General features: G+C 47.3%; 2 protein-coding genes across 2 annotated transcripts in view; both read right to left on the reverse strand.

The window, feature by feature from the left end:
• Positions 1-587: 587 nt before the first annotated feature.
• LOC125446620 (flotillin-1-like) lies at positions 588-37,718 on the reverse strand. The gene is made up of 13 exons (XM_048520326.2): positions 37,555-37,718; positions 26,425-26,497; positions 17,511-17,586; positions 17,114-17,204; positions 12,940-13,083; positions 12,594-12,713; positions 10,745-10,840; positions 10,442-10,594; positions 9,374-9,555; positions 8,113-8,158; positions 4,785-4,922; positions 1,783-1,947; positions 588-1,519 (listed from the first exon to the last, which is right to left on the reverse strand). The coding sequence occupies exons 2-13, from the start codon at positions 26,468-26,470 to the stop codon at positions 1,490-1,492; spliced, it is 1,287 nt and encodes a 428-aa protein (XP_048376283.1). The 5' UTR covers positions 26,471-26,497; positions 37,555-37,718; the 3' UTR covers positions 588-1,489.
• Positions 37,719-71,873: 34,155 nt separating this feature from the next.
• The window catches only part of LOC125446516 (uncharacterized), a 4,083-nt gene continuing 3,867 nt past the window's right edge, over positions 71,874-72,089 (reverse strand). The window contains exon 3 of the mRNA XM_048520151.2: positions 71,874-72,089. This exon is cut by the window's right edge and continues 2,463 nt beyond it. The gene's annotated coding sequence lies outside the window, so the exon portion shown is untranslated.

Consider the following 72,089-nt stretch of genomic DNA (forward strand, 5'->3'; position numbering starts at 1 on the left):
ATGATGCAGAGAGCACTTCAGGGGTGAAGTTAGGGATAAACAAGTGCTGGTAAAAGGCAGAGATAGTAGGAACTGCCGATACTGGGGAATCAGAGATAACACGGCGTAGAGCTAGATGAACACAGCAGGCCAAGCAGCAGAGCAGGAAAGGCAGTTGGGATTTTGGTGCTGGGCCAATTGCTATTTCTGAAATGGGAATTGACAGATTTCTGTTGAACAGAGCTATTAAGAGACGAGGGGGAGAAAAGGCTGGTCAATGGAGTTAGTCAAATCTTATTGAGCAGTAGACCAGGCACAAAGGGTTAATCACCCTCTTCCAGTTCCTATCGTCCTACAACGTCATGATCAAAACCCAGCTCCTGCCTCTCTCCAAAGTCCGCTGTGGAAAAAGAGGCTCCCTATATTCCTCCTCTCTTTCAAGATCCAGAGAGGGTCAGTCAAATTGTGCCTTATTCCAAATGGATATGAACACAGTTTCTGTGATGTGCATATTCCTTGTTTCTCAGCAATTACAGAGCGAGAGAGAGGGCGCGCGCGAGAAAATCACAACATCTTACCCACCGCTGCTAGGAAATAAGTGCCAGAAGCGAGGCAGACAAGATGTTTTATTTCACTTTGTCAGGGCAGCTGGACAATTATGTTAAACGCTGTCAGTAACACTGAGTGTTTCTAAATGTCTACACTGAAGGATCAGGCAACAGGGCAATTCTACATAATATGTACACAACATATTACAAAAGAAACATTATTTGGAGTTATCTTAACACAGTAATTGATTGTTTTGACCTTTTTTCTTTTCACCAAGTGATTGTTTCAAAGAGCTGAGGTGAACTTCACAGGATTGTGTTAACATGTCCTGACACATGATGATAATCCTCCAAATGAATGGGGTAAACTGGTTAAAATTTAGATCTTGTCAGAGACACGAACATTCTAAGTTAAGGCACTGCCACTCAAACCACAAAAAAATGAAAACATTTTTTGTTTTGTCTGTGCCCTCCCCATCAAATTCTTCACCAAAATATGACATTGCTAGCAGCTTGCAGTTTCTCCAGCCATGAAAACAGCTGCCTCCCTGACTTATGTCAGACTGATTCCAGTTATGAAATGCCGAAATGTTTTGGCATCACTGCAGCTCACCAAGATTGACACAGACGATAAAATGCACAATTTAGAACAGTAGGACCTTTTGGAAGAGGTACATGATTCAGGAAAATGACGCACAGTGACAAAGACCTACAGGATGACTGTCCCATTTGTGTCCTGATTCCTTCTATATGGAGATTTACCAACAGAACAACATTGAGCAGGAGAATGAAGGTAATTGACAAAGACATGCAGACTAACAATGACACGGAGGTGAATATACAATGCAACATTGGAACACCATTCATCCCCGTCCCAAGCCCGAACCCTAACCCTGTCGGACCTCACTTGTTTCGGGGAGTGTGCCAGATCACTTCCATCCATTCTCGCCTGCTCCTCCATATTAGGACATTCGGCTGGGTTTCATGGATCCCTGCACACAGGACGGGAAGTAGCAAGACGTGGAAGGAAAGAGAATTTAAGAAATTAAACCATCGCTACTTTCATCCCCAAAACTCTCAATTGCAAGCTGCTGTTGGACAGTCAAATTCACAGAACATAAGTTACTACCCCATAGGGATAGGGAAAATAGACAGTGTCTGAGTCACTGTCCCACCCAGTCCCCAACTCACTGTCCCACTCAGTCCCAGCGGGGAGAAAAGGACAGTGTCCGACCCACCCACCCTTGTTACTCACCTGGACAATGCTGACTCCGGTCAGTTTCTCAATGGTGTCCGGGAGCTTGGTCATGATGTCGAGCACCTCACCGCTGAGTTTGGCTGCTCCCAGCTCCCCGTTGCCACTGCTGACCATAGTGATCTTCTTCACTTTGGAGAAGGGCTGGCTGATCTCAGCTGCAACCTGGATCAAACAACGGCAAGTAATGAGTGCAATATCTTCAGCTGCCTGTCCTTGGCCCACACACAAAAAAAATTCCTCCATCCATGAGGATTTGGTACAGGGACTGTAAGAGCGGGGATGAAAATATCACACCAGGGTTTTGTGACCACCCAGTGAAGGCTTGCTTTCACTACAATTACTTTTGTAACCAACTGAAGCTTCTACTGTCGGATGTGGATTAATAATGCAGTGACATAACAACATCACATCCTCCCCCAGTCCATTCCTTTCGTGACATTCCTCATTCTTGGATGAGGGGTGACCTCACAGAGGTTGATAAAAGTGTGAGAGGTATGGGTAGTCAAGTTCTTTTCCCCAGGTTAGGGAAGTCCAAACCTGGACAGCATAGGTTTAAGGTGAGAGGGGTAAGAAATAAAAAGGACCTGACGGGCATCTTTTTCACGCAGAGGGTGGTGCGTGTGTGGAATGCGCTGCCAGAGAAAGTGGAGGAATCTGGCATAATTACAAAAACATTTAAAAGGCATCTGCATGGTTACATGAACAGGAAATGTTTAAGAGCAATATGGGCCAAATGCTGGCAAACGGGACTGGTTTAATTTAGGCTCTGGTCGGGATAGACAAATTGGGCCAAAGGGGTCTGTATCCCTGCTGAGCAACTCAATGACTCATTCCCAGGAAACATTTCAGTATCCATCCAACGACAGATAGATAATTACACTGTGGTGTTATTGCTAGACTAATATTCCAGGGTTTCAGCTTTGAAAAATGTACTGCAGCACATGGTGCATTTGAATTTTTCAATAAACGAAACTGATGATCAAACTAATAAATACTCATATGGACCAAATGGAACTATGGGGAGGTGACGGCCTTGTGGTATTACCACTGAACTGGTAATCCAGAGACGCAGGTAACATTCTGGGGACCCAGGTCTGAATCCTGCCACAACAGATGGTAGAATTTGAATTCAATAAAATTAAGAATTAAGTAATGACCACGAATCCATTGTCAATTGCTGTAAAAACCCACCTGGCTCACTAATGTCCTTTAGGGGAGCAAACAGCCATCCTTACCTGGTCTGGTCTAGTCTACATGTGACTCCAAACCCACAGCAACGTGGGTTGACACTAAACTGCCCTCTGGGCAATTAGGGATGGGCGATAAATGCTGCCTAGTCAGCGATGCCTTCATCTTGTGAATTAATAAAGAATTGATTTAGGATATCTGGTCGGCATGGACAAGTCAGATTGAAGGATCTATTTCCATGCTGTATAGCTCTGACTCTATGGTTCCTTAACATCTTTGTTCACAGGAGAAGACCTGGCCCATACACGATCCACAGTAATGTGATCGACTCTGAACTGCCTCTGAAAAGGTTTGGCAAGCCACTTGGTTGTATCAAACTTGTAAGAAGTCTGCACGCTGGGGGAAAAAAAAGAGGAACGGAACAATGCAGACTACCTTGCATCAACTGAGACACCAGAAATGACCAAGGCAAACTAAGGCGTGTCAACCATACAGGATGCTTCTTACTGATTCCCCCTACTAGTACCAAAATCATAGAATCCTGACAGCGTGGAAGCAGGCCATTCGTCCCTTCAAGTTCACAATGACCCTCCAAATAGCATCCCACCCAGACCCAACCCCCTACTTTATCCCTGTGACTCCGCATTTCCCATGACAAATCCACCTACCCTACACTTTTACGGGCTTGGGGGGAAAACACAATGTGCAAACTCCACACAGACAGCTGCCCGAGAGTACAATCAAACCCAAGTCCCTGGTGCTGTGAGGAAGCAGTGCTAACCGCTGAGCCACCGTGCTGCTCCAAAATGGGGATAGCTGTCTCACAGATTGGCCAAGTGTCAACACTTCTGTGCCAAAAAGCAAAAACAGCAACTGATAAACCGGGCGATAATCGTGACTGAATACCCCAATATCTCAATCCTGGGTATTACTGTTGACTAGAAACTGAACTGGACCTAGCCATATGAGTACTGTTGCTACAACTGCAGATCAGAGGCTAGGAATACTGCAACAAATAGTTTATCTCCTGCATCCCCAAAGCCTGTCCACCATCTACGAGGCACAGGTCAGGACGGTGATGGAATACTCCCCACTTGACTAGACGAGTGCAGCTCCGACAACACCCAAGAAGCTTGATGCCATCCAGAACAAAGCAGCTTATTTGCTAGTCAGCACATCCATAAACACCACTAACACTCAATCACAGCAGTGCGCCATCTACAAAATGCACAGCAGATATTCAACAAGGTTCCCAAAACAGCTGTTTTCAACCCACAACCCCTTCCATCGAGGAGAAGGGCACCAGTTACATGGCAACATTGCCATCTGCAGGTTCATCTCTGAATCATTCACCACCCTTCCTGGGAAATACATCTCCATTTCTTGGCTGTGACTGGGTCAAAATCCAGGCACTCCCTCACTAACAGCACCACATGTCAACCTGCAGTAAATGGATGGCAGCAGCTCAAGATGGCAGCTCACCACCACATTCTCAAGGGCAATTGGTGGATTTGCGACAAATTCTGTCCCTGCCAGCGAAGCCAATATCTCCACTAAATTAGTTTTAAAAAGTCCCCTATGATTCTAAGCAGTGGTAGTGTCGATGGTGACGAGGTGCGTGGGAGGGTTGCGAAGGAGGCAAGGGGGGGAGATGAATTTACAGAACATCAGACAAAAATACCTAACACCCACCCCTCCCCCTCCCCAACCCCACCCACAGTCCCCCTCCCAACCACCCCAGATTGGAGTTTCAGGCTCATCACAATTCCGCAGCTACAGGGTGGGGATATCGTGCCGTCCAGAGCACTCACTTCAGGGAGCTTTTCCAGCACCATATCGACCATGGCAGCATCCTTGTACTCGTTGAAGGCCTCTGCTTTCTTAATCATTTGCTCAGCCTCAGCTTTAGCCTTGGCATGAATGGCGAAGGCCTCAGCCTCTCCCTTCACCTACAGAGGAAGCAAAGCAATGGCATATATTCAGAAACAGCCAAAAACACCCCCAGCGTTGGTATTGCAGCTGCTCAGATGTTTTCCCCACCTCTGATAATAGCCTGTCTATACCATTTTACCACATGTAACCCATGTTCTCCATCTCCTTCCTTAAAGGAAAATAATCTCCTGACTTTAATTTGGAAAAGCTCCAGTGATCTGGGATTAAAAACATTTAATATACCAAACTTAAATAAAAATCTAAAGCAAAACAGATGCCAGTTCATATTTGACTGAATATAAATAATAGCAATAGATGATTAAAAATGTTTCAGTACTGAGGAAGGGTCACTGGGCCCGAAACGTTAACTCTGCTTTTTCCTTCACAGATGCTGCCAGACCTGCTGCGCTTTTCCAGCAACTTTGTTTTTGTCAAGATTAAAAATGTACTAGCAAAGAAAATTTAGGATACAAAAGAAAGCTAAGAAATATAAAAGCAGATAGTAAGACTTTCTCTCAGTATTTAAAGCATCATTAAGGCTGGATAAGCTGTGATGTTTTTCTCTGGAGTGTAGGAGACATTACAGAGGGCTATAAAATCATGAGGGGCATAGACAAGGTAGCCAACAGATTTTCCCCACGATAGTGGAGTCTAAAACTAGAAGGCATAGGTTTAAGTTGAGAGAGAAGAAACACAGAAGGGTCAGGGGTTGGGACACAATTTTTTCACAGAGGGTGGTGAGTGTCTGGAACGGGCTGCCCAAATAGTGGTGGAGGGGAGTACAATTTTGTCCTTTAAGAAGCATTTAGACAGGAATTTGGATGGGATGGGTATGGAGGTGTATGGAGCAAACACATGCAAATGGGACTAGTTTAAGTTGTGAAAACTGGGCGGCATGGACAAGTTGGGCGAAAGGGCCTGTTTCCATGCTGCAGACCTCTAATGACACAAGAGTTAACTACATTAGCACTGGTCCTCTGAGAAGTCAGCCTGAAACATTAATAATGGAAAGTAAAGAGACAACAGATGAACTGAAGCAGTATTTTGCATCAGTCCTCAGCAGAGAGGCGAAGAATAACGGCTGGAGGCCTCTAGCTACAAATCAGGAAACGAAAGGGAAGAACTCTGGAAAATTACAGTCACTACAGGAGTGGGACTGAATGGATTGCTGGAGCTGCCAGGTACCAGCTCCTGATGGATTCATCCCAATGTTTAAGGAGAGCGGCAAGTGACATAGTTGGTACACAGGTTTGTGGGAGATCCCGTTAGATTGGAAAATAGCAAATGTAAGTCCTTTGTTCAGACAGGGCAGCAGACATAAAGCAGGAAGCTACAGGCCTGTTAGCTTAACATCTGTCATTGGGAAAATCTTAAGGGCTATTACTAAAGAGTTACAGCTGGTCTCTTTGATAAATTTAAGGTGACCAGACAGAGGCAGTGTGGACTTGTGAAAGGAAAATCATATTTAAACAACAGACTCCGACTTTTACAGCCAGAAGCCCATTCAGCCCATGCCAGAGTTCTTTGAGAAAGTAAGATGTATTGAAGATCAAGGGGAAACCAGTCAATATGCTGTATTTACGTTTCCAGAAGGCATTTGAGAAGGCACCATATCAAAGGTTACTGTGGAAATAAAGGGTCATGTGTAGGGTGGCATACTGATATGTATAGCAGACTGAAGGACACAGAGGTAGATCTAAATGGGTCTTTCTCTAATTGGCAAGAAATAATAGTGAAATAGAGTTTACAAATAATGGTTTACTATTACTAACAAGGATGAAGGGACAGACGGCATTGTCAAATTTACTGATGACACAGAGATAAGTTGGGAAGCGGACACACGGGTTACAAAATGATACAGATGAATGAGTAGACAAACATCTGGTACACAAGTGTTATGTGGGAAAATGTCACACTGTCCATTTCAGCAGGAAAAATAAAAAGCAATTTAGCTAAATGGTGAGAGATTGAAAAGCTCCGAGATACAGAGGGATCTGGGTGTCTTTGTGCATGAACACGGGTGTGGCTCAGTGATTAGTACTACTGCCTCACCACACCGGCGACCCAGGTTCAATTCCAGCTTCAGGTGACTCTCGGTGCAGACTGTGCACATTCTCACCATATCTGCATGGGTTTTCTCCCACAGTCCAAAGATGGGCAGATTAGAGTGGATTGACCATGCTAAATTGCCCACAGTGTCCAGGGATGTGCAGGATACTAGGTTAGCCAGGGGAAAAATGCGGGGTTAGAGGAAGATGGGTCTGGGTGGGATGCCCTTCGCAGAGAGACAGTGTGGACTCGATAGGCTGAATGGGCTGCTTCCACATTGCAGGGTGTATTCTATGATGCAATTAGAAGTGACAGAACATTATCTTCTTACGCAAGGGAAGCTGTGGGAGGCTATGTTTTAGTTGTACAGGCATTCAGTACTGGTCACCTTAAGGATGGATGTAAATTCTCTGAAAGCAGTTCAAACAAGGTTTGCTAGACTAATATCTGAAATGAGCCAGTTCTCTTATGAGAAAAGGGAGAACAGTCTAGGCGTGCACGCACTGGATTTTAGGTAAGATGTGACTTGATGGAAACAAGCAAGGCTCTAAAGGGTGGACATGACAGTGAATTTCCTCTTATCGGAGGATCTAGAAGGGTTGAAAGGAAGGAGTCAACACACTGTAAATCTTTTCTCACAAGGAATCTTTGTGACTGTCTTTTACAAAAGGCAGCAGAAGCAGAGCCTTCGAACATTTTAAAGGCATGTCGGATAGATTCCAGATAAGCAAGGGCGTGAAAGGTTATCAGCGTTAAGTGAGAATGTGCATTCGAGATAAAAATCATATCAATCACAATCTTATACAGAGACAGTGCAGGCTTCGGAGCTGAATGGCCTAATCCTGCTGCTTTTTCCAATGACCCCATGCTCCTTGTGTGAAAAGAAAACCAGTTTAAGTATGATGGTTAAGCAGTACTGAAAGAGGTTAACTGGTTTATTGCACCTCTGCTGACTCTTCAGAAGAGCTGCTATATTAATACAAACTCAGCCCATGTAATCCAGCTACCAATAATTTTAGCCCTGAAGCTCTGGTACCATTCTGGTCAATTTTACACTTATGTCCCTCCAGGCTAATCTGTGGTACTGGGCCCAGTTCTGGACACAGACATCCACAGGTTTCTGAGCAAGGCTCTCTACAACAGGAAAAAATGACTTACTCGAATGGATTCCGCCTCTGCCTCAGCTTCCATGATGAGCTTCAACCTAGAGAGCAAGAGACACCGTTGGATCAGAGTGGAAAGACAGGACATGGCAGATAGAACAGAACTGAGAACTCTCAACTTCACACCCGGACAGGCTCAAAAATAAAGGCAACATTTCTTCATGTTAAACTCTGCACTTAAGTCCCCATTCCAGAGATGTGTACGTAAATACCAAGAAGTGCTGAAGGAGTACTGTTTGCAAAGGGGCTTGGGTCTGATCTGCCCTCTCAGCTGACTGAAGAGGATCCCATAACAATGCTGTTTGATGTAGAGCGGGTGAGCATGCCCTGGAGCATTAGGGGCATAAGTGAACTCCCCTGACTCACCCACTGATATCCACTACCTTCCCTGGGGGTCTCTACAACTTTGTACCATTTATGGATATGTAAATGTGCAAGAGGGAAGGAATTGGGGGGAAAAGAAGAAACTTCTACTGCAAACATTCCTCCCACACATGGCACTCTGTTGCAAACTGTCCAGCTCTTGACTTGGGATTCCACTAACCCCAGCAATACTGCGTACATTCAGTAGCTCCACTGTACCCCATACTACGCACTCCGTCTCATTCACACTGTACCTGGCTAACTGGAGCACCTCAGCTCCACTTCAGGCACTTGGTGTAATTCAACACAACAGTGACTTCGCCTCCAAAATTAACCTGACCAGCATAAAGCCACTAATCTCTCCAACTCCACCTCACCGGATGGGGTAAAGAGTCCATGTGGCTGATACCAGGCCCCTGTGCAAGTTGTTCACCCAGGAATCAGTTCCGGCAGCAAGGATTTGCAAGAAGCTAAAAGCACCAAAGACATCAAACATCCCCCTCCAACTCACGGTAGACTCCAGCTTGTCACCAACCAAATTCAGGGAAGACAACAAAGAGAATGTGCGGGACTAACATCAAGGTCTTGGACAGAGAGTGCACAAACCTCCTAACGCCAAATCTGCGCAACCCTTCCGGCAACCCCTGTCCCAGATGCAAGGGGCGCTGCGAGTTGTTCATTCAATTGACTGTCTATTTCAGGATCCGTCAGACTAGACTGGAAGCAAGTTCCAGACCTGGATCCAAAGGGACTGCCAAAGCAAGAGGAGTAACGCAATCCCATCTCTGTTACCCAGAGCGCTCAAGGTTTCTCGCAGTGCCTGTCTCCCGAGACCCTTCCCGAATCTCTGCCCTCCTCTGCTTTCCCTTCAATCTCTGACTGATTGCTCCTACCTCTCAGCTTCAGCCAGTTTCTCCAGTCGGTAACGTTCGGCCTCAGCTGGCTTCTTGACCTTGGCCTCCAGCTCCTTCTCTCTGCGGAGGATCTCCTGCTCCTGGACCTGGATCTGCTGGGCACGTTCCACCACCTGGACCTGCATCTTCTCCTCCTCGATCTGCTGCTTGGTCTTGGCAACCTGTGGCGCACGAGGCGGGCAGGGAACAGGATTAATGTCTACCTCGTCCATCGCAGCTGACACTGACAGCTCTATGCCCCCAGTTCCACCCAATGGCACAGCTCGCCAACTATTCAAACAACCTGATCCCTGGTCCTCATTACCTCTCAGAATCCCCAGAGTGTGAGAAGAAACCATGAGGCCAATCCAGTGTGCACCACCCTCCGATAAGCATCCCGATCCTATCCCCTGAACCTGGCATTTCCCGTGGCTAACCTACCTAAGCCTGCACATTGCTGCACTTTAAGGAGCAACTCAGCATGGCCAATCCCACCCAAGTTGCACATCTTTGGACTATGGTGTGTGTGGGGGGAGGGTGAGGGTGAGGGTGAGGGTGAGGGTGAGGGTGAGGGTGAGGGTGAGGGTGAGGGTGAGGGTGAGGGTGAGGGTGAGGGTGAGGGTGAGGGTGAGGGTGAGGGTGAGAAAACACAGGGAGAACATGCAAACCCCGCACAGGCAGACACACCCATTCCAACTCCTGACACTCAATCAGTCAATAGGCCAAGCCTGCCTGACCCCTGACCCCACAGATCTTCAATCAGGAAGCCTAGCCTGGCTGACCCCTAACACACTTGTTGGGGTGCAAACCTGCCTGACCCTTAATTCCTTCCCAACCTCAATGAGCTGCAGTCAGTTAGACAGGCCTTCCAGACTCCAGAAACCTGGAGTTGACAGGGAAGGCCGAAATGACCTGAAGCCCCTGCTGACCTGCAGTCGGTGGGCTGAGCCTGCCTGACCCGTGAACCGCAGGGAGTAGGCCAGGTCTGCCCAAACTCCCGAGCCCTCGGCCACAACCAGCTATTGTTGAGGCAGCTCTGTGTAGCCTCTGACTTCTAACCTCACTGACCTGCAGTTGGTAGGCCAGGTCGGAAGTGGCTTTCTTGGTGTTCACCTCCGTGTCGTAAACGGCTTTCTTCAGCTCGTAATCACGCTGAGCTTTGGCCACCTCGATCTCGTTCACGTACTGTGCTGAGACTTTCTGCTGCTGGGCCTTCGCTTCCTGTGTGGGGGAGGGAGGGAGAGAGGGAGGAAGGTTTCAAAGGATCACTCACATTGTCACTCACCTCCAGCTGCAGGAGAAGGCATTTCCCCCATACCCCTCCCTCATGCTCCTTCACCAACTCTCCCCAAAGGCACGACACCCAGATACCTTGATGCCAGAGTCTCGCTTCGCCTCAGCCTCTCCGATTCGGGCATCACGCTGCACTTGGGCAGTGCGGGATTTCCCCAGCGAATGCAGGTAACCCTGTAGAGACAGGGAGGACCATTACAACTACTGGCCAGATACCTTGAAAACAAAGAGTCAACGGCGGAATAAACACCCTCAGGTTCTTAAAAATGTTTAAAAAACACAAAAGGGTCCGGTTTAGGGAATCTGGGCGAGGGGGACAATTCCTCTCCTCCAAACAAGTTATTGCAATGCTGCCAAATGCTAATGGATTGTGCTGGAGAGTGCAACGGGTACATCACACAGACAGAATACAGGAGACAACATGACAGGTGAGGGGTACATCACACAGACAGAATACAGGAGACAACATGACAGGTGAGGGGTACATCACACAGACAGAATACAGGAGACAACATGACAGGTGAGGGGTACATCACACAGACAGAATACAGGAGACAACATGACAGGTGAGGGGTACATCACACAGATAGAATACAGGAGACAACATGACAGGTGAGGGGTACATCACACAGACAGAATACAGGAGACAACATTACAGGTGAGGGGTACATCACACAGACAGAATACAGGAGACAACATTACAGGTGAGGGGTACATCACACAGACAGAATACAGGAGACAACATGACAGGTGAGGGGTACATCACACAGACAGAATACAGGAGACAACATGACAGGTGAGGGGTACATCACACAGACAGAATACAGGAGACAACATGACAGGTGAGGGGTACATCACACAGACAGAATACAGGAGACAACATGACAGGTGAGGGGTACATCACACAGACAGAATACAGGAGACAACATGACAGGTGAGGGGTACATCACACAGACAGAATACAGGAGACAACATTACAGGTGAGGGGTACATCACACAGACAGAATACAGGAGACAACATTACAGGTGAGGGGTACATCACAGACAGAATACAGGAGACAACATTACAGGTGAGGGGTACATCACACAGACAGAATACAGGAGACAACATTACAGGTGAGGGGTACATCACACAGACAGAATACAGGAGACAACATTACAGGTGAGGGGTACATCACACAGACAGAATACAGGAGACAACATTACAGGTGAGGGGTACATCACACAGACAGAATACAGGAGACAACATTACAGGTGAGGGGTACATCACACAGACAGAATACAGGAGACAACATTACAGGTGAGGGGTACATCACACAGACAGAATACAGGAGACAACATTACAGGTGAAGGGTACATCACACAGACAGAATACAGGAGACAACATTACAGGTGAGGGGTACATCACACAGACAGAATACAGGAGACAACATTACAGGTGAGGGGTACATCACACAGACAGAATACAGGAGACAACATTACAGGTGAGGGGTACATCACACAGACAGAATACAGGAGACAACATTACAGGTGAGGGGTACATCACACAGACAGAATACAGGAGACAACATTACAGGTGAGGGGTACATCACACAGACAGAATACAGGAGACAACATTACAGGTGAGGGGTACATCACACAGACAGAATACAGGAGACAACATTACAGGTGAGGGGTACATCACACAGACAGAATACAGGAGACAACATTACAGGTGAGGGGTACATCACACAGACAGAATACAGGAGACAACATTACAGGTGAGGGGTACATCACACAGACAGAATACAGGAGACAACATTACAGGTGAGGGGTACATCACAGTGAGTATATACTGGATGAGTAATGCACTCCTCCCTCAACACTGACGCACAGTAGGCTTGTTGAAGGGCATTAATTAGGACCACTCCCACCCCGAGGCCTTTACCTGGTCATCGTGGATGTCCTTCAAAGTGTAACTGACCACCCCGATGCCCATATTGACCAGGTCGGAAGATGCCACTTTGAACACCTGCTCCGAAAACTTCTTCCGGTCTTTGTAGATCTCCTAGGAAGAGAACAGCAACATCGGTGACAATCGAGGGAAAACGAAGTGGCAGCCGCAAGTCTCTTGAAAAGTCCCAGCACCCCCACCTCCCCCAGGGTGAGGCAGGGCTGAGGCTGGGTTTTTGAGCCCGTCGTACCACCTGGCTCCTTCGCCCACCCAAGAGTCATCTGAACGGAGAAGAGGCGCAAGGTCAGGGCTGGGCAAGACCAGGACAGATCAATCCTACCTCCACTGTCATGTGCGCCATGATGGCTCTCTGGTGACCCTCCAGCGTCTCGAGGGCGATCTGCCCGATTTCCGTTTCCGACTTGCCCAGGAACATCTGGCAGGCAGCAGCCAGCATCTCCTTATTCTGCCCCTGGATCTTCACCTGGAACAGGAAGAGGTCACTCAGGAGGAGGCTGAACTCAGTTAGACTGAAAACGGATCAGCTCCACAGGAGGGGGAAGAAACAAAATGTCAAATCTAAACCGGGCAGGAACAAAGTTTACAAAGCTCACGGCAAACAGAAGATGTTGGTAAAATGGCTAATCGCAAAGTAGCAAGGCCATTCCACACCTTCCTACCAGATTGAATCTCTTCACATTCAGTCTCCCCTATCACCCTGTAATCCCTACCTTTTAAAAAGTAAATTAAATACTTTTCCGTTCACTCCTAGGAACGGATTCTGATGCATCAAATCCCTGACTGTTCATTCCTGCCGGACATACTGCAATAAATCACAACCACTCCCATTTTACAGATCTGAATGGATGGCACGCTTTCCTGAAAAATCCATGAAACAGATTCTCCAAAGTTCAAACCCCTTCCAATTCATTCCTGCTGCACAGATTAGAGTAATAAACCCGTTCCTGGGCAGATTAGAGTGATTAACATGTTTGTACTGTGCAGAAATCTTATCCAAACAATCTTGGCCAACTGTCCAATTTTTAATACCCCTGAGATCCTACCAGCCTTTTCGTCCAATTAGCCTATCAACTGATGTTGTTAACAGATTACACACTCTGCAAGGAATCAATGAAACGTTGGAGATTTGGGTCTTGTTTGGATGTTGAGGATGAGTGACGACACACTGAACACTTATTGCAAACTCAATGAGCTGGTGTTCGCCAGAACTGCCTGCACAGCAAATTTCAGTAAGCACTCGGGGAGGTTCAGAGGAAAGTCCAGGGCTGTGCGGGCCAAAACAGTTCAGGACGCTGCATAGCGGTGGCATCAGAAAGGACTTTGACCTGTTCACATTCTGTAACAAAACAGGAGATGATGATCGGAAAAGGGTTTGAGTCCAGTGAAGGACCAGGGTCCGTCTCGACTTTGAGAACACATGACAGCTCCTTCTGCTATCCCAGACCAGGGTGAGGGGAGGTATTGGCCCCGCGCTGACTCTTAGACATTGTTGGAGGGGGTGGGGGTGGAGTTCAGAACGGAATCAGTTTAAATGTTACATTACGGGAAATGCAGCTGAGGGATGATTTTACTTTCAAATGGCACCAAAAGCACCACCAGGCTTCCCACATCAATCTTAATTCTGCTTTCACATCAGGCAGGAGAACCCATTAACAAAGCATAAAGGCCATTAATGTAGAGAGATTCCTCAAGAGACACAGTCTCTAGGAAATCAAATCATTATTCACCACTGCAGGCACTGGCTTGAATGGAACAGTTGGCAGCAAGCCTGTCAGAGATAGACAGTTCTGGGCTCAAGTTCCAAGCCAGAGACTTAAACACAAAAGTGAGGTCGACACTGCCAGGGAAGGAACACTGCCTTTTAAAGCACTGTCTACCCTTTCCCTTCGTCACAATCTTTACACAGGACCTGGGCACTTGTCAGTGTAGGAAGCGCAAGCCCATTCAAGGGCAAACTGCTTTAGGGTAAGCAGGCAAAACTTGTTGGAATGTATGCTGCAGTAGTGTCCTCACCTCTTGGCCAGGTAGTCCAAATAAAGTCCCACCTACTCCAGAGACGTGTAATAACATCTCTGACAGGCTGACTGAAAAATATCAAGAGCAAGGGTCTTTTCCCATGGCACTCAATGCAACAGTAGAGTCACAGGAAGGTCTGAGTCCAAGTCCCATCTGTGCCAGAGGTGTGTGTCACAGCACATCCCAATAGGTTGTTTAAAAAAAAAAGCACGGCTGGAAGTACAGATCAGACTTTCAAAGCATGTCTGTACAAGCCACTGCTGCTGCATGCCAATTGCTTTCTTCTTCTTTATCTGTCATCTGGGCATGCTCTGGCACTCCAGTTTCCACTGGACAGTAAGGGGGCGGCCCACTTCAGTGGGGCTCTCCATGCAGAACTCCTCCTGCTCTCCTTTGGGATCTGGGGTGAAGGGGGTTTTGTGTGCAACAGTTCCACGTGATCAGTTTGATGGGGTTCATGGACTCCCAGCCCAACTGTTTATTACACAGTGCTGCAGACCCTGTGAACTATGTCTGCAGGTTGCTCCACCGGTTTAATTACAGTCAAAGAATAAAGAATAATACAGTACAGGAACAGGCCATTTGGCCATCCAAGCCTGCAATCGGAGCTGTACAGCTCAGATACAGAGCCTTCAGTCCAACACTTGCATGCCCATCTGTATAACCTAAATGAATCTAGTTCCATTTGCCAGCATTTGGTCCATTTCCCTCCAAACTCTTGCCGTTCATGTACCCATCGGGATGCCTTTTAAATGTTATAATTGTACCAGTCTCTATCACCACCTCTGGCAGCTCACTGCATACACTCACCACCCAGCATGAAAAAGTTGCTCCTTAGGTCACTTTTAAATCTTTCCCCTCTTACCTTAAGCCCACCTCCTTCAGTTTTGAGTTCCCCTACTCTGGGGAAATGGACCTTGGTCGTTGACCCTATCTACGCCCCTCATGATTTTAAATACTTCCACAAGGTCTCCCAGCCTCCAACGGTTCAGAGAAAATAACCCCAGCCTATTCACCCTCTCCCTATTATTCAATCTATAGTCCAGTTTAAAAACCTGGATTTTGGTTCTCTACCCCCCAACACTTCAGCTCCGCGCTTTTGATCTCTGGGCACCCACGGAGAGAGGACAGGTGAGCAGGTCAGACAGTCTCCTTGTGGGTGTGGTGCAAGTAACCATCAACAGGCACAGGCAGCAGGCTGCGGAGGGGATCTTCCATCCCCTCCTTCCTGCATCTATGCTTGTGCCAGGGTGCCCCTAGGGAAGGGGGCCCACCTCTGGAGAAACGTAGGTGCCACAGTGACTGGAGCACATTATTTCAGCATCTCCAACTGAATTTAATCAGCTCCTTTCCTTATTTTTCTCGTGCTTATTCTGCCACTGGTGGGTAGCGATTATCAACTGGCATTTTAATGAGTGGCTCAGGGGACTTGGAAGTGGCTTATCGATAATTAGAGAGAGCTGGGGGCTTTCACCAACACCCTCAAAGCTACAAAAGACATGAATCATGCAGTGGCTGGTGTTTCACTTGCTCCCTTTCCAACTCCATTTTAATTTCATTCTCTCTCTCTCTCTCACACAAACACACACACAACCTTTTTTTTGTGTTATTGTCATACTATCCCCCCGGGAACAGTGCCTGTAACTTGTTATTTTTACATTTGTCACACAGATGACTTGGTGGCCACATATTGAAATAAAGGCATGAGCTGGGAACTAGGAGCACTTGTGGCAGAGTGGCAGTCTCCCTGCCTCTGGGACAGAAGGTCTGAATTCAAAATGCACCTCCACCAACCACCCCCAACCCCAGACACATACCGTAATGTGTCCGCACGGATGGATTAAAAGTAACATGAACTGGACTCCTTTTGTTAATTCGGTGGTGGGGCTTTTATAAAATATTATATAAAAAAAGCTGTAAGGGGTGGAAGTGTTGGGGGTGGACAGATTTGGCTTCTGCAGAGCAAAGATCCAGAAGGGTGCGGTGGAAACTGTTGTTTAAAATAAAACCTTTGTGAACCTCAGAGACTTTTTCTGCCTATTTTGACACATGGACACCGGTCTTTGGAACAGACTTTAACCCAGCATCCTTCCACAAACATCACAAAGAAACAAACTTTCAACTATACTTGGACAACCCCTGATTGTGACTTCCGATCTCTTGTTTGATGGGAGTGAGAGAGATTAAACACTGGGGGTAGAATAATTCAAGGCCTCGAATGTTTGCTCAACTGAACTTCGAGCGAGAATTACAGGAAGGCAGAGACCACACAATTTGATTTAATAAAATATACACGTTACTCATAAAACGGCTCTCCCTTTAAAGGAGACTGCTCACTGAGACAAAATCATTTTGTTACATTGATCCAGTATGGGGTCCTTTACTGAGTGAAGAGGAACAACCCCACTCAGCCATACTTGGGGGGGGGGGGGGGGAGAGGAGGCGGGGGGGGGGGGGCAGTCTGGGCAGCACTGTACCTGAGCAATTCCTGTGACGGAGATCGGGACACCGTGACGTGTGTACACCTTCTCACTTTTCACATTCAGCGTTAGAGTGCTCAAGGAAATTCTAGAGAGAGAATGGCAGAGACATAGAAGGTTATAAGCAGTATCAGTTCGAGGCAGAGAACAGACTGCGGGGCTAGGAGCATTGCAACATTATTCAGTTGGAAAAGCGGCAAAAATTCCATGCCCTTCCGCCTCCCACCTTACTCAGCCAAGAGACTGGCTTATCCACTGTCCCAAACAGTCCCAGGGGAAAGGACAGTGTCCTTTCCTACTGTCTCAACCAGTCCCAGAGGGAAAGGGGGGATGGGGGCAGGGCAGGGGGTGAAGGACAGTGACTGACCCACTGTCCAACCAGTTCTCTCATTACCTCTCAATCTGCTGCACGCATGGCAAAACAAAAACACGCCCTCCAGCAATCATCACCGGCGGGGATCGGCAGAACCCTGAAACAGAAGAGATTGGAGCACTTTAGAGGGTGTCCTGCTAAATTAACAGAATCCAATCAGCGGCCACTTAGCAGCCGCCTGAGAAAGGTGCTGGCACAGCTCTTGCTTCAGCAAATTGTGAAGCAGTACAGGATCTGACAACAACTCTGAATTAGAGCATTCTATACCAGCAAAGGCAATGGAGCACTGGAGAAGTCTATTCGAAGGAATGATCTGATTAAATGCATCGTTTTACTCTTTTCTCGATGCCCCTGAAACTTTCTAACCTTGCAGCAACATACCCAATTCCTTTTGGGAAGGTACAACTGAATCTGCGCTCGTGCTGAACATAATGCGCTCCTCTGCCCTCTGGATGTTTTGACAATTGTTTTCAATCTCGCAACTGGCCTGACTACCACTAGTTCAGTGTCTCCCTGATTAACCTGCCAAAAGCACCATTCATAATTAAAAAACATATTAAACCTTCCCTCAATTTCAACAGTTTTGAAATTCTCTCCAAATTTAGTGACGTTCACAGTTCCTGGTGGAAATCAACCCTCCTCTTAGCATTCAAACACACAAACAATGTGGCAAATGATCAGACAGTCAAGGCCACAATCAGTTGAGTAACAACATATATCTATACATTATATATGCAGTGCATACAATAAAATATACTCTTCAGAAAACAAACACATACAGGGCCTTAGAGGAAGAATGAGTACATAGGATTCACTGGTTAAGGCCTTACAGGGAACAGTAGTCTCAATGAGCTGTGGGAATCCATGCATTCTAAGCTCTATTCTGGGGAAATCATTAAAACTAGTTGTGTCAAACATTTCCGTGTATTTTTAGTGACTAAGAAAAAAAAAACTAATGGCCTTCCAGGAATCTCTACAAACACTACGAATCTTCTATCCTGAACCCCAAAAGCTCCCTCAAGAGCCAGCGTTGCCTCAAAAGGTTTTATTTTGAATTAAAAGCTACTGTGCCACAACAGGAAAGACATACTGGCAACTGGAAGAACCTGACAGCCTTGAAGATCCAGCTTGGTAACTTATGCAACTCAGAGGTAAAAAGCAACAGGAAGAAGCCTGCGTTATGTAATAACTGCCAATGGGGCATGAACAGAAGCAAATGATGTAGGAGGTGAGATATAATGGAGCTGGAGGAACACAATGGACTGGGCAGAGTTCCCTTCCCCCCTCCCCAATTCCAAAGAAGGGCCCTGACCCGAAACGTCAACTTTCCTGGTCCTCTGATGCTGCCTGGCCTACTGCATTCCTCCAGCTCCACATGGTGTTATCTCTGGCTCCAGCATCCGCAGTTTTGCTATCTCTGATGTGGGAGGTGAGCTTTCAAGGCTGCAGGAGCTAAGACACAGATATATGAGAGAGTATCCAAAGGTGAGGGGTTTGTCTTGTGAGCAGATTAGATCTATCATCTGTGGAGTTTAGAATGAGATGAGATGAGACGTAATTGAGACATATCAGAAGCAAAAAGGATTGGCAAAGTGGACGTAGGCAGACTGTTTTCCCTGTAAGGCAATCTAGAACAAGATGTCACAAATTTAGGATAAGGGGCAGCAGATTTAAAACAGAGACGAGGAGAAATTACTCCCCTCAAAGGCTGTGGATTATACTACCCCAGCGTGACGAATGTCAGTGCAGTGAGGAAATTTGAGGAAGAGACAGATAGCTGAAGGGTCCAGGAGAGCGGCAGGAAAGGGGAGTTGAGACTGAGATGAGATCAGCCACCATTATAACAATGAACACAGCTGGTTCGAGGGGCTGAACTGTCTACTCCTGCTCCTAGTTCTTACGTTCAACAGGGAATGGACTGTGTGTAAACCTGAACATTCACCCTCGCTCACGGAGCCTGATTGCTGCTTATGGGGACCATCATTAGGGAAATGGCTTGTTGTGGATGATTGGGGGAATTCAAGAAAAAAACAAGACCCTCACGACTTGAGAGAGAACTGCAATAGATTCCCAGAGGACACAATCACATTGCATCAAATGTGTCTGCCCATTTCACCAGAGAAGTGAGAACTGACCTATGTTAGCAGGAAGAATGAGGAGACGACAATAAAACACAGGGTATAATTCTAAAGGAGATGCAAGAGCAGTGGCACCTGGTGCTGTATGTGCACAAACCGATGCTGAATGTGGCAGGGCTAGTCAAAGTGATAACTGAAGAACATAGACACAGGGCTTTATAATGTAAAGTCACCATAGCCCTGTCAGATCATCGGGCTGCTCTCTGTGACGATAGTCTGGCTTTAAGAGGTGTATTTGGTCCTGGTTATTTTTACGAACTAAGTTTGGGACAAAGTGCTGTAAAGCTAATAAAGTAAACCGTTTGTGAGGTCTTGGGGCTTTTTTTTTTAAAAAAGAAAGTTGGAACAACAGAAGCAGTCTGAATAGGTGGGGGTCAATCTCCCACAGAACCAGGATTTCTTTTTAAGTCTTAACCTTCAGTAGCAGTTGCTGCTGGGGTCTTGAAACTGGATGTGGAAGTTGTATCCTCTCTGTTACAGCTAAAAGCTGGGGGTTCCCTTCCTGCTGCTAGAATTGCATGTCAGAAAATCCAGTTTATGGAATTTGCTTTGGCCAAGCGTACATTTATGGGTTGTTACTATCTGGGAACAGATTAAGATTTTCAATAGAGTTTAAGGCATTCCAATTCTTTCTCTTGTTATATTTTAACTACAGTAAATGAATAAAGCGCGTTTTGCTTCAAGATTGATAGTTTGACCAATTGACTGCAATGCCTGGCACTTGCCTTTAAAAGAAGAAAAAGTTAGGGTCAATGCTATGTTCTTCATATATTTTGAAGTCTGGTCCATAACAAACTGGGGCTCTTGTCAGGATCAAGAGCTTTAGTGTCAGGTTGGGTTGAGGATTATTAGACTCAAAAGATGGTGAGTGGCAAGTGTTGAATTTTCTGGGTGTCTGATAGTCCCCATGAGAGGCATTCAGGCTCAGTGAGCGAGAGTAAACGTTCAGGTTTACGCACACTCAAATGCTTCCCTGTTGAACGTAAGAGCTAGGAGGGGTAGACAGTTCAGCCCCTCGAACCTGCTCTGTCAATCATTACAATGGTGGCTGCTCTCATCTCAGTCTCAACTTCCCTTTCCTGCTGCTCTCCTGAACCCTTCAGCTATCTATCTACCTCTTCCACAAATTTCTTTCTGGTGTTGAATTCCGTTCGTATAAATAGGGTGTGCCTTGTGTAATAGTAGCAGGAATCAAACTCTCGCTGTTGGTGTCACTCTGCATTGCAAACCCAACATTCATTTATCTGAACTTTGGGGCGGCACGGTGGCTCAGTGGTTAGCACTGCAGCCTCACAGCACCAGGGACCTGGGTTCGATTCCAGCCTCGGGCGACTGTCTGTGTGGAGTTTGCACGTTCTCCCCGTGTCTGCGTGTGTTTCCTCCGGGTACTCCGGTTTCCTCCCACAGTCCAAAGATGTGCAAGCTTGGTGGATTGGCCATGCTAAATTGCCCATGCTAAATTGCCCATAGTGCTCAGGGGTGTGTGGGTTATAGGGGGATGGGTCTGGGTGGGATTCTTCAAGGGGCGGTGTGGACTTGTTGGGCCAAAGGGCCTGTTTCCACACTGTAGGTAGTCTAATCTGAACTCAACAATCCCCCCCCACCCCGCCTTACATAGATATACAAAAGCAAGGTACTTACATTAGTCTGGCATCAACTGAAGCACAGCATCTTGTGAAGGCTTTGGAGACAGTATAGAAAAGACAAACATGACTGAAGGGGACTTCAATCACATGGGGAGTTTGGAAAAGCTGGAGTTGATCTCTTCAGAATAAGGGAGATTGAGAGGAGATTTGACACAGATGTCTAATAACGTAAGAGAAATAGTCAGGGTCAAAAGAGAGCAACTTTTCCCCACCAAGATCAAGAAACAGAGGGCACAGATTTAAGGAAAATGGTAAAATGATCAAAGCTGCCACGGGAAAATATTTTTATGCAATGACTGGTTAAGGAGCTGGAACGTAGCTCCTGAGGAGATGGCAGATCATTTACTGGTTTTAAAAGGGAAATGGTTAATTGTGCAGAGAATGGAAAAAGAAAAATTGCAGCACTTCAAGAAAATGTATTGGGAGGGGTAGGGTGGGGGAAGCAGAATGGGCAGTATACTTTAATATATTTACTCATGGGATGTACAGATGGTTGGTTAGGCCAGGAATTATTACACATCCTTGACCATGCTTGAGATAGCGATCAGAGGAGTCTCCTCTTGGGTGGTAAGATTCCACATTTCTTAGAACAAAGCACAGGATTGTTTACCGAGATAGTGGGAACTGCAGATGCTGGAGAATCCAAGATAACAAAGTGTGGAGCTGGATGAACACAGCAGGCCAAGCATCATCTCAGGAGCATAAAAGCTGACGTTTCGGGCCTAGATCCTTCATCAGAAAAGGGGGATGGGGAGAGGATTCTAAAATAAATAGGGAGAGAACTCTGCACCTATCTTCTCCTCTATCCATCTTCAGTCCGCCTCCCCCTCTCTCCCTATTTATTACAGGATTGTTTACAGGTGGTCACAGAATCCCTACAGTGCAGAAAGGGGGCATTCAGCCCATTGAGTCTGCACCCTCCAAAACGTATCCCACCCAGACTCCCCACCCTAATCACTGTAGCCCCACATGTACCATGGCCAATTCACCTAGCCTGTGCATTTTGGACTGTGGGAGGAAACTGGGGCAAAACCACACAGACACAGGGAGAACGCACAAACTCCACACAGACAGTCTCCCAAGGGTGGAATCGAACCTGGGTCCCTAGTGGCGTGAGGCAGCAGCCCTAACCACTGAGCCACCCCTCCAACCACGAGTTAGGTCATACAGCCCCTGAACAGACCTTTCAGTCCAACCAGTCCATGCTGACCTTGTTCCCAAACTAAACTACTCCCACCTACCTGCATCTGGCCCATATCCCTCCAAATCTTTCCTATTAACCTCTCTGTTGAAATATCTTTTAAACAACGTAGCTGCACCTGCATCCACCATTTCCTCTGGCAGTTCATTCTACATGCAAACTACATTGTAAAAAAAGGTTGCAAAATCTTTTTCCTCTGACCTTAAAAATAAGCCCCCCCGCCCCGGTTTTGAAATACCCCACCCGAGGGAAAAGACCTTTGCTATTCACTTTATCTGTGCCCCTCACGGTTTTACAAAACTCTATCAGGTCACCTCTCAAACTCCTTTCCAATGGAAGAAGTACCAGCCTATTCTTAGTACTCACGCCTTTCATACCCAGCAACATCCTGGTAAATCTTTTCTGAGCCCTCTCCAGCTTAATAATATCCTTCTGATAAACAGGGAGACCAGAACAGCACACAGTGCTCCAGAAAAAACCTCACCAATGTCGAGTACAACTTCAACATGACATCCCAACTCCTATACTCAGAAGTCTCAGCAAAGAAGACAAGCATGCTAAACACGTTCTTAACCACCCTGTCTATATAACACCCTACCATTAATTGTGTTAAGTCCTGCAAGTGTTTGTTTTAACAAAATACAATCCATTGCATAGGCTTGGTAAAGATTGTGGCAAACCCTGTATACATTTTCCTGCTCCATTTCAATAAGTTCTGTTGAAGGGATTGGCATGCTTGCTGAGTGCTGCGCGTGCAATAGCTGCACTCAGCGAGGATTTTGGGGTGGGCAGGAGGAAATGAACAAAACTATCTTTTAACACATAAAAGACTTTATCAAGCCATACTGCATTCAATTACTGAACGCCAGCACTTGCTAACCTCTCTCTATCATTTTCTTTCCCTCTCAATGTCCCTGCAATGGCTCAGCAATATTAATATAATGAACAACGGGATTGTATCTACATTCCCCAAGAGCTCTGGAATCAGCCCCACAGCCACAGCAACCAATGGGAAAGCTGCAATTAGATTCTCAACACCTTGAAGTCAAAAGAAGGGTGATGAACATGCTCTTTCTCCCAATGGTTTACCACATTCACCCAATGCATGCACAGCAAGCTAGGACAGGAGTAGGAGTCGAATAATGTGTACGACCAACTTGACTAACAGACTTGAAAGGGTATAGAAATGATCTACAAAGATGTTGCCACGGTTGGAGGGTTTGAGCTACAGGGAGAGGCTGAATTGACCAGGGCCATTTTCCTTGGAGTATCGGAGGCGAGGGGATGCCCTTACCAAGGTTTATAATGTCATGAGGGGCATGGATACAGTGAACAGGCAAAATCTTTTTCCCCAGGGTAGGGGGGCGCCAAAACTAGAGGGAATAAGTTTAAGGAGAGCGGGGTAAGATTTAAAAAGGACCTGAGGGGTAACTTTTTCATGCAGAGGGTGGTGGACTTCTGGAACGAGCTGCCTGAGGAGGTGGTGGAGGCAGGTACAATTATGACATTTAACAGGTATTTGGATGGGTATATGAACAGGAAGGGTTGAGAGGGATATGGGCCAAATGCTGGCAAGGGGGACTGGTTTACTTTAGGATATCGGGGCAGCATGGACAAGTTGGACGGCTTTAGTAACTTGTAAACATCCTTATCAGGCTTTCTCCCCTCCTGCCCAGCACTGTCAGAGGTTCCAGTCTTCCTGTAAGAAGTTACAGCAAGTAACCTCCTAGGCATGAAAGATGCCACGGTCACAATTTCAAAGAGGAGTCGTGACCGAATATTTATCGGTCAGCTAAAACCATCACTAAGTCAGGATATCTGGACATTATCACAGTTAGGCACCAGCTGTCGATCTGCCTACATCACGGCCGTGATGAAAATTCTCAAAAGTACTAAAAAGTGGCTGTGAAGCACTTTAACACCTTTCACTGTTCCAGCATGTCTTATATACATGCAAGTTCTTTCAATCACTCCTCCTGACATTAAAAGACACTTTAACTAGTTTTTTTAAAATTAAAAATAGCACTTGCCATCTTGGTGGGACTGTGGTTAACAAGGGTTTATCTTGGCTGTTTCCTGCCCATATATGTGCCCCAGATTTCTAGCTTCAGTAGAAAGTTCTTTCTGTGCCAACGACCCATACTTGCAAACACAAGCACACACGTATGTACTATGAACAAACAAATCTGCTTATGGCACTTTCGGTGTAGTAAAGTGTCCTAAAGCGATTTATCAAACAACGTTAGCTACTGACCTGCATAAGGAGCTATGAGAACAATTGAAAGGAATTAAGGGACATTTTAGAGAAAGGTAATGAGGCAGTGGGGTTTAGGAAGGGAATTCTAAAACGCAATGCTAATGCAGCGCTAGCTGTGGACACCAATGAAATTCAGCAAGGTCAAAATTGTAATGACAACGATCTGACTGTGTAGGGCTGGAACAATCTACCAAGAGAGGGAGGAGGAGTGTGACAAAGTCAAGCAAAAAAGTTTTCAAGCTGAATAACTGCAAAAACTGGAAGCCAGCAGAGGTCCAGCAAGCAAGTTAAGAGACGAAAAGCAGAGGTGAGCAAGTAGGAAGCATGAGAAACACAAGATGCATCAATTAAACTCAATTGTAACTCTGTCACTATAAACAGCAAGTGTGGGTGGTTACTGTTACAGTAATCCTGTATAAACTCAACTGCTCAGCAATTGAGGTCAAGTCACATGAGAGAGAGTCTGCTCACAAACTGGGATAATAAACAGAAGTGTTCCCTTTCCCAAGGATCACCTCACGCACTCCTTGCAACCTCTGTCCTCATCAGGGAGCCCAGGTCGAAGGCTCAGCAGAAGCTGCAACCTCCGGCGACCGGGCTTTCTCTCCCAAGTCAGGGAATGATGAGTGCTTCACTCCAGACGCTTGTGCTAACCAGTACAGTATTCGGGTAAGCACCGCACATCCCCAAAGAAAACCTGAGCTTGACTGAGGCCCTGTCTGCCCTTTTTAGTTGGGTAGGAAAATCCTGCTATTTTTCGGGGATTATCTAGGTTTCCAAGCCAATATTTATTCCTTGTATAAAGTCATGAGAAACAGGTAACGTGTTTAATTTGTTGCTACTTGCAGACCCTTTCAACAGCGACTACACTTCAAGCACAGAAACAGGAGTAAGCCATTCAGCGCACTGAATCTGCATCCCATTCAATACAAACATGACTAATCAAACACTTCAAATGTCTTTTATCAACTCTGTCTCCAGAGCACTTTAAGCCATTGGCAATCAGAAATCTATCAACCTCTACATTAAATGCACGAAAAGACTAAGCTCTGCAGCCCTCTGTGGTAGAGGATTCCAAAGACTAACAACTTCAGAATAAAAACAAATTTCATCATCCAAATTGCGCCCTCTTTATTTTAAGTTGCGGCCCCTAGTTCAAAACTCTATAACCAGGGGAAACATCTTAATTGCATCTAATCTATCGCTTTAAATATTTGGTATGTTTAATTGAGGTCACTTCTCATTCTTGGGAACTTTAGGCAAGCTGGGTCTGCATTCTCCAATCCCGCCATCCCAGGAACAAGTCTGGGAAATCTCTGTTACACTCCATCTGTGCCGAAAACATCCTTGCTGAGATATGGAGACCGAAACTACGCACAGTCGACACAAACAGTAATTCACTGCTTGCAAAGTGTTTTGGAACTGCCTGATGTTGAGGGACGGGCTTTAAAAATGTATATTCTTTGTTCTTTTGTCCCCCCCCTCCCCGCCTTTGTTATTCACTCTGGAGCCTTTGATGACTGAGACCCGCTCTGCATACTGCGCAGGGTCCCAGAAGCCGCCTCGGGGTTAGAAGGGTTGAGGCTGAAAATTTCTCCAGAGTGCAGGCCAGCGATACCTGCATGGGGTGGACTGCGGTCAGTGCAGGTGAGCTACACACAACTCAACATAAGGGGAAGCAACATCCACATACCTGAAACAACCATGGCCTCATTGGGACCACAAGTTTCGAACGACATGTTGAAGTTGCGGAGTCACAAAGAATCCTGAAAAAAAGGGAAAAACTATGATTAGCTGCTAAGTGACACGAAGCCAAATGTACCAGGGCATTCCATCAACCACAAAATCAAACATTCCAAGGTACTTTGCGGCAACGGTCAAACGTCATCTGACAACGAGCCACACGAGATATTAAGACAGGTGCCGAAAGCTCAGTCAGAGAGACAAATTTGAAGGAGTACTTTCTAAGAGCTGAGACAGGCAGAGATGTTCAGCAAGGAATCCCAGAGCTTAGGCCCCAGGCAACTAAAGGCCTGTTCATGAATGGAGGAGCAATTAAACTCCAGGATATGCTCGAGGTTAGAAACAAAGCAAATCAAAGATACTGGACGATTGTAGATTACAGAGTGTCCTAGCACCAATTCTCACCTCTGATCAACCATGTGACGTTAGGCTATCTGCATAACTGCTGTCCCTGAGGAGGGGTTGCTGCCACCATCCTATTTCAGGGTAGGGGCGTTTGGGTTGCTTGGTCTAATGTGGCAGAGGAAAACCGCTTTCCAGACCAAAGGGAAGAGCCTTGTCAAAGTATGAGGGAATCTGAAGGCAAGCAGCATTTGAAAATCAAAGTTTTACCAGTCAGCGAGCCAAGGAGGTCAGTGGAAGCAGGTGGTGCAGAGGAACAGGTCTTGATAAGCGTGAGGACACAGGCAGTTTGCAAGTTAAAAATGAATCCGACTGCTGTACTTTTACTACAACTGCACAAACTGTTTGCGACTTATGTTTTACAACACAGACAGGCCAATTGGTCTCTGCTGACAAAAATAAGCAAAACTCTAGCTAATCTGCTTTTTTTTTTAAAAGTAACAAAGGATTGATGAGTGTAATGCTTTGTGAGGGATATACATAGACTTCAAAATAAAATCAAGATACAGTGCTGCACAATAGACTCATGAGCAAAGTTACAACTCTCAGAATAAGACAGATATTGCAATGTAATACAAAATTGGCCAAATGGCGGGAAACTGCTGTCAGTGATGGATGAAAGTTTATAGTGAAATTCCCCAGGAGTCAATGGGATCTTACTCCTCAAGCTAATAAACAACCTAGACCTTGATGCACAGGGAGCAATTTCAAATTCCGTGGATGATACTTTTATTCTTAAGATGAGTGGAGAGAGATTTAAAACAGATATGGCGGCAAATTCTCTTTAAAGAGGGCAGTTTGTAAGTGGAATAAACTTCCAGAGGAAGTGGTGGATCCAGGTACAGTTACAATATTTGGAAGGGATTTGGACAATCCATGAATGAGGGGGGTTTGGAGGGACATAGCCAGGAGCAGGCAAATGGGACTAGTTTAGTTTGGGACTATGTTCAGCATGGACTTGGACCAAAGGGTCTATTTCCATGCTGTATGACTCCAAGATACAAAGTTCAAACATTGTGAATGATGAGTACAGTGCAGAACTTCAAACAGGCATAGACAAGTCTGTGAAAGGCAGACTAGTGACAGTTCAACACAGAGAAATCTGAAGTGATTCATTTCACAAGGAAGCACACAATAAAGGATGCAACTCTAAAGGGAGAAGAAGTGATTAAGTATAGAAGTCATTAAAAAGTAGCCAGACAGGTTGAGGGAACAGCTAATAAAGTTTACACCGCTGAATCTTAGTCTGTCACAGAGTGAAAATGCGAGCGAGTCATGTTTGTTGAACTTATAAAGGACATTAGCCCTGTCGTGGTACTGCATCCAGTGCTGGGTGCCACACTTTAGAAAGGATATGAAGATGGTAGACAGACTGCAGAAAAGATTTACAAGAATGGGATCAGGAACTTCAGTCATGGAGGTAGACTGCAGAAGCTAGGGCTTATCTGCCTGAACAGAAGGTTGAAAAGAGATTTGACAGCCCATCAAAACCATCAAGGGTGTGGAGAGAGATAGAAAGTTCCCACTCCCCATGAAAGGATCAAGAACAGGAGGCATGAAACTCAAAAGCAGTCATCGTTAGGCTTTTTAACTGAATTCAAATTTTACCATCTCCAGTGGTGGGGTTTGAGGACCGAGGCTCTGAAGACGTGGGTTCAAGTCTTACTCTGGCAGATGGTGAAACGTGAATTCAATAAAAACAAACTGGAATTAAAACAAAAAAATTCAAAGGGCAATTTGTGACCATTGTTGCTCATTGTAAAAACCCACCTGGTGCACCAATGCCCTCTAGGGAAGAGGTCTTATGTTAGTGTTCCTACCTCTGAGCCACAAGACCCAGGTTGAAATAGTGCAATAAGTGTGCAATAATATCTTTGAGCAGGTTCTTCAGAAATTATTTAAGATCAATTGCACTTCGGGAAGAATAGCAAAGAGGATGCCGAATGGAAAGGGGCAAGACCGTAGTTCCCCTTTTTTGCAGGGGTGGTGACGATTAGTGGTAGAGCGGCACCCAACATCAGTCACCTGATCAGTTTCTGACGTATGAAGAGAGACCAGATTGGATAGGACTATATGCACTGGAATTAAAAAGAATGAGGAGGATCTCTCAGAAATCTATAAAGATTTTAACAGGAGTCAATGGGATAAATGCAGAAAGTGTGTCCGCAATGACGAGGGAGTCCAGAACCAAGGATGACAGCATGAGGATTTGGGGTAGACCCTTCAGGACTGAGATGGGGAGAAATTCCTTGACCCAGAGAGTGGTGAGGCTGTGAAATTATCAGTCACAGATCACGGTTGAGGCCAAAAAACTGAATGTTTTCAAGCAGTTAGACATTGTTCTTAGCGTGAAATGGAATGGGGAGAAAACAGGAGCAGGATAATGGGTTGGGAAATCAGCCTTGAATATGCCAGGTGATGCTGCCAGCTCGAAGGGGCCAAACAGTCTATTCCTGCTCCTGCTTTCTACGTTTCTAGCCTTACCCGTTCTTGGCCTACATATGACTCCAGACCCAAGACAACATGGTGAACTCTGCTCTCCACACAACTAGGAAGAGACAATAAATGCTGGGTTGGGCAGCGACATCACACCCTCTGAGCAAAGTAAATACAATAGTAACCTGGGGCTCTTTCCAGTGATCAGTACCTCCCTGCCATTTAGATACAGTTATCAGCCCAGCTGCTTCAACACTGACAAGGGCTGCTCCATCGTTGGGGAAACACGACTGGTGGGGGTGTCACTGTGCCTCAGGCGAGAGGCAAGGCTGAGGCGCACAGTCTTACATAGGGACCACAGCCAGCGGTCTGCATCGCACGCTGGCCCATCTAACGAACTGACACACCCCCTCCAACCTCGCGGACTTGAGGCAGCACACATCTGCAAATACTGCCTGGGGGTGTCAGAGGGAGCCCCACAGTAATCGGTAAAACGGGGACTTCCGGCTCACGGCCCTCAACCGCTGCGTTAAACCCCCACTGTCACCTCTCCCAGAGTTAGGCACAGAGAGTCACTGGTGCGCGTCCCATCTTGTTGGCGACACAGAGGAAGAAGCAGTCGCTGGCTGCCCTCGACCGGGGGCTGCCTGAACGTTGCCGCAGGGACAGGCCGCTGCTGCCGCTGATGCTCAGCAGACAGTGGGGAAATGAGGAACCCACCGTAACTGAAGGCTTCACTCGCACTTGAGGCCATTTAGGAGCCATCACAGGGTGTTTCACCAGCGTCAGCTCGCTCGCTGGAGCTCCTCTCCTGAACATTAATGCCAAAACTCCGGCTGCGCTGCCAGAGGTGGGGGTTCCTTGACTGGTGAGAGATCCCCACTCTGTACCATCTTCCCTGTTGTGCTGAGCACCACCTCCACCATCACAGGTGACGCTCACCCTGGGCAATGTCACTGTTTCCCCAACATTACAATCACGGTCGCACTCTGACACTACAGCACTGACTTTGGTGGAGATGTCCCGTGACGGTAAGCGGCAGTGTACAAATGCAACTCTCTTTTGTCTTTCAGCACAATATTCCACACCTTCCTGCATCCTGGCCACCCTCGAAGCAGACAGCAGACTCCGACCTGTGAAAGAAGGCAATGCCTCTGCAATCCCAGCAGCGATTAACACACGGGCCAGTCTGAAATGTGCCAAGAACAGGGAACAGGCACAAAACGCACTGGATTACTCAGTGAATGTGAAACGGGTTGAAGCATGAACAGACGTTGCTGGAAAACCCCAGCACATCTGGCACCACCTGTAAGGTGAAATCAGATTTAACGCTTCAGGTCCGGTGACGCTTCCTCAGAACTGACGCTTTTCCAGCAGCTTCTGGTTTTGTCTCTGATTTACAGCAGTGCTTCTGGTTTTCATGAAATTTGTAACACTTGGATGATCCGTAATTGGCTTAAACCCCAAACCTGTCTATTTGCACTTGCGTCTTTCATATCCACTGGATATCCTCATCCATGCCACTGCCAACTAGCGAATGTCAAAACGTAGTCAGTATTGTTAAAATAGGCTAGCAGATTGGCCAGTTCACGCACAAATCCTTGTGAACTACAATGGGTTAAATGATCAGATAATGGGTTTTGATAATCATGGTTGATGAATTAATTTTACCTAGTAAGGTTTTTTAAATAGTTTTTATTTAATTGGATAATCGAGATGATTGCATCGTTCAACCTGTAATTTGTAGTGACATAATTGAACAAATGGGATTGGAGCATTTGAGCTACAGGGAGACACTGAATAGGCTGGGGCTATTTTCCCTGGAGGGTCGGGGTTGAGAGGTCATCTTACACAGGTTTATAAAATCATGGGGGGCACGGATAGGGTGAATAGACAAGGTCTTTTTCCCCAGGGTAGTGGAGTCCAAAATTAGAGTATAGGTTTAAGGTGAGAAGGAAAAGATTTAAAAGGGACCTAAGGGACAACTTTTTCACACAGAGGGCGGAGTGTGTTTGGAATGAACTGCCAGAGGAAGTGGTGGAGGCTGGTACAATTGCAACATTTAAAAGGCAACTGGATGGGCACATGAATAGGAAGGATTTAGAGAGCTATTGGCCAAACGCTAGCAAATGAGACTAGATTAATTTAGGATATCTGGTCGGCATGGACAAGGTGAACCGAAAGGTCTGTTTCCATGCTGCACAACTGTCAGTATATATAACTTTCAGAGAGAGCCGGGACAGATATGACAGGGTCAGTGACCTGCTTCCGGGCAGTTCAGTTTCTAACAACGCAAGCCTGCCTCTGCATGACTGAAAGGTCTTGCAATTTGGGAAAAATAAATAAATAGCACGAGCCAGCTTCTTACTTGAGGTTCTCACTGCCACACACTGAGGGCCATGGTACCAGCATTCGGTAGACGCAGCACATGTAGCTTTTTCATCCCCATCGGAATCCTCACTCACAGGGAAAACCTCACACAGCCATCAGGGAAATGCAATCAGCAACTACACACCTCTTTCTGGAAACTCTCCACATTTCTGAACATTATCAATTCTCTCACAATCGTATACTGTCTGCCAAGCTCAATCCCCGACACACTGTCTCTCACGCTCTTCTGCACAACCTCCCATCTCTCTTCAAACTTCAAGCTTACAAATTTTGCATTTTACAACAGCTAAGCGGTGTGCTTTGACTGACCTCACCTTGTTTCTGAGTTGTTCACTATAACATAGCTCTATAAAAAGAGAGAGTGCACAGGGAGGTTAAGAAGCTTAACTGTTTGTGCACTCGGTCAGGGTGAGGTGCCTGTCAGCATGCAGATAACAAACAAGGGCGTCTGATCAAAGGGGAAAGAGGAAAAAAAAACAGCTTCTTGGCTGTTAGGACGTGAATCCATACAACAGACCTGAATTTATAAAGCTGTCCCCACACACTCTCCCCAGACATCGTGGTGCACATTATAGGTAATCACGTGCTTTCCCCCCCCCTCACAAAGGAGCCGAGGCGGTGAAGTATTTGGCATGGCAACCAATACCAAGCACAGCAAGATCCCACAAAGTCACATGACAGGCTGACACACACAATCTCTTGGATTACTTGTGACAGCCTTTTGAGGGATTAACATTGGCCACACCTCTGGTGCTCTCTCTTTCCAACAGTTCTACGTGTACTGTGTGCATGAGAGGGAGTGCACATGTGATTGTGAGAGAGAGAGTGTGGGTGACAGCATGCTTCTGTATGCGTGTGTTAGGTTGGTGGGGGCGGGGGGGGAAGAGAAGAAGAGATCCTGCAAGATTTTGCCAGGGCATCTCTGAACGACAGCACCACTGACAACACGGCTCTCTGCCGGCTGTACATTGTGGACAGGAGTATGTACTCAGGGTCAGGCATGCTACTCCCTCCAGCTCCACTGAGCAGACAGCACTTCCCCAACCCCAGACACAAATTTATCACCACAACCCAAGTTATGGGGCATTTCTGGAGGGCAAATTAAGTGAGAACGGTTAGACGGGTCAGCAGAGCACAATTAAAACAATTCTGAAGATACGTTGCATTCAGAGTGCTCCCTTATTTTGGGAGAGTTTCCAGCAGTCATTGTTCTGTCTTGATTGAACTGAGCTCACAAGTGAAGTTGTGAGAATCATCAACGTTTCTCCATGAATACATTAAAATGTTATGGATAACCACAGTTGTGGGGATGCGATGCATGAATTAGGGTTACACATTAAATTGAGCAACAAATAGAAACGGTTTGATTTTCCAGAACAAAGTCGAACAGTCCTTTCACAACCTCACGGCCACTTCCTCACTCGACTGATATCTAGTTCTAAACTGCATTCCTGAGGCAGGAGGATTGCCCAAGAACCTGACAGCACTGCCCATTCAATTGCCACACCGATAGGATGCAATACCATTACAGCAACCGTTTGCATTTTCATAGTGCCAAGGTACTTTCTAGAGCCCTGTGCAGTCAAACGTAACACTTAGCCCCCACTGCATTAGTCTTTTCACTCTTTCAGGGTATGACGGTCTCCAGTCAGGGCCTGCACACATAACCTATCCCCAACTGCATCTCAGCTACACACTCTGCCACATTAAGTTATACAGGACATTGGTGAGGCCTCTTCTGGAACAGTGCGTGTAGATCTGGTCACCCTGTTAACAGAAAGGATATTATTAAGCCAGACAGAGTTCAGAAGAGATTTACCAGGGTGTTGCTGGGAATGGAGGGTTTGAGTTATAAAAACAGACTGAAAAGACTGGGACTCTTCTCATTGGCATGTTGGAGGTTGAGGGTTAACCTTATTGAGGCTTATAAAATCATGACAGGTGAGTGGCAGGTCTTTTCCCCAGGATGGAGGAGTTCTAAGCTAGGGGACATACTTTTAAGGTGAGAGGAGGAAGATTTAAAAAGGACATCGGGGCAATTTTTTTTCTTACACAGAGAAGTTTGTGTGTGTGGAATGAACTGCCTGATGAAGTGGCTGATGCAAGTACTGTTACAACGTCGAAAAGACATTTGGATGATTTCATGAACAAGAAAGGTTCGGAAGGATATGGGCCAAGTGCAGGTAGGCGGGACTAGTTTAGGTTGGGAACATGGTGGGCATAGACTGGTTGGAGCCAAGGGTCTGTTTCCAGGGAGTTGGAGTTCTTCGTAGGTCCCACCAGCTCAGGATGGCAGACTGCCCTCTGTAAAGGATGTTACGAACTAGCTGGCTTTTTGCTACAATTGATTATAGTTTCACGATTGCTATTACACAGATGAGTTTTGCATTCAACACACGCTAATTTAATTTATATTCCACCAGCTGCAATGGTGGAATTTAAACCTGTTAGCACAGCATTCGCCCAGAATGCTAGCCCACTGACTTAACCAATAAACCATCATCTCTCCTCCCAGCTCTTTCTATTTTCTTAAGGCTTTTCATTTTTGCCCCTCTCGGTCTCTTAGTCTTTTCTTCCCTTTGGTCAATTTGCTTCTCTTCTTCCCTCTGAATACCCCGACGGACAGTCAAACTGCTCAGATCTTTTCTTGCTTTAGCCTCAGGAATGCAGTTTAGAACTAGATATCAGTCGATTGAGGAAGTGGAAGTGAGGTTGTGAAAGGACTGTTCGACTTTGTTCTGTATCACAGGGAGATAGGGTGGTTAAGTTAGCATTTAGCCTGCAGTCCCCCTTTCCTCCAAGGGTCTCTCATTATCCTAGCATTTTGAAAGCTTTTCTTGACTGCCCAAATACCTTCAGCCACTACCTTTTGTCGACTGGATCATTTCTCTCACTCTCACAGATGCAGGCACTGAAACGGTATCGTTGCAATGAGGCTCGTAGCATACAAGTGGCTGGAACAGTATATCACTAAGTTAGCCTTTGCCCTTGTACCTCCAAGCTTCACAGAGCAGAACCACAGAACAGCACAGGAGGAAGCCATTCGGCACACAATGCCAATGCAATCTCTTGGCAACTGCAGGTCAACAAGTGCCACAACCCTCTCTACAATTTTCTTTTTGTCAAATAATTCCTGTTACAAAGCCCTGACTGGACATGCTTGCACTGTCAGGCAGTTCATTCCAGATAGGAACCACTTGAGTAAAAATGCCTTTTCCTGGTGTTGCCTTTCATATTTGTTATATACCTTATGTCACTGCACCGTGGTTCTCAAAAAAACCCCACTAAAATAAACTGATTCCCCCATTCTCTCCATCCTGACTTCTTGCAAATATTCTAGAGCTCTATCAAATCTCCTCTTAGCCTTCTTTACTCCAAAGCCTAACTTCTTCAATCTTTCCATTCAACTGATGTTTCTCAGTCCTATCCCTGTGAACCTGCGCTGCACGATTTACAGCAAGATCTGAGCAATGTTCAGACGTGGGATAGTAAATGGCAAGTCAGATTCAGACACTCCAGTGTCAGACAATTATGGGCCATCAACGTGAGAAAATCAGACCATCTCCTCTGACATTCAACATGACGACCATGGCCGAATCCTCCCATCAACATTAAGGGTTATCTTTAACCAGTTATCAACTGGACCAGGTACAAATCCATAATCAGGTACATAATTCATTGCAGTTTGTATCACAGGGAGATAGGGTGGTTAAGTTGGCATTTAGCATGCTTGCCTTCATTGCTCAGACCACTGAGTACAGGAGTTGGGAAGTCATGTGCAGGGCATTGGCGAAGCCACTTTTGGAGTACAGGGTCCAGTTCCGGTCACCTTTTCATAGGAAGGCTATTATTAAATTGGTGAGGGATCAGAAAAGATTTACCCCATGGTTGCTGCTGAGTTAGGAGAAGCTGGATATTATGGAAACTTCTTTTCCACTGGAGCATAGGCGGTTAAGGGGTGACATTTTCAAAGTTTATAAAATCATGAGGGGCACAGATGAGGTGAATGGCAGGTGTCTTTTCCCCAGAGTGGGCAATTTCAAGACCAGGGGTCATATTTCTAAGGTGAGAGGAGAAAGATTTACCAAAGACGCGAAGATATTATTTTTCCCCCCAGAGAGAGTAGTTCGTGTGTGGAATGAACTTCCAGAGGAAGTGAACAAGAAATGTTTGGACGGATACAGCCGAAATGCAGGCAGGTGGGACTAATTTAGTTTGAGATTTTGGTTGGTCCAAAGGGTCTGTTTCCCACTATATAACTATATCTAGGACTCTATACAAACACTGAGGTGAGAAGATCAGCGAGAAACTGGAAATGTCGTGCCGAGAAGCTCACCTCCCGACTCCCCAAAGCCTATCCACCATCTGTAAATTAGAAATCGGGGCGTAATGGAATATTTCCATTTGCAGTCCAATAGGACAAAGCAACCAGCTGAGTTGCACCACATCCACAAACATTCACTCCCACCACCAACACACAGTGGTGCAGTGCATATCCTCCATCCACAAAATGCACTGCAACAACTCACAAAGACTCTTAACAGCAACTTCCAAACGGACACCGTGAATCCTTCACCTTTACCCGAGCAACATTCTTCAGCCCCACCTCCCAATTCACACGTGCTGTTATTTTGACTCTTGACAAATAAACGTAAGTTAAATGAGCAGAGCTACAGAAAACAAACTTTCCCCAGCAAATCACTGTCAGTTGTCTGCAAGAATAAACATCTTTTTCCCCCCCAATTGTAGCCTTTCAAATTCTTTATCACTCTCCCCCACAGTCCCTCCTCGCTTGACTTCTCCTTCAACCATCAGCAGTCCATCTTCCCCTCTGCTTTTGCAGGGATTCTTCCATAACTTCTAAACACAAAGCGAAATACTGCAGATGATGGGAAGAACTGAAGATAAATGCAGAGCGAAGGCAAAATTTGGCAGGATCCACCAGCACCAGTGCAGAGGGGTACGGAGTTGCCATTTTAACAATTCATAAGACCATAAGACATAGGAGTGGAAGTAAGGCCATTCGGCCCATCGAGTCCACTCCGCCATTTAAATCATGGCTGATGAGCATTTAAACTCCACTTCCCTGCACTCTCCCTGTAGCCCTTGGTTCCTTTTGAGTTCAAGAATTTGTCGATCCCTGCCTTGAAGGCATCTAACGTCCCGGCCTCCACTGCACTCTGCGGCAATTCATATCAGACCTAAAATATTAATCATGTTTCCTCTGTCCACAGGGAGCTCCCTGTGGAGTACCTCCACACTTTCTGTCTTTACCACAACATGGAGGTGCCACTGTTGGACGAGGGTGGACAAGGTCAGACACCACTCAACACCAGGGTCATGGTACAAACAGGTTTGTTTGGAAACACAATTCTAACTTTGAACAAACCTGTTGGGGCTACTACCTGGCTTCGTGTGGTTTCTGGCCTTGTCTTTACCACCACAGTCCTCACTGCTTTCTCTAGGCCCCACACCCCTCCCTCCAAGGAGCTCATCACTGAGGCAACTTGAAGTGTTACTGGGAAAAAAAATTCACAGCAAACAAAAAGAGAAGCCCAGCCCCGAAGGGAGGGAGATGCGAAACATGGCAGACATCTAGCACAGAACAAACTTGGAAACAGTGAGAAGGTGCGTGACTGCTGCTGGGGTTTAAGCTTTCCCTTTGCTCCTCCTCTGCCACAGGGCTGCAGTTTCCTCACAACATCTGGGTGCCTGGCTTGTTGCGCAACGGGAGAGCCCAGAGCCCGGGGGCTGTCCTGCTGCTGAAGGCCCAAGTTCAGGTCCAAGCCAACCCTCCCACCTACCCACCTCCCGCTCTCCACGTCAAGCTTTATGGGCCGTCGGCACTCACCTGTCCCCTCCACCAGCTGCTCCTGCGGCCACACTTTCCCAAAAGCTCCCAGCTCCCTCTCCTCCGCCTTTCTCTGCGATCACAGGCTGACACACCCGAGCCAAAGCTTCAACTCCCAACAAACAAGCGGGCAGACCCGGTCCTCCGCAGAGTGCGCCACCCCCGGAGGGGAGGAGTCAACGCTGCGCCGCCAAACAGCTGGGAGGAGGAGGGGGCAATCTTCCTGGCACAGCGCCACCCCCGGCGGGGAGGAGTCAATCCTTTCTGATGAAGAGTCGAGGCCCGAACCGTCAACGTTCCTGCTCCTCTGATGCTGCTTGGCCTGCCGTGTTCATCCAGCTCCACACCTTGTTATCTCGGATTCTCCAGCATCCGCAGTTACAACGCATCATCCTCCGACACTTCCGCCATCTACAATCCGACCCCACCACCCAAGACATTTTTCCATCCCCACCCCTGTCTGCTTTCCGGAGAGACCACTCTCTCTGTGACTCCCTTGTTCGCTCCACACTGCCCTCCAACTCCACCACACCCGGCACCTTCCCCTGCAACCGCAGGAAATGCTACACTTGCCCCCACACCTCCTCCCTCACCCCTATCCCAGGCCTCAAGATGACATTCCACATTAAGCAGAGGTTCACCTGCACATCTGCCAATGTGGTATACTGCATCCACTGTGGTATACTGCATCCACTGTACCCGGTGTGGCTTCCTCTACATTGGGGAAACCAAGCGGAGGCTTGGGGACCGCTTTGCAGAACACCGCCACTCGGTTCGTAATAAACAACTGCACCTCCCAGTCGCAAACCATTTCCACTCCCCCTCCCATTCTTTAGATGACATGTCCATCATGGGCCTCCTGCAGTGCCACAATGATGCCACCCGAAGGTTGCAGGAAGAGCAACTCATATTCTGCCTGGGAACCCTGCAGCCCAATGGTATCAATGTGGACTTCACCAGTTTCAAAATCTCCCCTTCCCCTACTGCATCCCGAAACCAGCCCAGTTCATCCCCTCCCCCCACTGCACCACACAACCAGCCCAGCTCTTCCCCTCCACCCACTGCATCCCAAAACCAGCCCAGCCTGTCTCTGCCTCCCTAACCTGTTCTTCCTCTCACCCATCCCTTCCTCCCACCTCGAGCCGCACCTCCATTTCCTACCTACTAACCTCATCCCACCTCCTTGACCTGTCCGTCTTCCCTGGACTGACCTATCCCCTCCCTACCTTCCCACCTATACTCTCTCCACCTATCTTCTTTTCTCTCCATCTTTGGTCCGCCTCCCCCTCTCTCCCTATTTATTCCAGAACCCTCACCCCATCCCCCTCTCTGATGAAGGGTCTAGGCCCGAAACGTCAGCTTTTGTGCTCCTGAGATGCTGCTGGGCCTGCTGTGTTCATCCAGCTTCACATTTTATTATCCTGTTATCTCTCTCCTTTACACCACGGCTCCACCAACCGGGGGTGAGCGGGCGGGGGCTGATGACGAGAAGGCAAACCTCCTGAAGCGGAGCCAACCCTCCACACCACTGCACCGTCTTCCGGGTGGTCTTGTGGTGGGGTAGGGTCGAGAGGAGCCAATCCTCCTGAAACAGAGCCACCCTCCGGCGGGAGGAAGATAATTTCCCCATGCTGCTGCACCGCCCAGTTGGAGGGAGTCCTCCTGATACAGCACCACCCCCGGCCAGGTGGAGCCAGTCCTCTACAAACAGCGTCACCGTCGGTAGGGTAGAGCCACAGCACCTTGCCGCTCTCGGCGGGGAGGAGCTATTCCAGCTTCAAACAGCGGCCCCTCCCACGACGGTGCGCGGACCTCAATCCTCCAATAAACAGCGCCACCCCCGGCGGGGAGGAGCCGGTCCTCCTGAAACAGCGCCACTCTCAGCGGGGGGGGCGTACTGACATCCCAGATACTGCCCAGCTCTCTGTTATCAGGAGGACACCAAGTCGCTGGAAAAGCTGAACAGGTCTGGCATCATCTGCGAAGGAAAAAACAGAAATAACGTTTCGGGTCCAGTGACCGTTCCTCCCGAAACGTTAACTCTGTCTTTTATTCCTTCACAGATGCTGCCAGACCTGCTGAGCTTTTCCAGCAACTTTTGTTTCTGTTCCTGATTTACAGCGTCCGCAGTTCTTTCAGTCTCTATCTTACCCAGGTCTGGAGAGTTTTGTAGTGTTTCGTTCAAAGTCTAAACATCTCAGTAATTCTACTCTCTGACACAGTATAATAAAGGCATCTTCCTAAAATACCATATCTGCTTCGGAGAAAAAAAAGTATTCATTGGCAAGTTAATACTACCCTTTTACATATCCACCCCTGCTCTTTGTTCAGTGGAACTCTTGCTGATTATGTTTTATCTTAAGCAACATAGATTTTATTTGCCAATATATTTGCAATGCACTTTTGTTTTGCTACTGCATTCGTTTTGACATGCTGCAGTTTCAGCTCCCGGCAATTGACATAGAATTTCTTTTTTCGTATCTTATTCTGATTGCACCTTGCCAACCAGAGCAGTCATAGAGATCCACAGCACAGAGAAAGGCCATTCGGCCCAGGGAGTCTCTGCTGGCCAAAAGCCTTACTATTTCTATCCCGTTTTTCCAGCAATAGTCCATAGCCATATATGCCTTGCAACAGATTTTCAAGCAATAGATTTCTGAGTCCTCCTCATTTATTTTGTTATCTATGCGGAGTACAGCCAACTGCTTTAGATGCTCATTGTATTTCAGGTTCAATGGAAGATTTAGCGAATATAGTTTGACAGGGCACCGGATCAAAAGAGATCACGGAAAACAGATAAAAGCAAAACATGTGGCGGGATGGAAAGATAATAACACTGTAAAGAAACAAAGTGGGGAAACAAGCGGCGGAGGAAGACAAATGAATTGATCTGCCTTTTCTGGTTTTGTGGTTGTTTCAAATTGTAATCGTTATCATATCAAAATCTTTTGCTGTAAATTTGTCTTTTGCTGGGCGGCCGGGAGGGGGAGCTCTTGCACTAGTCTCGCCTGTAACCTGTGAACAAGTCTTTGGATATCAACACTTCCCAACCTCGGGTCAGTTAAAAAGTACCCTGTCTTTCTGGTTTTATTTCGTCAGCTTTACAGCTTTAGCTTCACAGTTGTTCGCATTTTATTCCAAATGTCATGTAATGCATTTAGTCCAAGTCCACTTGAAGCCTCAATGCATTGTCTACATAATTTACATTCCCTCCCTAGTGTTGTGTGGCTAGCAATTTTGGAAATACTAGAAATGGTCCCTCCATCCAAATCATTTATTTAGATTATGACCCCAATGCTGACTGTTGTGACACCTCACAGGTAACAGCCTGCCAACCAGAGAATGACATCCAGTTTATTCCTACACTCTGTTTTCTGTGTATGAACCCATTTTCAATCCATAATACTAGATTACCCATACTCTAATAATATATTATTTTGTTTCCTAACCTGTGTGAGGTCTTATCAAAGTCCTGTAAAAATCAAAATGCATTTCATCTATACCCACACACATATTTGGGAAAGAGATTAATACATTTTTGGGTTTTAAAGGCAATAATGGGCATGTGGAGAAAGAGGAAATATAACATTGAGACAGAAGATCATATTGAACGGCACAGCAGACTCAAAGGGCCTACTCCTGATCCTATTTTCTATCCATTGATTTTCCATGGGCTACAAGTAACATCTTCAAACCAATGGCAATGAGCTTTTCAAAATGATTTTACTTTAAAGGAATTGCATGCTGACTCTGTTCAATCAATACTTTGTCAGCATGTCTAATTATCATACCCTTTATAAAAGCTTTGAACATTTTCTCTATTACTGATGTCAACCACTAGATTTTCTAAGCTATCTCTTCTGCTTAAATAGTGAAATGACATCTCTTAATTACACAAACCTTTCCAGAATCTACAGAATACTGAAAGACAGTCACCAATATGTCTCCTCCCCTTATAGCCACTAGCTTCAATGCTCTGGGCTGAAGTTCATTTGCGCCAGCCAGTTGATCAGCCTACAATCAAGTTAGTTTTTCAAATAGTGCTTCTTTATTCATACCAACTCTTTTCAGTTCCTTATTTAGCAGACATAGTGTAGTTCAATTTGCAAAAGGCATTCAACAGCATGATTAAAGGATTAGCTAAGTGGAAACAGAGGGTTACATTTTCCCATTTGTAGATAAATTGCAGTGTTCATGAGTTCCACAGGCTACTCCTGTTCATTTTTCTTGGGACCTTATAGCCTTAAGGTGCTTTTGATGACATTTTTTGGCTTCTGAGATGAACAAACAGCATTTCTTTTCCTTTTTTCCACCAAAGGTATGATAAACCTTAAGGTACGAGAATAGCCATGTGAAGCATTGCTAAAAAGGGTTAATTTCTGCTCTGCCATACAATATGATCATAGCTCAACCCCTGTCTTATTGTTACATTTCTTCCTTCCTTCTTTCCATACCCCTTGATGCATTTAAAATCAAAAAAGTTATCAAACTCTATCTTGAATGTGTGTGTGTGTGTGTATGTGTGTGTGTGCATGTGTGTGTGTGCGCATGTGTGTGTGCATGTGTGTACGTGTGTGCATGCATGTATGTGTGTGCATGCACGTGTGTGTACGTGTGCATGTATGTGCATGTGTGTGTGCGCATGTGTGAGTGTGCGTGTGTGTGCATGTATGTGCATGTGTGCATGTGTGTGTGGTGGGGTGGGGGTCGTCGCATAGATGTGATGCATTTGGATTTTTACAAGGCTTTGATAAGTCACCGCACAGGTGAGGAAACAAAATTGGATTGTGGGTAATCTGGAAGTATGGATTGAGAATTGGTTCACACACAGAAAGCATGGAGTAAGAACAAACTGGCTGTCATTCCCAGGATGGCAGGCGGTTACCTGTATGGTAGCACAAGGGTCACAGGATGACGTGGTGATGTAATGGTAACATTGGCAGACTTCCAAACCAAGACCCCAAGCCAATGTTCGCAATCCCATCACTGCAGATGGCGAGACGTGAATAAAGCCTGACATAAGGAGCTAGCCTAATGACAGCCATTGGTGATTGGTGTAAAAACCTATCTAGTTCGCTTCTATCCTTTAGGGAAGGAATCTGCCAACCATACCTGTCCTACATGTGACTCCGGACCAACTGAAATGCAGTTGGCTCTTAACTTCCCTCTGAGCAATTAGGAATAGTCTATAAAAGCAGACCCAGCGAACAACAGCCACACCCCACGAATGACTTAAAACATACGAGCCTCGATGCCGGGGGATGCATTTTGCAGCATTTGAATACTTTGTTTTATTTGGCTTCAAGACTGCTTCACCTGCAGCATGTTGCAACACAGAGCTCAGTCCTAACACGTCCTGACTGGTTTTGTGTCTGTTCGAGTGCATGGCCAGTTTAACATTCTGATCAAATTCCGTAACTGTATGTAAAATCAACTCTCTGCGACAATCTGTGATAATGGGAACTGCAGATGCTAGAGAATCCAAGATAACAAAGTGTGGAGCTGGATGAACACAGCAGGCCAAGCAGCATCTCAGGAGCACAAAAGCTGACGTTTTGGGCCTGGACCCTTCATCAGAGAAGGGGATAGGGAGGGGGAACTGGAATAAATAGGGAGAGAGGGGGAGGCGGACCGAAGATGGAGAGAAAAGAAGATAGGTGGAGAGAGTATAGGTGGGGAGGTAAGGAGGGGATAGGTCAGTCCAGGGAAGACGGACAGGTCAAGGAGGCGGGATGGGGTGGTAGGTAGGAAATGGAGGTGCGGCTTGGGGTGGGAGGAAGGGATGGGTGAGAGGAAGAACAGGTTAGGGAAGTGGAGACAGGCTGGGCTGGTTTTGGGATGCAGTGGGGGGAGGGGACGAACTGGGCTGGTTGTGTGATGCAGTGGGGGGAGGGGACGAACTGGGCTGGTTTTGGGATGCAGTAGGGGAAGGGGAGATTTTGAAGCTGGTGAAGTCCACATTGATACCATTGGGCTGCAGAGTTCCCAAGCGGAATATGAGTTGCTGTTCCTACAACCTTCGGGTGGCATCATTGTAGCACTTCAGGAGGCCCATGATGAACATGTCGTCTGAGGAATGGGAGGGGGAGTTAAAATGGCTCACGACTGGGAGGTGCAGTTGTTTGTTGCGAACCAAGCGTAGATGTTCTGCAAAGCAGTCCCCAAGCCTCTGCTTGGTTTTCCCAATGTAGAGGAAGCCACACCGAGTGCAATGGATACATATCTGGATACATACAAGAAACATATCTGGTTGATATGGAAGGTCATCTTGGGGCCTGGGATGGGGGTGAGGGAGGAGGTGTGGGGGCATGTGTAGCACTTCCTGCAGTTGCAGGGGAAGATGCCAGGTGTGGTGGCATTGGAGGGGAGTGTGGAGCGGACAAGGGAGTCGCTAGTAACTGATGTCCATTTCAAGCCCACCAACTCCCACAGCTACCTAGAATACACCTCCTCCCACCCACCGTCCTGCAAAATTTCCATCCTCTATTCCCAATTCCTCCACCTCCGCCGCATCTGCTCCCAGGATGAGGCATTCCACTCCGGCACATACCAGATGTCCACGTTCTTCAAGGACCGCAACTTTCTCCCCGCAGTGGTCGAGAACGCCCTTGACCGCATCTCCCGCATTTCCCGCAACACATCCCTCACCCCCCGCCCCCGCCACAACCGCCCAAAGAGGATCCCCCTCGTTCTCACACACCACCCCACCAACCTCCGGATACAACGCATCATCCTCCGACACTTCCGCCATCTACAATCCGACCCCACCACCCAAGCTATTTTTCCATCCCCACCCTTGTCTGCCTTCTGGAGAGACCACTCTCTCCGTGACTCCCTTGTTCGCTCCACACTCCCCTCCAACCCCACCACACCCGGCACCTTCCCCTGCAACCGCAGGAAATGCTACACTTGCCCCCACACCTCCTCCCTCACCCCCATCCCAGGCTCCAAGATGACCTTCCATATCAAGCAGATGTTCACCTGCACATCTGCCAATGCGGTATACTGTATCCATTGCACCCAGTGTGGCTTCCTCTACATTGGGGAAACCAAACAGAGGCTTGGGGACCGCTTTGCAGAACACCTCCACTCGGTTCGCAATAAACAACTGCACCTCCCAGTCACGAGCCATTTTAACTCCCCCTCCCATTCTTTAGATGACATGTCCATCATGGGCCTCCTGCAGTGCCACAATGATGCCACCCGAAGGTTGCAGGAACAGCAACTCATATTCCGCTTGGGAACCCTGCAGCCCAATGATATCAATGTGGACTTCACCAGCTTCAAAATCTCCCCTTCCCCTACTGCATCCCTAAACCAGCCCAGTTCGTCCCCTCCCCCCACTGCACCACACAACCAGCCCAGCTCATCCCCTCCCCCCACTGCATCCCAAAACCAGCCCAGCCTGTCTCCACTTCCCTAACCTGTTCTTCCTCTCACCCATCCCTTCCTCCCACCTCAAGCCTCACCTCCATTTCCTACCTACCACCTCATCCTGCCTCCTTGACCTGTCCATCTTCCCTGGACTGACCTATCCCCTCCCTACCTCCCCACCTATACTCTCCTCTCCACCTATCTTCTTTTCTCTCCGTCTTCGGTCCGCCTCCCCCTCTCTCCCTATTTATTCCAGAACCCTCTCCCCATCCTCCTCTTTGATGAAGGGTTTAGGCCCGAAACGTCAGCTTTTGTGCGTCTGAGATGCTGCTTGGCCTGCTGTGTTCATCCAGTTCCACACTTTGTTATCTCTGTGACCATCTGCCCTGATGTATCAGGGTGCGATCAATACTGTCCAGGTAAGACTTCTGACTTGTTCTGCTTGAAAGACTCACCGAGTCACACAGCACAGAAACAGACCCTTCAGTCCAAACAGACCACAATCCCAAAATAAACTAGTTCCAACTGTCTGCCCTTGGCTCACACCCCTCCAAACATTTCTTATTCATGTACTTATCAAAATGTCTTTTATGTGTTGTAACTGTACTGTCTAATGATGTATATTTATAAGCTGTTGAAGCCCATCTTCCAATCTTAAGCTCCCTTTAGTTTAGCTATTGCAGATTGCTCACAATCTGTAGCACCTCCTCACAGGAAATCATCAAAATGCATCATAAAGTTGCTTGCCAGTTTCTCTTCCTGACATCAGTGGAATATTTCTGGTCTGCCTTCAGCTGAATGCAACTGACTTTCAGGAAGATGGAGCGAACTAACAGATCCCATGCCCTCACTGCATCGCATAAACACACTTAGTTTAATTTTCCTAGCTTCCCTTCAAATTATCTGCTTCTTTCAGTAGTTTCCAAAGGATTTCCCTTTAAAACTTCCCACCAGGCAAAAATGCAGCTTTTATACTGATTGAGTTACATTCAGAGGATGCATGAGCTTAAGAACATCTTCAAGATCATTTCTTTTGCTGCGGTAGGGAAATCTGATCACATATTTTGATCACTGAGCTTCTCTTTGAAACCCTGAGCCAGTTGTTTGGATCCAGCCTCACATGTTTGATTTTTTATGTGGCAGATCTCATCTGTATGATGAGCCTGGTTGGACCCTGTCTGGTACATCGTTACGTGCACCGTGTTACTTCCAGCTCTCCCACTCTCTTTCCTTGCCATCCTCTAAAGTGGATGTTTGGTGCACTGCCTTTATTGATCAGTACAGGAGTTGGGAGGTCATGTCATGCCTGTGCGGGACATTGGTTCGGCCACTGTTGGAATACTGTGTTCAATTCTGGTCTCCCGGCTACAGGAAAGATGTTGTGAAACCTGAAAGGGTGCAGAAAAGGATTTGCTGGGGTAGGAGGGCTTGAGGGAGAGGATGAATAGGCTGGGGCTATTTTCCCTGGAGTGTCGGAGGCTGACAGAGGTTTATAAAACCATGAGGGGCATGGATAGGGTAAAAAGGCAAGGGGAGGGGAGTTTAAAACTAGAGGGCATAGGTTTAAGGTGAGAGGGGAAAGATTTAAAAGGGGCATGAAGGGTAACTTTTTCACACAGAGGGTGGTGTGTGTATGGAATGAGCTGCCGGAGGAAGTGGTCGAGGCTGGAGCATTGAAACATTTAAACGGCATCAGGATGGGTACATGAATAGGAAGGATTTAGAAGGATATGTGCCAAATGCTGGCAAATGGGACTAGATTAATTTAGGATAAAGGTCAACATGCATGATTTGGACCAAAGGGTGTGCTTTGGTGCTGTGTGTGAAAGAAATTCGTGGTGCCTGATCACTTTCTAGGATTTCTTCAGGTTCTGTAAGTCTGTCACTAGCGCCAGTTAATCTTGAGGAGTGCACCCTAGCAGGTTAGTTAACAATCTTTAAAATTACCGTTTGCCCAACCCTGTGCCACATCTTGCCACTCCTTCTGCCCTTCTTATTTATAATCACACATGTCCACTGGATTGAGGCATATTTCCGACGGCATTGTGTAATGAGTATAAGGCTCACCGAACTTTCACAGAAACCTTAACCTTCTCCCAACATGCAGTGGCTGCAAAAAAAGGTGGGATAACGCATTCCCAAGCTGGGGAATGGTCACTGACTACTGAAGAGATGGGAACATCAGGTCCAACATCAATGCTATGGATTACAGAGGTGTGGTAGTTCCCACCCTCCTATACGACTCTGAGACATGGACTGTCTACAGCAAACACCTCAAGGCCCTGAAACGACTATTACCAACATAATATAAGACCATAAGACATAGGAGTGGAAGTAAGGCCATTCTGCCCATCGCGTCCAAACAACTGTGGTTGGCTTTTAAATGTATCTCTCACTTCACCATTTGCCATCACCTGTAGAGAAACACACTTTCTGCATCGAATGCCAAGCATTCACAGAGTCAAGTCTTTCAAGATGGAGCTGAACAGTGCCATCTTTATTTGACTATAGATGTGTTTTAAACAGCAAGCTAAGAAAACATCTTGAAATGCTTTAGACTAAAAAAAAACACGCACAAAAGGAGGACAATTGACAGCGGTGAATTAAATCAAAATCAAGTTGGGGAGGGCTTTCAAGAAGCATAGAAGAGGGGATTGCGGGTTCTTCAGCCAGTGAGTGATGGGCCTGTGGAATTCATTGCCACGGAGTGGAGTGGAGGCCGGGACTTTAAATGTCTTCAAGGCGGAGATTGATAAATTCTTGATCTCACAAGGAATCAAGGGCTACAGGGAGAGTGCAGGGAATTGGAGTTGAGGTGCCCCTATAAAAATATATAAATTAGGGAAGAAGCAGGCCATTCAGCCTTTTAGCCCTGATCTGCTATTCAATAAGATCACAGCCAGCGTGCTTGCATTTGGAATTCCACATTTCCAATAACATTCGGGTACTTAGCAAATAAGAACCTCGCAACCACTGCCTTCAAAATATTCAATGACCCTCCTCCCGGTGCCTTCCGAGTCAGGAGTTCCAACGTTGTGTGACTGTCTAAAAGCAAAATCCATTCACCTCATCTCTGTCCCAAAAGGGTCACCTCTGAATTTTTCAGAACACTGCCCCTTACAAGAGGAGTTTGCACGTCCTCCCCGTGTCTGCGTGGGTTTCCTCCGGGTGCTCTGTTTTCCTCCCACAGTCCAAAGGTGTGCAGGTTAGGGTGGATTGGCTGTGCCAAATTGTCTCATAATGTCCAGGGGTGGGCAGGCTGGGTGGGGTAGCCATGGTAAATGCAGGGTTACAGGGATAGAGTAGAGACCGTTGTGTGTGCGTGGGATACTCTTCAGAGGATCAGTGTGGAATCGATGGGCCAAATGACCTGCTTCCACACTGCAGGGATTCTATGACTCTAAGAGATTGTTTGGGGTTATATACACTTCAACCAATCCTCTAAATTCCAATGGAAGCAAACCCAGTCTGTCCCATACCTGACTCCAGTTATCACCCTGTGTTCTGACCCATGATTACTTTCACATACTCCATTACAAAAGAAACTATTAGTTGCCATGCTCATGGCCACAAAGTTCATATTTTTACACCCATCTCCAAATTATCATGCCACAGTGGCAGTTAGGAATTTAATCATTTAATCCGTACAGTGTGAAAGCTGGCCATTCAGCCCATCAAGTTCACACTGACCCTCCAAAGAGCATCCACCATACTCCCCACCTCCAATCTATCCCTGTAACCCTGCATTTCCCATGGCCAATCCACCCAGCCTGCACACCCCTCAGCATTATGGGACAATTTAGCATGGCCAATCCACCCAGCCTGCACACCCCTCAGCATTATGGGACAATTTAGCATGGCCAATCCACCCTAACTGCACATCTTTGGACTGTGGGAGGAAACCCATGCAGACACAGGGAAAATGTGCAAACTCCACACAGACAGTCACCCACGGGTGGAATCGAACGCAGGGCTCACTGAGCCACCATGTAGATGTAATGTTTGATAGAGTTCTTCCTACCAGAAGCTAGGGGTTGGAGGCAGAAGCAGGAAAATGAAACTGAAAGCACAATCGCATCAGATTTGAGTAACAGGCGCTCAAGGAGCCAACTGGCCAGCTCCTCCTCTTACATTAGAGCTTAAGTATAATCTGACAGCGCAGGATAAATAAATCATGTCATATCAGCAATATCCAGAAGTTTGGTATGTACTTGTAAAAATCACTCTGGTAGCACAGGCTACCTCACAGACCAAACTGTGCCCACCACAGACAGCATCTGGGGTCCTGGGCAGCAGGGGATTGGAGGCTACAAGAACACAGTAAGAACGCAGGAACACATGAAGAGAGGACAGAAGGATGGGGAGAATGGGAGCATGGCAGGGAGAGAATGGGAGCACAGGGAGAGTGGGAGCATGGGAGGGAAAGATCAGGAGCACGGGGAGAGTGGGAGCATGGGAGGGAGAGAACAGGAGCATGGGGAGAGTGGGGAGCATGAGGAGAGAGAACGGGAGGACTGGGAGAGTAGGAACATGGGGAGAGAGAATGGGAGCACGGGGAGAGTGGGAGCACAGGGAGGGAGAGAATGGGAGCATGGGGAGAGTCGGAGCATGGGGAGAGAGAATGGGAGCACGGGGAGAGTGGGAGCATGGGAGGGAGAGAACAGGAGCACAGGGAGAGTGGGAGCATGGGAGGGAGAGAACAGGAGCACGGGGAGAGTCGGGAGCACGGGGAGAGAGAATGGGAGGACTGGGAGAGTGGGAACACGCGGAGAGAGAATGGGAGCATGGGGGGAGTGGGAGCATGGGGAGACAGAATGGAAGCACGGTGAGAGTTGGAGCATGGGGAGAGCAGCAGCATGGGGAGAGAGAGTAGGGGCATGGAGAGAGGGAACGTGGCAAGAGAGAAAGGGAGCATGTGAAGAGACAATGAGAGTATAGGGAGCATGGAGTGAGGGAGGGAGCACAAGGAGAGAGATCTGGAACACTGGGAGAGTGGGAGCACGGGGATAGAGAGTGGGAGCTCGGGGAGAGAGAGTGGGAGCAAGGGAGAACACAGGGGCACGGGGAGAGAGAGAGGGAGCACAGGGAGAATGGGAGCCTGTGGGCAGACTGGGAGCATAGGGATAGAGAGTGGGAGCATGGGGAGAACAGAGAGGGGTGGGGAGAGAGAGAGGGATCACTGGGAGAGAGCACAAGGCCACAAGGAGATCGCAGGACCACGTGGAGAACTGGGGAGCCTCGGTATCCTTTCAATAGGCCTTTACATTTCCTTTAAACCTACGAATGTAATGGATAGAGCCCTGACCACAGAAAAGACAAACAATTACATTGGCAGCGGTCTGAAAGCCTGTCTCATTTGATTGATTGAGCGATGGTCACAAGTTACCTTCCTGGAACTCAATCAACAGTCTGTAGTTCATTCAACCTATTCACTTGCCTCTGCCTGATTTTCAGCCTTTGTACACTGTTTTATTTCATTTACATGTTTGCACCACCTTCAATAATGACAGTCTGAAATACAAACAATTTCCCTTACGCAGTTTACCGGTAATTTGAGCCTCAGAATCACACAGGCCTTTGAAGCTGCACTGCTGCTCTGAAAGGCCCATCAAGTTAGTCCCACATCCCCCATCCCGCCCAAGTATTGAGTTACAGCCCAACAGTTTTATCCTTTTCAACAGGATATTTAATTCCCCTTTGAAAGCTTTTCTTTATTGTTCATTTGCAGAAAGCTGGCTGGGCCAGGATTTATTTCCGACCTCCAAATGGCTGTGAGCTGTACTCTTAAACCACTGAGCCCATGCGGTGTAGAGGTGCCAGTTGTGTTAGGGGGTCAGTTCTGGGGTTTTTGACACAAAGTCAGCGGTCAATTTTATCGTGAGCTCTCTCAAGGAAATTGGCAACATTTCGCATCTAGCGTGAGATTCACGGTGCCCCTTCTGCCAGGGATCCGGCCAATTTCTCGCCGAAACCTTCCACTCTTCGCCTCTTGTTGGTTGTACGGCTGGGCTCTGAACAAAGAAAATTACAGCACAGGAACAGGCCCTTCGGCCCTCCAAACCTGCAAAGATCCAGATCCCCTCTACCTAAACATGTTGCCTATTTTCCAAAGATCTGTATTCCTCTGCTCCCTGCCTATTCATGTATCAGTCCAGACACATCTTAAATGACACTATCGTGCCCGCTTCTACCACCTCCGCTGGCAACGCTTTCCAGGCACCCACCACCCTCTGTGTAAAGAACTTTCCATGCATATCTCCCATAAACTTTTCCCCTCTCACCAGGAAATCGTGACCCCTAGTAATTGAGTCCCCCACTCTGGGAAAAAGCTTCTTCTCTGGGGAGGCAACTCACTCAGGGAATCGTTCGGTCAGAGAAGTTGGAGGGGGGGGGCGGTCAGCGATCGAAGCTGCCGGGACTTGCCCCTTTTTTAGGAACCAGCACAGGGTTCCTGCTTCAGGCCCTTGGAGGGTGGCTGGCATGGTGTTGGCGAGGCTGGGGGTGCAGGCTGATGATGGTGCACGTCCCCTTCCTGTGGGAGAGCTAGAGGAGGCCATGCCATCAGACCCAGCTGTCAGATACACCCGGTAGAGTGAAAAGCAGGCTCATGACCGTCTTCTCTCTCTGTAAGCGGCGGTGGCATCGACCTCACGCTCACAGGGATGCTGTGCGCTCTCTCTCTAAGCCACAAAACCCCCCGCATTGACGGAGGAGGAGGCATCAGACCGTGGTCTCCCGGTGAGCGAGCAAACTCAGCCCCCAGGCCGGGCCGAGTGGCGGGGGGTGAGGGAGGAACAGTGGCTGCAGTGGCGGGTCGGCCCAGCGTGAGGCAGTGGGCGGCAGCGCTGCTTCTTCCCGCGGTCACGGCATGCCCAAGCGTTTTTGTTGGTTTGGCCACATGGGCCCCGGAGGTGTTCCAGAGACCCCTCCTAACCTTACTGAGATAAGGCTGCAGGATGAACTTTATTGTTTTGTTTTTGTTGGTTTGTTTCTGGTTTTATATCCTGCGTCTTAGCTTACTTCCTGGGTTTTAAGATGGTGACAGAGAGCAACGACGCTAAATGACACTTCCCACTGTGTTTGCAATAAATGAAATCAAATTGTCACATGCGCTCAGCGGCTCTCATCCGCCTCGTCCTTCCCAAACCCTTCCTTTCCCTCCGCGCTCCTTCACTGAGGGTACCTCACCACCCCACTCTCCTGTTCCTTCATGGTCACCAACTCTTGCATCCCGCTCGATCCCTCCCTCTGTCTCATTACAAAAACAGCTGCCCCACTAACCCCTTCCCAAGCCTTCCACAGTATCCCATCTGAGTTGCCTATAATCCCTGGGCTGGTCAACCTGCAGGAATTTTCCATCCTGGGCTCTTGGTAGGAGCAAGACTTCTGATGGACAGTGGCAAACCCCCTGAACTGGAATAGGGTGAATTCCTACGCTGACCCTCCACCCGACTAGAGACTACACCCCTTTAGCTTTCCCACCACGACCTGGAGCACAGGAAGCCCGTTTAACACGTAGCCATCTAGCAGTTGTGTGATCATGAGTTACATTTACTTCGGCTACTTGTAAAGAAATCTCACAGGCAATCAAGTACTGAAGCAATAATTCAAGCCTTGTTGCGTGTAACATCTTAATATTGGACACTTCCAGTAAGCAAGTACAAGTCTGTGAAACAACTGAGCTATTAGCCCAGTTATGTTGAAATCTGGCCAGGTCTACAACCAACAGTCACTGTTAGGAATCTCCAGGGCTCGTTTCTTCTGTTGTTCTTCTAAGACCTGCTGTGGAGTTGTTCCTACACAGATTTCTGTCTCTGTGTGACATTGTTTTATTTTCAAAGTCCTTTCATTTCAGTTGCTGCAGGTCTGCAGCTCTCTTCCTTATCAAAAGTGAATTCTTTGCTTCTTGTTGCGTTTGGCCTTAAGTATTTTTTTCCAAGGCGCAGCTTTTCTTTGTGATTAACTCCGTAAATTCACCTCCAGGGCAATCAGTCGTCCTTTTGGAAATAAAGCATCCGAGTTTACCACACAGTGACAAAGCAGTTGATCTCAGCACCATATGGCTGATTGCTTGCTTCTGTGTAACAGCTTGTCTTTCTTTCTTCACAGCATTTTTTTTTCAGACAGAGTTATTCCAGTGTGTGATAATGGGGACTGCAGATGCTGGAGAATCCAAGATAACAAAGTGTGGAGCTGGATGAACACAGCAGGCTCAGCAGCATCTCAGGAGCACAAAAGCTGACGTTTTGGGCCTAGACCCTTCATCAGAGAGGGGGATGGGGTGGGAGTTCTGGAATAAATAGGGAGAGAGGGGGAGGCGGACCGAAGATGGAGAGAAAAGAAGATAGGTGGAGAGGACACTATAGGTGAGGAGGTAGGGAGGGGATAGGTCAGTCCAGGGAAGATGGACAGGTCAAGGAGGTGGGATGAGGTTAGTAGGTAGGAGATGGAGGTGCGGCTTGGGGTGGGAGGAAGGGATGGGTGAAAGGAAGAACAGGTTAGGGAGGCGGAGACGGGCTGGGCTGGTTTTGGGATGCAGTGGGGGGAAGGGAAGAGCTGGGCTGGTTGTGTGATGCAGTGGGGGGAGGGGACGAACTGGGCTGGTTTAGGGATGCGGTGGGGGAAGGGGAGATTTTGAAACTGGTGAAGTCCACATTGATACCAATAGGCTGCAGGGTTCCCAAGCGGAATATGAGTTGCTGTTCCTGCAACCTTCGGGTGGCATCATTGTGGCACTGCAGGAGGCCCATGATGGACATGTCATCTAAAGAATGGGAGGGGGAGTGGAAATGGTTTGCGACTGGGAGGTGCAGTTGTTTATTGCAAACCGAGCGGAGGTGTTCTGCAAAGGATTCCCCAAGCCTCCGCTTGGTTTCCCCAATGTGGAGGAAGCCACACCAGGTACAGTGGATGCAGTATACCACATTGGCAGATGTGCAGGTGAACATCTGCTTAATGTGGAAAGTCATCTTGGGGCCTGGGATAGGGGTGAGGGAGGAGGTGTGGGGGCAAGTGTAGCATTTCCTGCGGTTGCAGGGGAAGGTGCCGGGTGTGGTGGGGTTGGAGGGGAGTGTGGAGCGAACAAGGGAGTCACGGAGAGAGTGGTCTCTCCAGAAAGCAGACAGGGGTGGGGATGGAAAAATGTCTTGGGTGGTGGGGTCGGATTATAGATGGTAGAAGTGTCGGAGGATGATGCGTTGTATCCGGAGGTTGGTGGGATGGTGTGTGAGAACGGGGGGATCCTCTTTGGGCGGTTGTGGCGGGGGATGGGTGTGAGGGATGTGTTGTGGGAAATGCAGGAGACACGGTCAAGGGCGTTCTCGACCACTGTGGGGGGAAAGTTGCGGTCCTTGAAGAACGCGGACATCTGGGATGTGCGGGAGTGGAATGCCTCATCGTGGGAGCAGATGCGGCGGAGATGGAGGAATTGGGAATAGAGGATGGAATTTTTGCAGGAGGGTGGTTGGGAGGAGGTGTATTCTAGGTAGCTGTGGGAGTCGGTGGGCTTGAAATGGACATCAGTTACAAGCTGGTTGCCTGAGATGGAGACTGAGAGGTCCAGGAAGGTGAGGGATGTACTGGAGATGGCCCAGGTGAACTGAAGGTTGGGGGTGGAAGGTGTTGGTGAAGTGGATGAACTGTTCGAGCTCCTCTGGGGTGCAAGAGGCGGCGCTGATACAGTCATCAATGTACAGGAGGAAGAGGCGGGGTTTGGGGCCTGTGTAGGTGCTGAAGAGGGACTGTTCCACGTAACCTACAAAGAGGCAGGCATAGCTGGGGCCCATGCGGGTGCCCATGGCCACCCCCTTAGTCTGTAGGAAGTGGGAGGAATCGAAAAAGAATTTGTTGAGGGTGAGGACGAGTTTGGCTAGGCGGCTGAGGGTGTTGGTGGAGGGGGACTGGTCGGGCCTGCGGGACAGGAAGAAGCGGAGGGCCTTGAGGCCATCTGCATGCGGAATACAGATGTATAGGGACTGGACGTCCAAGGCGAAAATGAGGTGTTGGGGGCCAGGGAATTAGAAGTCCTGGAGGAGGTGGAGGGCGTAGGTGGTGTCACGGACGTAGGTAGGGATTTCCTGGACCAAAGGGGAGAAAATGGAGTTCAGATAGGTGGAGATGAGTTCGGTGGGGCAGGAGCAGGCTGAGACGATGGGTCGACCAGGGCAGGCAGGTTTGTGGATTCTGGGAAGGAGATAGAAACGGGCCGTGCGGGGTTGGGGAACAATGAGGTTGGAGGCTGTGGGTGGGAGGTCCCCTGAGGTGATGAGGTCATGAATGGAGATGATGGTTTGGTGCTCGGGGGCGGGGTCATGATCGAGGAGGCGGTAGGAGGTGGTGTCGGAAAGTTGGCGTCTGGCCTCGGCGATGTAGAGGTCAGTGCGCCATACTACCACTGCGCCACCCTTGTCTGCGGGTTTGATGGTGAGGTTGGGGTTGGAGCGGAGGGAGCGGAGGGCTGCCCGTTCTGCGGGGGAGAGGTTGGAGTGGGTGAGAGGGGTGGAGAGGTTGAGGCGGTTAATGTCTCGACGGCAGTTGGAGATGAAGAGGTCGAGGGAGGGTAGGAGGCCTGGGGTTGGTGTCCAGGAGGAGGACTTGTGTTGGAAGCGGGAGAAGGGGTCAGTGGAGGGAGGGTTAGGCTCCCGGTTGAAGAAGTAGGCGTGGAGGCGAAGGCGGCGGAAAAACTGTTCTATGTCCAAACGTGATTGGTATTCATTGATGTGTGGTTGTAGGGGTACAAAGGTGAGCCCCTAGCTTGCCCTTTTTGATTCATTCAGCCCATGGATAGTTATTAAAGTTCTGAAGTCTATACCATCACTAGTTTAACATTGATGTAGACCGCTCAGTGCTGTGCAGCATGACAAACCTCCTGCCTCTCACTCTGTGCCAAAAAGCAATAGGAGCCTCAGAAGCTGATTGTGACAGTGTGTATAGGAAGGATAATATTAAACTGGAGAGGGTTCAGAAAAGATTCACCCAGGACAATGCCAGGAATGGAGGGTTTGAGTTATAACAATAGGTTTTTTCACTGGAGCGTAGGAGGCTGAGGGCTGACCTTATTGAGGGGTTACAAATAACAAACGACAAGGGTCTTTTCCCTAAGGTGTGGGATTTCAGAACGTGGGGGCATATTTCTAAAGTGAGAGGAGAAAGATCTAAAAAGAACAACTTTTATACAGAGAGAGTGGTTCGTGCATTGAATGAACTTCCTGAGGAAGTGGTGGATGTAGGTATACTTACAACGTTTAAAAGACATTTGGATAAATACGTGAATGGGAAAGGTTTGGATGAATATGGGCCGGGTGCGGGTAGGTGGGACCAGTTTAGTTTGGGAACATAGTTGGCGTGGACTGGTTGGACCGAAGAGTCTGTTTCCATGCCGTATGACTCTATGACTCTATAACTGTTCATGGACTGAAAGAAGCAGCAGTACTTTTGTCTGGAATAAAGTATTAAGGGACAAGGACAAACTTCTGCCGGAACTGAAAGAGATTAGCCATGCCTGGGTGAAGGAGGAGTCAAAGCAACATGAAGAAGACTGTTCTGAGATTTGCTTGACATCTGGCTGCTTCGTACCACAAGGAGAACTGTTGGCCTGCAGAAGAATTTAAGGAGTTTAATTGCAGGGGAACTGGATAGAAATATATCAATGAATCCATATTAAGCCACTTGTGTTAAGAAGGCAAGCTGCAAACTTGATGGTTCCTGAGGAGCAGCGTTGAGTACCAGAGTCGGGAGGGTCATGTTGCAGCTGTACAGGGCATTGGTTAGGCCACTTATGAATATTATGTTTGACTCTGGTCTCCCTGCTACGGGAAGGATGTTGTGGAACTAGAAAGGGTACAGAAAAGATTTACGAGGATTTTTGCCAGGGTTGGAGGGTTTGAGCTATAGAGAGAGGCTGAATAGACTGTGGCTATTTTCCCTGGAGCATCGGAGGCTGAGGGGGTGACCTTACAGAGGTTTATGAAATCATGAGGGGCATGGATAGGGTGAATAGACAAGGTCTTTTCCCCCAGGGTAGGGGAGTCAAACTGGAGGCCATAGGTTTAATGTGAGACAGAAAAGATTAAAAAGGGATGAAAGGAAAAACTTTATCACACCCAGAATGTATACGTACAGAATGAGCTGTCAGAGGAAGTGGTGGAGGCCGATACAATGACCACAATTAAATAGAAAGGATTTAGAGGGATATGAGCCAAATGCTGGCAAATGGGACAAGATTAATTTAGGATATTTGGTCAGCATGGACGAGTCGGACCAAGAGGTCTGTTTCCATGCTGTACAACTCCAGTCAATAATTTGGATGAGAAAAATCTAAAGGATCATCAACATTGACACAACTTAGTCCCAAAGGACAGAAAAATACAGTATGTATAAGAATCCAACACAGAGCTCTTCATTAGCAGAACTTTGGAGAACAATACAAGGATCAAAAGATAACAAGGTGTAGAGCTGGATGAACACAGGAGATGAACACACATCAGCTTTCCTGCTCCTCTCATGCTGCTTGGCCTGCTGTGTTCATCCAACTCCACACCTTGTTATCTCACCTGCAGTTCCTACTATCTCTGAATACAAGGATCAAACCCTGGATGCTTTCAGAGGCAGGCTCCAGAGGTTGGAATTGTGGCTAAATCCCACCATTAGTTGAGCAACAGCCGAGGAGAGTTGTGAGACTTAGGTTGCTTAACTTGGGCGGTCTTATTTTGGTTTTAAAACATTATTCCAGTATTGGATTGACTGTAAGATTTCTGAATAAACACTGGAATGAAATGTTGCTCATGTAGATTTACCCACAACATTATAATTGAGCACTGAAGACCCTGTAGGCAGAGAAAGCGATTCTGATTCTTACAGAAGTTGGCTTTGTTAGCTTGAGATCCCAGGAGCGAGCCTAACAGGGCAAGAGCTGGTTGGGGGAGGGGGGGTCCTCTTCGATATCTGCAGTTATGAGAGAAGCAGATATCGAGGCAGCAAGGAGGAAAGCGTACTGTAGCGGACAAGATTAGATTAGATTCCCTACAGTGTGGAAACAGGCTCTTCGCCCGTTGCAGCATCCCACCCAGACCCATCTCCCTATAACCCACACATCCCCGAACTCTATGGGCAATTTAACACGGCCGATCCAGCTAGCCTGCACATCTTTGGACTGTGGGAGGAAACCGGAGCACCCGGAGGAAACCCACGCAGACGGTGGGGGGTGGGGGGGGTGGTGGAGAACGTGCTAACTCTGCACAGAGAGTTCCCCGAGGCTGGAATCAAACCCAGGTCCCTGGCGCTGTGAGGCTGCAGTGCTAACCACTGAGCCACCAAGATCGAACCCCTGTAAGAAGGTCCCAGCGTGGATAAGCACTTAAGAAAAACTGCAACAGTTGAACTTTTAAATGAAGCAGGACTATAATGTTTAACTTCATTCCTTCTTTCTTTCTGCCTCATTATTAAGGCTTTGTACCTCGGTACTTGGAACTAAAATGGCACCATGTGCATTCACATTGAAAATTTTTCACTGTACGCCGATTATTTTTGTACTCGTGTACACACGAGAGAAAAGCCTTAATCTATATCGAAATCCAAATCATAATTCAGTGCCGAAGTCAATGAGTTTGTGCCCAGGAAAACAGTGTGGAGCAGACAGAGGTCAGCAGCCTCCCAGTGAGGACAAAGTAAGCAGTACAGAGGTAGTATGTGAATGGAAACTGTTAGAATAACACAAAGGTGTACACAGGTTAAGAGAGTGGCTAACAAAGTGGTGGCTGACTGCCTAAAGCAGTTATTGTTGAGGAGACCCAGCCCTGCCTCCAATGTGCTAGCACAGCCTTTGGCTGCCTGAAGAAAAGGGTGTTTGATGACAACAACATCAGATCCAATTCCAAGGACGTGGACTACAGAAGTTCCCACCATCCTAGATGGCTCTGAGGCACAGACTGTCTGCAGTGGACACCTCAATGCCCTGGAACAGTATCACCAAAGCTGCCTGCGCTAGACCCTGCCAATCTGCTAGGAAGAAAGACGCACTGACACCAGGGCCCTCAACCAGACCAACATCCCCAGCATCAGGGCACTGGCCACCCTTGCTTGGCTGCAACAGGCTGGGCCCATCGTCCACGTGACCGACATGGGGCTCCCGAGCAGGTGCTCTACTCCCAGCTCTGAAGTGACAGGTAAGCCCCAGGTGGACAGAGGGAGGCGCTCCAGTGACACCCTCAAGGCCTCACTGGGGAAGTGCGGCATTCCCACAGGCACCTGGGAATCACTGGCCTAAGTGAGGAGGGGCATCCGGGAAGGAGTGGGGGCACCTGGAGACTTGCCGTCGGGAGAAAAGCGGAAGCTGGATGCAAACAGGGAAAGGAGCACAGTGCCACATCAACGCCCCACCCACCCCTTCCTGTGACATTCACCTGCCCCAAGTGTAACAGAGCCTGCGGTAGCCCCATTGATCTGTACAGCCTTATATGGACTCACCCTCAGAGTCAAATAGAGACATCCTCACCTGTAAGGGACCACCAATGATGATGATGATGTTGCTGGTGCGTGCTGTGGAGAAAAGTGAGGCGTTTCACTTTGATAGCAAAAATAGTAAAAGATGTTTTTGAAAAACTTTGAAACCTATGATGCTCAGAGGGGCTTAAATAAAGAGATGGCTCAAACAACTAGAAAAGCATACAAATGCTTGCAAAGGAATTGAAGTACAAAAACACAGACTTCGTCCCACTGTCATACAGGGCCAGGGTGAAACCACACGGGGAGCACTGTGTTCAGGCTTTGTCTCCACACAAAAGAGTTAGAGTTGGACTCAGGACAGAACAGGTCCACTAAAGGGGCCCATGGAGTAAGAGCTTAGAACAATGGCAAAAGACTTGAGGAAGCTGGGCCTGTTCGTAGAATCCCTACCATGTGGAAGCGGGCCATTCAGACCGTAGAGTTCACACCGACCCTCCAAAGAGCATCCCAACCAGAACCAACCCTCTGTCCTAACCCTGTAATTCTGCATATCCCATGGCTAACCCACCTAGCTTGAAAATCCCTAAATACTATGGGACAAATTATCACGGCCAAGCTACCCAGCCAGCACATTTTTGGATCGTGGGAGGAAACCAGAGCACCCAGAGGAAACCCACACAGACACGGGGCAAACGTGCAAATTCTACACAGACACACACACTCACACCTACACACACACACACACACACACAAAGTCACACACACTCAAACCGACACACCTACGTACACACACACTTTCTCTCACACCACACACACAGACACACACACACACTCACAAACACACACAAACGCACTCTCACACAAACGCATTCTCACACAAACGCATTCTCACACACACTCTCTCTCTCACACACACACACACACACGCACACACACACACACACACACACACACACACACACACACACACGCACAGTCACACTCTCACGCATGCACACACAGTCACACATACAGAGCAGGCAATTGAATTCTGGCCCTCAGCACTGTGAGGCAGTAGCGCTAACCCTTGTGCCTCCCTTCAAATTATTTGGGTTGAAGACCACCCAACCATTCTAACTGGCATTTTGATTAACTGGGTTTTCTGTCCCATTCTCCCGATCCATGTAAGCTAAGAAAACCAAAAGAACACATGTTTTTGTTTATCCTTGCTTTTCCCACATGGGATTTATAACTCTACCCGATAAGGATTGCAAGACTGAACAAGTTGCGTTCTGGAGCATCTGCTTCAACTTCTGGAATCCCAGCACTTATGTGATGATAATGGAGTGATTGAGGCGATAATTAATCTCCTGGAGTAATAAATGGCATGATTTCAGTTTAACAATAAGATTCAGAAGGGAAGCAATGCATAAAAAGTTATGACGTTGTGGAATGCCTAAAGGGCATTGGGATTAAAACAGAAACAAAAGACTCACATTTTCATAGCACCTTTCGCAATCTCAGCTTTTCCAGAGAATTTCACAGTAACCAAAGCAAAAAGCATCACCACAATCTCAGCTACTCTTTCCGAGAGGACTGAGCCCACACTGTTGATATCATTGGCTGTATCACTGATCAGACATCCAAGTGACTGAGATAAACCAGCCCAATCCCCTCAACTATAATGTAAAAATCACACCATAGTCAATTTATAAGTGGCAAATTCCAATGTAAAGTGCTGACCAGATCACTTGAGTGTTACAGTTGGACAGGGCAGCACATTAGATCATTGGTTGGATTGATTAATGTAAAACCCGCAGCTTAGGGACAGGCTATTTGCCCTAAATACATGAGATGACCTCTGCTCTTTACAACCTTACCCCATCAACATAAGCTTCAATTCCTTTTACCCTCATCTACTTAGCCACCAGCGAAGGGCATTGGTTAGCTCAGTTGGATAGATGGCCAGCTCGCAATGCAGAATGATACCAACACGGGTTCGACAGTCACTACTAGTTGTGGTTATCACAAAGAACTCTCCTGCTCACACTCTCCCTTTGCCTCAGGTTAAACCACCACTAGCCCCCTCTTGCTTTCTATCTAATGATAACGCAGCCTTATGGTTGGGTTAGACTGTGGTGAATTTACCCATCTAACAACCCTTTAAATTAGAACTGAATCACCAAATGGACTGCCGGGACTGAGAGTGGTCTGTTTCGAGATTCTCATCACTAACTTTCATCTCCACCCTAAGCAAGTTCTAACATCCCTACAGCATGGCAGCAGGCCATTCAGTTCATCCCACCCCTTTCCTATCCTACCTCTGCATTTCCCCCTTGGCTGATCCACGTAGCCTGCACATCTCTAACAGAATCCCTACAGTGTGGAAATAGGCCATTCGGCCCAAAGAGTCCATACCAACCCTCCAAAGAGCATCCCAGCCCATCCCTGTAGCCCTGCATTTCCCATGACTAACCCACCTAGCCTGCACATCCCTGGACACTATGGACGGCTTAGCACAGCCAGTCCACCCCAGCCCACACACCTTCGGACCGTGGGAGGAAACCGGAGCACCTGGAGGAAACCCATGCAGACACGGGGAGAACGAGTAAACTCCACGCAGACAGTCGCCCGAGGGTGGGATCAAACCTGGATCCCTGGTGCTGTGAGGCAGCAGTGCTAACCGCTGAGCCATCTTGTTCTCAATGTGTTTGTCAGGTGAAAACAATAGCTTCACTAAAATTATCCTAATCGCCTACTTGTGGGCGATAACGAGAATGCTGCAGACAAACAGATTGAATTTCTACACCACATTACCATGTTACACAGTTACACTCCCCATCCCCCACCCTCCACCATCAGAAAGCTGCGTCATATTTTGCTTTCCCCATGTGTGGGATACATACAATCAGTGATGATAAGCCCAATGTGGAAGACAGCAGCTATTCAATTATGAACTTTAGCATCAGGCGGCATTCCTTTTGTGGCTGTTGAGTTCACAGACTGTTAAATGTCACTTACTGTTAATTCTATCGCTACATCACACAATCAGGGCAGCTGTACTCGAAAACATCTTTAAATGTCAGGTAGTAGGTTGTGAGGTAACGTCACACCTCTCCCTGTGTTTTAATCCGAATTTTCTCGGATGACTTTTCTTCCAAAACAACAGGCGAGCATTAAACTTGGTCCTGATTTCTGGTCTTGTCTAAAATTCTCCCTTTGTGTTTGACAACAGCAGAAGAAGTGATTTCTGAACTTCTTAATTTTATGTGCTCTGTTTGACATCAGCAACAGAAATGAATTTTCCTTTTTAATTTCCTCATGGGATAGTGGGGCCCATTGCTGGCTGGGTCCAGCATTTATTGCCCGTCCCTAGTTGCCCCCCTTGAGAAGGTGGTGATGAGCTGCCTCCTTGAACCTCTGCAGTTCATCTGCTGTGGGTAGGCCCACAATGCCATTCAGTAGGGCATTCCAGGATTTTGCGCTAGCGATAGTGGAGGAACGGTGTGTGACTTGGAGGGGAACTGACAGGGGATGATATTCCCATGTATCTGTTGCCCTTTTCTTCTGGGTTTGGAAGGTGCTGTCTCAGGAACTTTGGTAAATTTCTGCAGTGCACCTTGTAGATACTACACACTGCTGCTACTCAGTGTGGGTGGCAGAGGGAGTGGATACCCGTGGATGTGGTGCCAATCAAGGGGGTTGCTTTGTCCTGGATGGTGTCAAGCTTCTTGAGCGTTGTTGGGGCTGCACCCATCCAGGCAAGTGGGGATGTAACGGGCCCATAGTGGATACCATATCCCCAGCCCTGCACTCATCCCTGGAGCATCTGGATACCAAGGACACCTACGCCAGACTCCTGCTTTACCTTCAACACCATCATCCTGATCTCAAAACTGTGTGACCTTGATCTCACTCTGCCCTCTGCAAATAGATCCTTAGATTTCCGACCCATAGACTACAATCATTTAGGATAGGTAACTGCATCTCCTCCACAATAACACTCAACCCTGGAGCCTCCCAGAGAGTGTGTCTTCACTCCCCCACTGTAGGCCCTGTACACCTACAACTGTGTTGCCAAATTCTGAATGAATGCCATCTACAAGGTCGTTGACATAGTGGGATGGATATCTAACAATGGTGAGTCAAAATACAGAAAGGAGACAAAGGGCTTAGTGACATGGTGCAATGAGAACACCCTCGCTCTCAGTATTTGCAAAACTGATCATCGACTTCAGAATGAAAGGAGGAGAACACGCGTTCCACCCCCCCATACCTACATCAACAGAGCTGAAGTTGAAAAAGTAGAGAGAGTCCTGGACTTCCCATGTCCAGGCGTCACTCAAGAAGGCACAACAAGGCCTCTTCTTCCTCGGATGGGTCAGGAAATTTGGCATGTCTATAAGATCCCTCATCAACTTCTACAGATGCACTATTGAAAGCATCCTGTCTGGGTGCATAACAGCCTGGTATGGTAACTGCTCTGCCCAGGACCGTAAGAAACTACAGAAGGTGGTGCGCAGAGCCCAGGCCGTCAGAGAAGCCGACCTTCCATCCATGGACTCCATTTACATGGTTCATACCATTCTCCTCCCACGCACCCACACCCCCCCCCACACGAAACCCTTGATAATGGCCTCCTACAACCTGTTCCATCAGGCAGAAGATACATGCACCAGCAAATTCAGGAACAGCTTCTTCTAGGCTGTTATGAGACTGATGAATGAGCTCTCTAGCTTCAAATCATGCTGATCTTGCTAATGTTGTTCTCACCTCACACACGCCCTGTGCAATGTAACCTGTATGTCTCTGTCTTAGTCTTTTTGATCCTTGTTGTCCAGATGTTCCAGGGATTAGTGCAGGGCTAGGGATGTAGCATCCCCTGTGGATCTGCTACATCCCCACTTGTGTGGATGTGATCAGCTCCAACAACACTCAAGAACCTAGACATCATCCAGGACTATGATCTGCCTGTACTGCTTGCAAACAAAGCTTTTCACTATACATAGGTACAAGTGACAATGCATCAATCAACCAATCAATGGGCAGTATTCAATCACTCTCTTGACTTGTGCCTTCTAGGGTGGGGCAGTGCTCTTAGTATCTAACTTGTTCTTATGCCAAGTCCTGTTGAGTTACTGGTCAATGGTAATCTCAAGGATATTGATAGTGGGAGATTCACTCATCGTAATACCATTGACTATCATGGGGTGGTAGCTAGAATTTATTCACTTGTAAGATGTGACTGTTACTGGCTGGGAGAACATTTATTGACCATTCCTAGATTTCCTTGAGAAGGTGATGGTAAGTGCTTTGTTGAACCGCTGCAGTCCACGTGTCGTGGGTTGACCTATAATGCTTATAAGGAGGAAATTCCAGCATTTTGACCCAGCAACTTATGGAGATGGTCACAGCCTGGTATTAATGTGGCATAAATGTCACTTACCACTTGTCAGTCCAAACCTGGATATTGTACAGGTTTTGTTGCATGTGAACATGGACTGCTTCAGTATCTGAGGAGTCGCAAATGATGCTGACTATTGTGCAATCATCAGACAACATCCCCACTTCTGACCTTATGGTGGAGGGAAGGTCATTGATGAAGCAGCTAAAGATGTTTGGCTTTAGGAAACCACCCTGAGGTACTCCTGCAGAGACGTCCTGGGGCTGAGATGATTGCCCTCCAACAACCATGACCATCTCCCTATGTGTCAGGTATGACTCCAAACACTGGCAAGTTTGTCCCAATTCACATTGATTCCAATTTTGCTAAGGCTCCTTGCTCCCACACTCAGTCCATTGGAGCCTTGATGTCATGGGCATTGATTCTCACCTCACCTCTGGAATTCAGCTCCTTTGTCCACATTTGAACCAAAATCATAATGAGGAGTTGATTGGCCCTTGGAGAACCCAAACTGGGCGTCACTGAGCAGGTTATTTCTGAGCAAGTGCTGTTTAATAGCACTGTTGCTGACACTTTCCATCATTTTACTGATGATCGAGAGTAGACTGATGGAGCAGCAATTGGCCGGGTTGGATTTATCTTGTTTGTTTTTATGCACAGGGCTCTTCCATCATTCAGGATGGGGATATTTGTGGAGCCCCTTCCTCCAATGAGTTGCTTGATTGCCCACCACCATTCACGACTGGATGTGGCAAGACTGCAGAGCTTAGATCTGATCCGTTGGTTTTGAGATCACTTGGCTCTGTCTGCCACTTGTTGCTTATGCTGTTTAGCATGCAAAAAGTTCTGTTTGATAGCTAGACCAGGTTGACACCTCAGTTTTAGGTATACCTGGTGCTCCTCCTGGAACCAGGGTTGATCCCCTGGCTTGATGGTAATGGCTGAGTGGGGGATATGCCAGGCCATGAGACTACAGATTGTGCTGGAGTACAATCCAGCTAGTGTTGATGGCCCACAGCACCTCATGAGTTGCTAGATCTGTTTGAAGTCTGTCCCGTTTAGAACAGTGATAGAGCTGCACAACACGATGGAGTTATTCTCAATGTGAAGGGGGACTTCATCTCCACAAGGACTGTGTGGTGGTTACTTTTACAGACAGTGTCACAGACAGATGCATCTGCAGCTGGCAGATTGGTAAGGATGAGGTCAAGTATGTTTTTCCCTCTTGTTGCTTCATTCAGCACCTGCTGCAGACCCAGTCTAGCAGCTGTGTCCTTTAGGGCCTGACCAGCTCGATCTGTGGTGCTGCTGCCGAGCCCCTCTTGGTGATGGACATTGAAATCCCCCAGCCAAACCACACTTTGAGACCTTGCTACCCTCAGTGCTTCCTCCAGTATTGTTCAATACAGAAGAGTACTGGTATATCAGATGAGGATGGATGGAGTGTGATAACTGGAAGAACAATTCCTAGCCCATGTCTAACCTGAAGCTATGAGATCTTAACAGGGTCCAGGATTCCCTCCTGACTACATACAACAGTGCTGCCACCTCTGCTGGGTCTGTCCTGCTGGTGCAACAGAACTTATCCGATGATAGGGATGGGACATTGTCTGTAAGGTATGATCCTACGAGTTTGTCTTTGTCAGGCTTTTGCAAGACTGTTCTGCGAGACAGCCACCCCAGTTTCGGGTACCAGCACCCCCAGACATAATGTAAAGGACTTTTCAGGGTCGACGGAGCTGTTTCTGGCTGTTGTCTTTTCCCGTGCCTAAAGTCAATTCCATTTCTTAGTTGAGACTTGATAGTGATTGGTACAAATGAATGGCTTGGAGGCCGTTTCAGAGGGCAGTTCAGAGCAAGCCCCATTGCCATAGGTTTGGAATCGTACGTAGTCAGACCAGGTGAGGGCAGTAGTGAGCCAGATGGATCTTTTCCCAGACAATCGGCAATGGTTTCATTTTCATGGTCAACGTGAGACTCTTAATTCATAATTGCATTGAAATTTCACCATCTGTGTTGGCAAGATTTAAACCCATGTCCCCAAGCAATTAGCTGAGCTCTCCCCTCGCCTCCCCATCACCTCCTGGATTAATAGTCTTGTGATAATACCCCACCAGACCATCATAGACCCTCGGCTTCTGTACTTTCCTAGCACTTTATCTTGGGATGAGTAACTAGAAAGTCTTTGAGAGCCAAGTCTTTTGTCTGAATTATGGATCTTTCAGGTTTGCCAACTGGTGCAGATATAAATTCTTAAAACTATTGATCCACTTCCACCTGATCATTAGAAACAGAGGCCATTGTCATTGAGACATGGAGATATTGATGACACAGAGAGAGGCTATTCAGTTTGATAGCTCAGTCTAGCTGAATAATCCCAATTGAGTGATCCAGTCTGTCTCATTATCTTCCACTGCCTCTCAAAACCTGTCGCCCAAGGGGTCAATCTGTCAAATTATAAATTAATCCACTTAAAACTAACCAGATGAAATTTAACCGAACCCAATGCATACATAAATTACCTCCATAATCAGAATGTCCCTAAAATAAAACCCAGGTTTTACCAATCTAAGTCTATGTCAATAACTCTACCTGAATTCAGGGCAACACTTCATCAAAGCAAACTCAACACAGAGCAAGCAAAAACAAAATAGGACAGCACATGCTTGGGGAGAACAAATTACAGCAAGAGGTTTTTTTTGTTATTTCTTCAGATGTCCTTCCAAAAGCTGCATCGACAATGGAAAAGCGATGAGCAATTTCAAAAATCACATTGAAGTATTGTGATGGCCGCAACTGCCACAGTTTCTGAGCTTTGAAATACCCACACCTTCAATCTGAACTGTAATCTATAATTTCCCCGACTCTGGCTGCCCAGTCAGAGTCTGGAATGGATGCAATCAATAATCATACCAGCACTTCGATAATTCCACACCATTTAGAATTGTATTTCCCTGTAACGGGTCCTGATCTCAAATTCCGAAGTGGCGAGATCAGGAGCACAGTTTCAGACATTTCAACATCGAAAATTTGATTCAGAGACATAGAGTCATAGAGATGTGCAGCAGGGAAACAGATCCTTCAGTCCATGCCAACTAGATATCCTAAATTAATCTAGACTCATCTGCCAGCATTTAGCCCATATCCCTCTAAACCCTTCCTATTCATGTACCCATCCAGATGCCTTTGGAATGTTGTAATTGTACCAGCCTCCACCAATTCCTCTGGCAGATCATTCCATACACCTACCACCCTCTGAATGGAAAGGTTGCCCCTCATATCCCTTTCAAATCTTTCCCCTCTCACCTGAAACCTATTCCCTCTAGTGCCGGACTCCCATATCCTGGGGAAAATACCTTGCCTATTCACCATCTCCATGACACTTGTGATTTATAAACTTCTATAAGGTCACCCCTCAGCCTCTGACACTCCAGGGAAACTAGCCAATTCTATTCAGCCTCTCCCTATAGCTCAAACCCTCCAACCCTGACAACATCCTTGTACATTTTTTTCTGAACCCTTTCAAGTTTCACAGCATCAAACCTATAGCAGGGAGACCAGAACTGCATGCAATAATACCAATGTCTTGGACAACCACGACTTGTTTCCCTGAAATTGGTATATTGTATGAATTAGCAGAACAAGTCTAAATCATCACATGCCAGTAGCTACAGTGCATTGAGCAGAATGGTGAGTGAAAGTTGTGAAAATTATCTGCAATCTGACTCTTTTTAAAGACACTTTTATACGCACAAGCCAGGAAACCTGCCCATACTCACTTGCACTCAACCAGTAAACAAAATCCAATTGTTCCAGAGATAGTAGGAACTGCAGATGTTGGAGAATCTGAGATAACAAGGTGTGGAACTGGATGAACTCAGCAGGCCAAGCAGCGTCAGAGGAGCAGGAAGGCTGACGTCAGCTTTCCTGCTCCTATGATGCTACTTGGCCTGCTGAGTTCATCCAGCTCTACACCTTGTTACAACAAAATCCAAATGCTTTTTTCTTAAAAATGACAAGGAGTCTTTTCTTTCCACTTTTTCTCAGTGCTTTTTTGTTCCCTTCTGCCCCGCCCTCCAACTTTTATCATTGATTTACTTCTATACGCATCTATCCGTGTTCTCAAACAAGCACCAGGTCATGACAAAAGTTTTACCAGGTCCTGTTCAGATTTCCCATGCAATCGCTGTACAACATGAGATTGAGGTTTTGATGTTCCGAGGTGCATGCAGCAGATTATCAATCAAGAGGCCGGTCTTCTTGCTACTCTGGAATTCGTTCGCCACTGTTTTTGGCACAATTGACCAGGCCAGCAGTTGCAGCCCTACCCTGAGATGTCTTTGAGAAGCTGGTAGCGAGCAGTCTATCTGTTGAGTCATTGCAGTCTTTGCTGTTTGGGTCAGTACACACTGTGCTGTCTGATGGGTCAGTGCACGCTGTGCTGTCTGATGGGCCAGTACACACTGTGCTGTCTGATGGGTCAGTACACGCTGTGCTGTCTGGTGGGTCAGTACACGCTGTGCTGATGGTGGGTCATTACAGGCTGTGCTGATGGTGGGTCAGTACACACTGTGCTGATGGTGGGTCAGTACACACTGTGCTGATGGTGGGTCATTACAGGCTGTGCTGATGGTGGGTCAGTACACACTGTGCTGTCTGGTGGGTCAGTACACACTGTGCTGATGGTGGGTCAGTACACACTGTGCTGTCTGATGGGTCAGTACACACTGTGCTGATGGTGGGTCAGTACACACTGTGCTGTCTGACGGGTCAGTACACGCTGTGCTGTCTGACGGGTCAGTACACGCTGTGCTGTCTGACGGGTCAGTACACGCTGTGCTGTCTGACGGGTCAGTACACGCTGTGCTGTCTGACGGGTCAGTACACACAGTGCTGATGGTGGGTCAGTACACACTGTGCTGTCTGACGGGTCAGTACACGCTGTGCTGTCTGATGGGTCAGTACACGCTGTGCTGATGGTGGGTCAATACACGCTGTGCTGTCTGGAAGAGAGCTCCAGAACTTTGACCCCTTGGCAATAGACAACAGGTCATTCAGAAGTAGGTCAGTCAGCACTTCAAGCTTGATGGAACAGAGACACAGTTTCAGGCCAGGATGGTGTACGGCTTGATGGACAAACTAAGATTTGGCAATATTTCCATGTGCTGAATGTTCCTCCGCTCATTCCATTTGGGTTTGCAAGATGCTGCTGAAAGAGGCCTGATGAATTCTGAATTGTATCTTGCAGATGGAATACTTTGCTGTCACACCCCGATGGTAGAGGAAGTGAATTGTTAAGTTGGGAGTGGATGAGGTGCCATTCAAGTGGACTGCTTTGTCCTAGATGGTATCACCCTCCCTGAGGGTCATTGGTACTGCCCCTACCCTGGAAAATGCCCGGGTAAAGAGCCCATGTCAATGCTAGCCTTAATGTTTGATCTAATACACAAATGACTCCTTGAGCCATTTGGCCCCAGTATCTGGTGAGATCGTGACTGTTGCATTCTAAGCTGAGATTTACTTCCTGTGTTACGTACCCCCATCTCAGTTTTTGAGAGTGACTGGACATCTCCACAAGCAATGAGGATTCATTGCCTGGATGGTGAGAAAGCAGTGTGAGGGAATTCATGGGGGATCAGGGACATTCTACAATTACAGCCTCATGGTCTAGATACCCCAATTTATATCAAATTGACCCTCATTAATAACTACAATCTGGGATGATCTAGCAGTAATCCTTACCACCAAAGCTATTACTGCTGCCTTCTTCCTCCTCCTCCCCCTCCCCCCCCGGTTAACCCAAGCATGCTGGCCTTCCTAGCAAAATGTTTGAGTGTAGGAGTTGGGATGCCTTGTTGCAGTTATACAGGGCATTGGTGAGGCCACACCTGGAGTAATGTGTGTAGTTTTGGTCTCCTTGTCAGAAGAAGGACAATCTTGCTATCGAGGGACTCCAGTCTGATTCCCAGGATGGCAGGACTGGCATATGAGGAAAGTTCGGATCGACTGGGCTTGTACTCGCTGGAATTTAACATGATGAAGTTGGGGGGAATCTCATCAAAACGTATAAAATCCTGAGCAGGCTAGACACGGTAAGAATGTTCCTGATGTCGGGGGGCGGGGGGGGGGGGGGGGTAGTCCCAGAATGAGGGGTCATGGTCTAAGACTTTGACATTCAGGACTGAGATGAGGAAGAATTTCTTCACTCAGAGTTGTGATCCTGTGGAATTCTATCCCACAGGAAGCTTTTGGGGCCAGCTCATTAGATGTATTCAAGAGGGAGCTGGGGGTGGCTCTAGTGGCTAAAGGGATCAGTGGGTACAGAGGGAAAGCAGGAATGGGATACTGAGATTGGCTGATCAGCCATGATTGTACTGAATGGTGGTACAGGTTCGAAGGGCTGACTGGCCTACCCCAGGACCTTGTTTCTGTGTTTCTAACCTTGTCATCCAAAATATTTGTGTCTACATCTTGTTTTCCAGACCATTTAGACATCAGTGTTATCAGCTTCATTTTCTTTTGCATCCTACTGCAAACAAATGGTTGCTTATGTAATTCAAACTCTAAGTCAAATTGCCACCTAAAGCACCTCCCTAATAATACCCAACATGTTCAGACAACAGGGTATTAAAAATTCCTTGTCCAAACAGGTAGCTCACTCTTTAAGATTTCTCAAGTTTCTCCACTGACAAAAAGTCAAAGAAAGAATCCTCAGAAATATCATGAGTGCATGTAATTAGCCAATACTAAAACAATCCAATATAAACTCGCACTCATTGTCTGCTCATTTTCCCATCTGACAGAAACTGAGAAAGTTGCATGCCTCATATAACCCGAAGTGATTCATTACACTTCCAAAGAAAATTGCGGACCTACTGGTTAAACAATGTTAACCCTGTGATTAAATGCAAGTAGGAAAAGAAGACAAAGCGGGGGCAGTTTTGAGTAAAGACAGACATAGTTTTATGGCGACCAACCTGCACGATGCCCAATGCATTCAATTCACACTTACTATAAAAGGTAATGCTGTACAACATACATATTTTAGTCATCACATGGTAACGATCATGTAATAAGTGTAACATGCTGAATGGCTTGTCTGCTGTGCAGTCACACCAACAAGATGGGTTCAATTCCTGCACAGGCTGGGGTTACCATAAATGTTTCTCCTTCTCAAGCTTTTTCCTCACTTCAGGCATGGTGACCCTCAGGTTAAACCACCACCAGCGATCTCTCTCTCTCTCTAATGAGCGAGAGAAAACCTATGGTAGAGTGAGACCAGGGAAACTTTACATTTACCTTTATTCTATGTTCTGTTATAGGAAGAAAATTAATA

This window comes from Stegostoma tigrinum, chromosome 34, assembly GCF_030684315.1.
Source record: "Stegostoma tigrinum isolate sSteTig4 chromosome 34, sSteTig4.hap1, whole genome shotgun sequence".
Lineage (NCBI taxonomy): Eukaryota > Metazoa > Chordata > Chondrichthyes > Orectolobiformes > Stegostomatidae > Stegostoma > Stegostoma tigrinum.

Bases quoted from the DNA above. Each gene is read 5' to 3' on its own strand.
- LOC125446620 (XM_048520326.2), bottom strand. From the start codon at position 26,470: ATGTCGTTCGAAACTTGTGGTCCCAATGAGGCCATGGTTGTTTCAG. The intron at 4,923-8,112 runs GTAAGTCATTTT...CTTCCTCTGTAG, and splicing joins CAGAGGCGGAATCCATTCGA to GTGAAGGGAGAGGCTGAGGC. The intron at 1,948-4,784 runs GTGAGTGCTCTG...TGTTTGATCCAG, and splicing joins TGCTGGAAAAGCTCCCTGAA to GTTGCAGCTGAGATCAGCCA.